The sequence below is a fragment of the Manis pentadactyla genome, chromosome 5 (assembly GCF_030020395.1).
Source record: "Manis pentadactyla isolate mManPen7 chromosome 5, mManPen7.hap1, whole genome shotgun sequence".
In the NCBI taxonomy this organism is placed as follows: Eukaryota; Metazoa; Chordata; class Mammalia; order Pholidota; family Manidae; genus Manis; species Manis pentadactyla.
This window is the reverse complement of record NC_080023.1, coordinates 100,420,088-100,492,176: the sequence shown is the minus strand read 5'-3', so window position 1 is coordinate 100,492,176 and position 72,089 is coordinate 100,420,088.

The window sequence follows — 72,089 nt, the reverse complement described above, 5'->3', positions numbered from 1 at the left end:
GAAGGCTTTGTCCTGTAATAGAGGAAGGCCACGCTATTAACAAGTGAATGTAATAAAATGGTAATTTTCAAAGTAGTTAAACATAACTTCTCTGCTAGTTGCTGCAGTGTTTTGGTGTTTAAATATAAAATACAATGACACTCAATAAAACCTAAGCCCTGGTAAAGTCCTATTCTATGAGAATGCAGTTCATTCATTTTATCTTCACTGAACACCACTGTTGTAACTGAAATAATTACCTTTATCTAACATTATTTTGTTTATTTTCTCCATTATGTTTATATATAATTCTGTAACCAGCATTAATTTTGGGGGAGCAAGTCAGGAGATAAATGTAAATATGTTCTTTTAAATAAATAAAACAGTATATGGACAGTTTTTAAATGTGGAACTTTAAGAAGATGGAATTTTTTAAATAAGCATGCTGGGAATAACTGAATATATAATTTGAAATATTAAAGATATCCATTTTATAGCAAAATTTTGGTGTAAATATATTTAATAAGTAAAAAGATATTTAGTATAGTGGTCTGATATAAACTTCCAGTTTATATTAAGAAGGAACTTGTGTTAACTCTTAATTAGAATGTCTAACAGATTAGTGTCTAATCTGATGTGATCTCTATTTAAGTTTTTCTGATTCTCTTTAGTCATCTTTGTTTTACATATTAGGATGCCTGTTTTTCCTTCAGAGTTATTATTAAGAATCACATAAAATCCTTAGTCTTTCCTTAATCACTTGTTTTCAAATTAAATATTTAAGTACCTGGTATTTATCAATTGCTGTCCGTGTAAGTATTTTACTCTCCTAGGCATTGCAAACTGATCTTTTTCTTAGCAACTTTACAAATGCTTTTACTGTTTTTACTTGCCTTTCAATCCCTTCTTTCACTTGAGCATCTACCCACCTTGTCAGCTCTTTCCTGGATGAAATACGTGTTCTTTTTAGCACATGGGAGCAAAGGTAACTTCGATTCCTTTTACTTGTCCATTTTGTGGTGTAAAAATTACTTAGTTGGTATAATATGTGCTAAAAATAATCCCCCAGTTTATTCACTGTAACTTCTTCTATTTAATACAAATTAGTAGTTCAGGGATGATTTATTAACAATTTATTAACTATTTTGTGATCTACGTGGGCGCTTGGCAGGCAGAGGAGAGAAAGGATAGGACTGCACCTGGCACGGTTAGAGGGAACTTAGGGTCTTTGGTGCTAATCTCGTAATGTCCTTTACTGGGTTATTTTAGAAAGTCAGACTCACTGTTGTTTCCTCTTTTGAAAATGGCAGACATTGTAAATTTTCTTTAAGATACATTAGGCCTCAGAGCTGGCAAGAAAGATGGACTGTAATAAAAAACATGTACATTTAAGCAAATAATTTCATAAAATGCAGAGTTATAATTGGACTGGTCAAAGATTAAAATCTCAGACACCTAAAATGTGAATCATATGGAAACAAAACTTTATAGCTGTTTCTCACCATAATGCTCTGTATTTGTGACAAATCCTTCATGGATGAAACAGCAATGTCACAAAGAACCTCTTTAAATTATTAAATAACCCAAAGTAAATGCTAATGAAAGATCAACATATATCCTCACAGAACTCCACTCAAGAGCAAGCACAGTGATAATTTTCCAATATGCACAAGTGACTTAAATAAGTAAAAATATGCATAGACCTTTCTTTATTTCTGTCTGCTCAGAAGTAATTTCTGTTTTCTTCTACAGGCTATAATCTCTTTGAGGGATAGTCTGTTTCATTTTATTAATATCATCAACAATTAACACCATACATTATACCTGAAGTTGCCCATGAATATCTATTGGATGAACTAATTAAATTCAGAAATTAGGACACTTCAAATGGAGATTTTAATGGGTATAAATTTCTCTTCAAGTGTTTCTATCTAGCTATTGTGGAACAGAATGATAATGATTCTGCAGAAGATGATCTCTACCACAATTTCCTCAAAGGTAGAGGGTTGCCCTTCATCTGTGATAAATAATCAGTTAATGGTTAATTCTTTGCACTCTCTTTCATTTGATAATCACCTAAGATTTCTTATATAATTTTTTGACAAATGTATTTCATATTATTTGGATATCTTATCTTAGATTTCGACTCATTTTAGGAAAGAGAAGATCTTTCTCTAACTACAAGCCCTAAGTGAATTGTAGTATTTAATAGCTACTTTGAATCAAATAAGAATTGAAGAATCAGAGAGGTTTACTTCATACTTAACCTTTTTGCGAAAAGCCCAAGATGTATTGATTTGTATATTTGGGGACCAAATGACTAAGAGGAAAGAGAGCTAATGGAAAAAGTGCTATTTGATTTTCTTCCTCAGTAGATAAGGAAAGGGGCACATAACAATCTGGATGAATGTCATTAAATATAAGCATGATAGAAGGGAGATTAATCATGGGAACTCAGCACAGTCAGCTGCTGTTTATGTTCTGGTGTGCTCACTGTGTACCTGTTAGCAAGTTTTTCATCATTTTGTTCCTCAGTTTTTTCATATGTAAAATGGAGTAATGAAAAAAACAATATTTACTTAGTAGGACTTTTCTAAGGATAAATTGTGTTAACACTTGGAAAATGTTTAACAGAGCCAGATAGATAAATACTTGTTAGCTATTATTATTTTGTGAATTAAAATCCAATACTAGGTTTCAGTTGGATTTCCTCCCTAAATTGAATTTGAATATAATGTCTTCATTTTTTGCATTATGGGCTGTATAGCAGCTGTTCTCAAAATGGGTTTCTTATTGGGTGAAAATTCCTGGACAGTTTACAAGCATGTATTTATGCATGAATCTCACCCCCAGGGATTTGAATTTAACTGAAATGCGAGACTAGCATAAACACTGAGTATTCAGAGCTTCCCAGGTGATTATTTTGTTTATCAAAGTATGAGAACTGTTCTGTAGAATGCTCCACGCCATTCACAGGGAACAATACTAAGCCAGTGTTTTTAGATAATTTTTCTTAGTGTCTGGGAGAACACAACAGAAAAACTTCTTTATATTTTTAATATTATCATCATCACTTTGCCAACTATATTAGTTTCTATTGCTGTGTGACAAATTACCACAAGGGTAGCCACTTAGAGCAACATCTATTTACTTTACTAGGCCCCAGTTCTGTTAAGTCAAAAGTCTGGACATGGAGTGGCTGGGTTATCTGCGTAGGTTCTCACACAGCTGAAATCAAGGTGTCTAACTGGTTGAGTTCTTATCTGTAGACTCGAGAAAAATGGATTTCCAAGGTCACTCTTGCTATAGGCAAAGTTCAGTTTTTTTGTGGTTTAGGGTTGAGATACCCATTTCCTTTCTGGCTGTTAGCCAGGGTTCACTCTCGGCTCCTGGAGGCGGCCTGCAGTTTGTACTGTGCCTGTTTTCTTTCTTTCAGTCCAACAGGAACATGCTTCTCTGACTCCCTATCACAATTATCTGTACTAGCAAAAAAGAAATCTCTTTGAATTGAAAGGATGCAATCTAGCAACTACTCCAATGTTTGCTACCCAAGACTTGCCTCTGTGATTCTCATAACCACTCAAGGCTCATGAGGTTGTCCTGAAACCCCATCTCTCAACCTTCAACTCATACTTTGTGGTTCCAATTACCTGTTTATTTAACCGAGGCCTTGCTTTTTGAGCTCTAAGACAGCAATTAGCTAATTTGTTGATGAAAGAATTTGCTTGGTCCACTAATGGACCGAAAATAGAAGAAAGTCCTAACGGACCTTCTTTATACCCCCATGCAGGGAAAAACTTTCCTTGTCTTAAATGTCCACTTACAGTTTACTTTGATTGTTAGATTATAGTGCACCCTCTGAGAAGATGCTTTATTACTGGAGGGAAGACTATTTCCTATTATAGGAAATATGTTGAGAAACTTCATTAAAAAAGCATTTGAAAGGACTCCAAGTAAAACAGATCATGAACATTCTGCTCCCCAAGGGAGAAGATGTAAATAAAGATGAAGATTTCTTATTCAGGAAAATGACCTTGATTAAATATAGAACAAGGGAGTTTATATGAGGTTTTTTTGCCCAGTTATAGGCATTTCTCTTTCCCCTAACATAGATCCAGCTATTAATTTTCCCTAAAGGGTGATAGTCTTACTGTTGACTGTGTTAACAAAACATGATGAAATATATGCTACTGAGTTAACTAATGTGAACCCAGCAGTCATACATTTCAAACTAGATTTCTGATATGGGTTTACTCTTTGGTCCTTATGTATTTCCAACTAAAAAAGACCATATTAAATACTGATTGTCTTCTCTAAAACCTATTGCTCTTCTGTAGAAATATTTTATAATTAATATCACAGCTTACCTCAAAAATATTTTCTCATATGATGTAGATAAGTAGTATCTTTTCCATACAGTCAATACTAGTAAAGTGCCAAATACTGATGTCTGCTATGCTTTACTCTAGATAGCCTTGTCCTTTGTGATCATTCAATTCTTAAATCAATTTTAGGTCAGTGAGCCACAAAATGTTATCTTTTCTTCTTTTCCTACTCACTGAAGCAGTATCTCAAGTAATACACACATTCCCAAAATCCCCATAAAAAAATTAACAGATCACACTTCTTTGGTTTGCCATGGGGTATGTAATCTTAAGAATATTTCATCTCAGAATGTAGATACTAAGAAAAGCTTGGCACTTCTACTTCTTAGATTCCTTTTGTAGCTCTCAGTATTTCTTCCTCTACACATCTCCAAAAAAGCAATTGCTTTTTATCTGTCCTCAAAGCTTAATAAATATCTTAACTTACCATCCCTTCATTTTTACTACTCAAATTACTGGATTAATGAATGAATGCTGCTGAAAACTTATTCATAGCAAATAAAGTAAGAAGAGAAATATTGTATGTCCCTTACATCTATTTAATCTTCATCTATTTGTATTTCTAATGATTTAATAGCTCTTATTACAACATAAACTTTCTTATAATCAGAATTACTTGAGATTAAGTAAATTCTAGCTTAGTTTATCTTTTATACTTATTATAACAAACAAAAACAACAAAAAATTAAAAATAAAAAAAGATAGAAAATGCTTCAAAGACATTAGAATAGTACTGGGGTTGTCTGCTTAGGCCATTTGAATATTTTCAGGAAGATAACATAAAAAAGATGGGAGAGAGCTGGGTATAAAGATCAAGTATAGAAACAAAGGATGTGGTAAGTGCAAAGCTTATATTCAGTAGATGAGGAAGAATGAAATTTTGTGAGACTTGTAAAGGGAAATCATGTTTGCAAGCAATCAATGATGAAACTCTATTACCCAAAACACCAATTGATTTCATTTAAGATACTAACTAGAATTTGAAGAATTAAATTTCTATTAGTTTTCTATATTTTAAATTCTATATTTTAAAAAATAAGAATCATCATTTTGTTTTATTTTTCTGAATAATTATCATAATGCCTTCTCATTTGAAAGGCACTGACCTGTGGAAACACTAGCCATCTGACTACAGTTGGAATTATTAGAAATAGACTGGGGCACTGGTCTTACAGGGAATCCCTGGTATTGGTAGTAGGGAGATGTTTGGGGATTTGCTGGAAATATATAAGGACCAACAAACAGAGGGTATGTTGGGCAAAACTGATGTTCAAATACTGGAGTGACTGAGCCTGATGTCACAATCAGAGGGCAAAGTCAGGAATACACATCTGGAGAATCTGGGCAGGGATGGGACCAGAATTGGAGCTGACTGCGAAGTAGAAAGGGAGAAGAAAGTGTGGGATGAAAATTAAGATTTCTCTGATTCCCAAATGTACGTAATTTTATTTTCATTACTTCAAACTTACACATAACATGAGAAGTCTCATTACAGGCCTTGTAATTTAAATGAAAAATAAAGTGATTCTGCCAAATAAAGAGGGAAGAGATGAGCAGGATTCACGTTGTAAAAAGTGGGTGCATTTAATTAACTCTTGATTATACATACATTTTATTTTGGCTAGGACTAAAGAAAAAAGGCTAGGAATAAAGAAAGAGTAGAATTTTAAAAGCAAAGAATAATAAAAAAAATCACACTGTGCATGTTTCTTACGCAGTGTTGACTGATACATTAAAGTAACTATGAGTTATTTTGCATGACTAGAATATGGACTGAATGAAGGCAACAATTGAAGAGAGACTAGGCAAATATTTGGGACCACATTACAAATGGTCTTGAATTCTATAGTGAGGAATTTGATCTATATATTTTAGATCGTAGTGGAACTTCTCAGATTTGTTTTTAAGTGAAAGGTGAATATAATTAAATGTGTGTTGAAAGAGATAACTCTGGTAACCAAATGAAGGACATTTTTGTTGTGAGAGAAAGCGGTCAGAGGATATCCTCAGACTCTAAAAATAGTCATGATGACAAGTATTTTCAAATAGAAAAGATGAAGTCCCTAGAGAATTAAAAGACTCAAAAGCTTTATTTAATATTAAAAGTTAAGAGAGAATTTGTGAGTGGGTAGATTTTTAGCTATGGCAACTGAGTAAATGATGATTCATTATTATATGAGAAGATACATGGAGAAGTAGACTTTAGAAGGAAAATGAGGAATTCAGTTTTGAACAGGCTAAGTTGAAGGTACAGTGGAATATTTAAATGAAGCAGTCATTCGGATACAAGTCTCTGATACTCAGAAGACTGGCCACAACTAAAGCGGGAGTCTTGAGGAGTCTGACTATGCAACTGATAGTTGAATTCATGCGAATCACATTATCCTACATAAGAAGACAGAAGAAAGAGAATATGAATGGCAATAGAACCCTGGGAGATATCAGTATTTAATTAGCAAAATGGGGCAATTTTTGGTAAAGAATATGAAGCATAACCAGATGTTTAGTGAAGCTAGGGGAAAAAAAGGTGAAATAGAAATTTTCTAACTTCTAGAGATGGATAAATAAATAATTGATTTTCATATTTTTTCTGGCAATATATAAATTTTATTCCAAGCACAGGTTTAGCTCTACCCCTCAGGCTTTGACATATATCTTTATTACCAATCAGTTAAAACTGCTTTGTGCTTTTCGTTGTGATTTCTTCTTTGGCTGCTTTTTAGAAGTTGGGGATTTTCTTGTATTATATTTCTGCTGTGATCAGAGACTCTAAATGATTTCAGTCTTTTAAAATTCATTTAGACTTGCTTTATAACTCAACATATGCTTGATGTAGATAAATGTTTATTTGACAAGATGTATTCTCTTATTGTGATATACTGTATTCTATATCCTCAGTTAGGACCAATTTGCTCATTATTGTTCTTTTATATGCTTGTTTTTTTCTATCAGCTTATTTTTGATCAGTTAGTGATAAAAATTTTAGTTCTCATTATAGTTGAGGATTAATCAATTTTTCCTTTTAGTTCTGTTAATTTTTGCTGAACATATTTTGAAGCTAAGTCATTAGGTCAAGATTTAGAATTTGTGTATCTTTCAAGCAGATTTACCACCTTATAAACATCTTGACATGCCATCTATATCTCTAATAGTACATAATGCCTTAAAGTCTGTTTTATTTTTAATACTAGTATAGCTATGAAAATTTTCTTCTTATCAGGGTCTTTACTTTCAAACTTTATATACTTTATATTTAAGATATACCTCTTAAAAATAGACATTAGTTTTATAATTGTAAGAATATTTATTTTCTAATGAAAATGTCCTGGACTTTATATTGTGGATAGGGAAACTTTTTATTGTATTGTAAAAATTTCCAAAAACCTTTCTGAATGTGTGTCTCAGTGATAGCAAAAAATGCATGGGCAATTTGGACTGAATCAAGAGAGAAAAAAAACAGGGCACGAGGAGCTTGGCTTTCAGGAGTATTGCTCTTGTCAGTGTAGTTGGGGTGTACTATTTGCATTCCCTTATATCTCTGCAGGTTTCTCACTAATCAGCTAATTCCATGAAGCAGCCTTTTTTCCTCACTTTCTCCACCATGGCTGACATTCTCCCTTGTGTGTGAGCCACATGCCCAGATCACTCATATATAATATACACACACATACACTTGCTTGAAACACTGCTTGCTTTATTTTTGAGCCATGAGGCTTTATAATTTTAATTTCTAAGTTTTTTGGATTTACTACATCTGTTTAGTTACACCTTTTAACTTATTTAAAGCAAGTTCTTTATTATATCACAGTTAATACAAATAATATTATGATGCAGCCTGGACACATTCCAGGCCTGGATCTGAAAGAGTGACTGTCAGATGTAAAGGATGAAGTCAGTGAGACAAAACGCCCTGCTGGGTCTTTCAGGAGGCTCTGTGTTTCAAATGTGTTAATGAAACTGTCCAGGTGGAAACCAGAGGTGTCAAATCTGGGCCTCTTCCCTAGGGCCTCTATGAATTCTCTTTGCCGAGATTCTGAATTGCTTTCTGAAGTCGCATTAAAAAAAAAAAATTTAGTGTACTTAAAGTGCTTTCTTGAAAGGGTATCTCTTTAAAAATGAATGATTTTTATTCTTCTAGACCACATCTGAAATTATTTGAAATAATAAGTCATTTATAGAAATATTTTCTGTTTCTCCTCTTGGATGTTATGCAAAAGCAATTTAATGCAGAAACAATTATGTAGATTACAAGTCTAAAAATAAATGCCTATTTTTTGTTTCAACTTTCTGATATAACTTTTTTCTAATAATCAAGGCAGATCAGTCAGAAAGGGTATTTGGATTATGAAAATAATTATTTTTGATCCAAAGGGAGTCTTTGACTGTGTTTACATTTTAGTAAAAATCAAAAGCAGCATTTCTTTATTGAAGGTTTTCTGGAGTGACAAAGAAATGACACATTTAAGTCTGAAAATGACTAGAAGCTGTGCAAAATCTAAAATATTTTATTTGCACATAGACAGGAACAAGGCTATAGAGAATTATTTTGATCTCCACTAGTTAAGATCTCAGTGATATACATTCATTTCGCATGGTGGCAGGGGCATCCTTAAATAGTAGATAATTGTCATTAGCTTATATTTTAGCTGGCCTAATTGGTCACCAGTTTGGCTAAAAATAATCAAATAAAAGCAAAGTGAACAGCGTTAGCAAAAGGGGCTCTTAAAAATTGTTAGGTTTTGTTAACATTAAAAATAAACATTTATTTCACTAGCAAAAACAGGTTTATGGCAGAGAATTGTAATTTGAGACAAGCAAGCTACTGCAAAACCATAGATATATCCAGAGAGCAAAGGAAAGGGACACTTTCCTATAGAGGAAAATGCTGATCTGGGAGGGGCTGTTCTAAGCAAAAAGCCCAGTGGCATATACTTGGAAGTCCCGTGTATCCTGGCTTTTCATTAGCTGAGGAGTGACAGTCTCTCTGTCTAGGCTGCTGCCGGTGGGGATGGGAGGAAGGCAGAAACCTTCCTTCCTCCTGCTGGTTGGTAAAGTAGGCCTCTTCCCCTGGGGCCTGCAATTGAGGAGGAGGTCTGGATGGTGGTGGGGCACAAGCTTCCCTGCTGGCCTCCCGTCACCGTGTCAGTGAAGTTTCCCTTAATTAATCTCTACAGTTCCATGAATATAAAGTTTTTTCTACTGTTGAACCTCTAATGTAATTGAAACCATAGCTATTAAAATTTAAATTTGGTGACAAGAATGTGATCAGAGATTTCAAATAAGAAATGCCTTTAGTGAAAGGTTTGGTTTTTCAAATATTTTTAAAAAATATCACAGGCTTTCTCAAATTCTCAATAAAGTATTCATTTATATCTTATTATCAAATCCATGTTACAACTCACACTTGGAAGGCATAAATAAGTTGTCTAGGTAGTAAATACTTATGCCTATAAACCTATGCAGTATAAAGAATGGACTAGCATTCTTAATTACCACACAACTTTTTTAAAAAAAGTAAACTTTTTAAAAAAATGTAAACATTATTATTTATTTATTTTTATTGATGGGGGGATGAGGAAATTGATGTTCAGAAAGATAAAGATTTGTAGATCAAAAAGTTGAAAATTATCAAAAATGGTGTTTGAATTACTTCTATCTGAATGTAGAGGTTGCCCCCCATACACCTTTCTATGTCTTTCAGAATCTTTGATCCACACCTATCTTTCTATTTCTTATGAAAGTATGTAAGCAAGAAAATACAGTAAAACAAAATGACAATTATAGTTATGTCTGATTTGGCTGGATCAATTTTAACAATATTTTCTTCTTTATTTTTGAGCATTTAAAGCATTTGCTACAAATACTTTTATTGAAACAAAAATACTAGATCCTTAGTGAATAGGCTTAGGTTGATAGACTTGGGACTGAGCTAGGAAAATAAATTATTGACCACTGTGCATTAAAAGAGCTACAATTCTCTTAGTGATAGTTAAGAATGATTTTCACACAGCACATTGTTACTCACTCTAACAGTGGCAGGACATAGTTCAGCCAAAATATAGTTGATTTCCAGCTGCATAACAATATAGTCAAATTATCAGAGAACTGGTCATTCTTACATTAAGATAAATGGATTGTTTGGAAGTGTGAAATGAAGAATAGGAAAATAATGAGTTATTAACAAAACAAGCAGTAGAGAGGAAAGTTTGAAGACTTAGTAGACACTTCAGCTATTAGAATATCGAAGGAAGAAAAATGTGTATCTTATTTGAATCCTGATTAAAACAAGCCATTATTAAAAACAATTATGAGAGAATTTGGGAAATTTGAAACTTGTTAGATATGTGTAAACTATATTCAGGAATTATTTTTATTTTCATTATGGGTGATAATGATGCATTTGAGGATACTTATAGTGGAATGTTATGGTGTCTGGGATTTGCTTTAAAAAAGCTCAGTTGAGAGAGGGAGAAATTTTGGTGATGGTTGCATATACATATGGGGACATAATATTCTTTCTATTTTTATGTGTTTGATAATTCTAATAAAAAAGTTAAGAAAAGAAACATAAAGGAAAATGATAATGACTTAATTAGTGATACACTTGTGTGACAGAGAGGACTTTACATTAATGGTAAGAACTGAAATAAACTGAAGGTATGTCCTGAAGTGTTTGGGTGAATCTTCACTCTGCTAAGTAGCTACTGCTTAGTAGTAGCACTGTTGAAAGTACTAAATGAGATCCAAACATGTAAAGCACATAGAACAATGCCTGATATAAAGCAAATTCCAGACTTACTCACTAAATAAAAAGTTGGATTAAAATCAGTACTGCCTATAACCCCATTTGTACATTAAAGAAATAGTAGTTTGGTGGAAATTCTTATTTTACTTAATAGTTCAGTTAGGTTAAAAGAACTTGAATTGAACTTTTACTATTTTCTACTATGCTGCAGGGAAAACAAAGAAAAATAAGACATAGTACCAGTGTCCCTGATTCTGTGAACTTCTACAAGAGCAGGGCTCTGAGGAAAAACACCTGACAGACAAATAAGGAAACAAAGACACAAAGTTTAAGTGACTTTTTGCTAATTAGTATCAGGAATGAGAGTTCAAATTTCCTAAATCCACATTTCCGAAATTACAGGCCCATTCCCTGTAGATTATGGCTTTTGTTTCAAAAGAACAGGTTGGAATAGGTAGAAACAAAACAGAGGTAATGTACTTGCTGACGTTTACTTATATATATTTATCCATTGACTCAGATGTGTATTTTCTTGTTTAGCAGCGGTGTCTCCATGTTAGCACAGGACTGTATCTTAGCTAATGCAACAAATATTTGTTAAATAAATAAACATATACTTGTATTTGGTTGTCCCCTGTGTGTTTGACTTATTACTATTATTAATAAAACAGGTCCTCTGTGCTTTTATTGTTTAGTTGGCAAGATAAACAAAATAAACACTGATGAGGTAAATAACAATAGAAGATAAAAAGATACTAGTAGGTGGTAAGTCCTAATATTTTTCTAAACAAATGAACTGGTCAACTCTGAGGAGAGGATTCTAAGACCGCCTACTCTGAAATCAAAGCTAACACACATTTTAAACCATATATATATATATGAAGTCATTTGCTATTTATATTATCAAATATTTTTATCCATGTCCCGAAAAATGAAAAAAATAATCACAGTGGTTATTATTTAGGAAGTTAATACAACCATAGTTGTGTATGTTAACATGAAAGGTGGGATGTTCAAAGTCTTTACAATTATTGAAATTCTTACATAAATATTTTTGAGTTTTTAATTTTAAAAGTTGAATGTGATTAGTATGTTTTTTGCATAATTTTGGAGATAATTTTTTCTAAAATGGTGGTGCAATGACTTAGATCAGAAATTATAGATGTTAATAATATTGATGCATGGTTTTTCAATAATTTTTAGATTTTACTACCATATTATTCCTTCCAACTCACAAAAATGGTGAAACTTTTTTTATACTCATGTATTTTTTATGCTTTTCTCTGAGCCGGTCTTCTAATTGAGCTCCCTCTAATAGACTCTGTCAAACGAATATGATTCTTGCTCACATATATGCTTAGAAAACAAGACTATAAAACTATAAGGTTTGACATGTGCTTATTGTGGAAAGGGGTAAGTGACAGATGTGGAGGACATTTCTGAGGAGTACAGCTGGTACACAGGAAAGCACAATCATACCTGATTAGGTTGACAGCTCAGACTATCCATTTGTACAGGAGCCTGTAGGTCTCTAATTGTTTTTCAGATCACTTATCGATTAATGGTGCCATTGTCCTTGGGCAGCGCATTTGTAGGTCATTATCTACTGGCAGAATGAAAGCTTCTGAAAACATAATGAGAGTAACCAAAGTGACTCTTAATAGATAAAGCCCACAAGCAATGATTGTGAGCCTAGAAAGTCACAAGACTGATTGTTCCACAAACAAGTACCACTTAGATTTTTTTCAGAGGACTGTCAAGGAAATCTGAGCTGTGATTAAATGAACTCTTTGAAAGTCATTTGTTCTTCAACTGTTCAATTTTAATGATCATTAAATATATTTCTTGGCCTTTTTTCATTCAATTTGTTAAAAGTATGTCCTGAAAAATTATTTTTAAAACCTTTCACTTATTCCTTCACCCCATCAAAGTGCTTAAATCAGAAGTAGTTAAACATTTCATACAAGCTTATTAAAGCAATACTATTTGCCACTTCATTTAATGCACAAAAATGAACCATTCTGTATCAGAACAACTTCCCACCTCCATCCCCTGCCCCAATCCCATAACTTTGCTCATTCATTAAAAATGTGCTTCAGGCTAGGTCTTAGCTTGAAATAATTAAGCCAAGTTCTAAATTAAGTAGAAAAATCCAATGTCACTGGTCATTTTAGGTTTATCAGTGTAAAACAGGATTTAAAAAAACTTATGTTTATGTACCTCCAAGAGGCTTATTACCAGAAAAATAATGTTAATACCAATGGTTTTGTCAAAATTTACTGTTTTGGCAATTTGAACCCAAAGAAAGAAAAAAGTACCTTATACTAATATTATTATATCATAGTAATATCTTTTTTTTTGAGAGGACATGTCTCATATTTATTGATCATTTGGTTGTTAACAACAACAAAATATGTATAGGGGACACAATGCACAATCATTAATCAACCCCAAGCCTAATTCTCAACAGTCTCCAATCTTCTGAAGCATAACGAACAAGTTCTTACATGGTGAACAAGTTCTTACATAGTGAATAAGTTCTTACATGGTGAAGAGTGCAAGGGCAGTCATATCACAGAAACTTTCGGTTTTGATCACTCATCATGAACTATAAACAATCAAGTCAGATATGATTATTCATTTGATTTTCATACTTGATTTATATGTGAATCCCACATTTCTCCTTTATTATTATTATTTTTATTATTTTAAATAAAATGCTGAAGTTGTAGGTAGATGCAAGATAAAGGTAGAAAACATAATTTAGTGCTGTAAGAAGGCAAATGTGATGATCAGGTCTCTGCCTATAGACTAAGTATTAATCCAAGTGAGACAAGGGCAATAAAACATCCACAGATGCAGAAGATTTCTCTCAAAACAGGGGGGGGTGAGGTTCTAAGCCTCACCTCTGTTGATCCCCAATTTCTCACCTGATGGCTCCCCTGCGACTGTGCCTGTCTTAGGTTGTTCCTCCCTTGAGGAATCTTACCTGTCTCTGGCTAACCAGCCGTCTTCTAGGGCCATACAGGGAAATGTAATGTTGGTAAGAGAGAGAGAAGTAATATTCTTTGAAAAGGTTAGCTTTTTACTTCTTTGCAGATTTATGCCCTGTGGCTTCTATGCCCAGCATTTGTCTTGAGGTATCTTTACCACTTGGAAGAATTATGATACTCGGTAATTTTCGATATGAGGCATGAATTCTACTAAAGGGTTGTAATTAGGAAGGAAGAAGAAAAGCTATAGAAGTAGCAGACGGAAGAAAACATGGGAAGATTGATTATTTCTTTGACATATCTTTGAGTAACATAAGCATGTATAGGTTTTAACAAACTACTAATTAAATTGCATACACACATTAACCGAATAGGAATACAGATACATAACAAAAGCAGACCTACAATTACCAGCCATATCCAGTGAAACCAAGAAAACCAGTTAGGTACCCTAGGCAATTGTGAAAAATTATCAATAATATGATGGATATTGTGTAACTGAATTTGAATAGTTTGAGAAAAATCAGACAAATTAAAACAACACATTCCTGAGAACTGTTCACATTCCATATGTTCTTTTAACAGTAGATAGTCTATAGTCACACGATTTTGGAGCACTGCAACTTGCACTTCTCCTAATTCTTGGTTGAGTTCCAACAATATAGATCCAGTCAAGTTTGTTGTTTTACTGTATGCACAGGCCAGCTTAGATAACTCCTTCTTCATTCCAATGGCAAGTCCAGGAACCGGTGGGATGAATGCAGCTACAACTGAAACAGAGCCAGGATCTTTGTTGAAGTTTTTTGATGATCATCTTCTGGAATGACTCTTCCAGAGGATGTTGATGTTGGAAGTTCTTCTTCATATTGTATCTTAATTCGTTTTCTGGGTAGCCAAATTAGGCTTTGATCCTCTGTGTAAACACAAATAAACCCTTTGCCCACACGTTGATATAACCTTTATACCATTGTGAAGAAACTATTGGAGACCACCACACAGGAACTGCTTTTTTTTTTTTAAGAGAAAGAAATATTATCAGAAAAATGTACTTCCATAGCTGATCATCCAAAACCCTTTAAAAGATCAAAATTAAGGATATGTAAAGCATGCATTAATCATTGATTTGCAGTTAATTTTATCCTATCAGGGAGTAATCCCCCCTTTCTTTGTTGTTGTTGTTATCATTAATTTACAATTACACGAAGAATATTATGTTTACTAGGCTCTCCCCTACACCAAGTCCCCCCAAAAAACCCCATTACAGTCACTATCCATCAGCATAGCAAAATGTTGTAGAATCACTACTTGTCTTCTCTGTGTTGCAAAGCCCTCCCCTTTCCCCCACACCCCACATTATACATGCTAATCATAATATCCCCTTTTTTCTTCCCCACCCTTATCCCTCCCTACCCTCCCATTCTCCCCAGTCTCTTTCCCTTTGGTAACTGTTAGTCCATTCTTGGGTTCTGTGATTCTGCTGCTGTTTTGTTCCTTAAGTTTTTCTTTGTTGTTATACTCCACAGATTAGTGAAATCATTTGGCATTTCTCTTTCTCCACTTGGCTTATTTCACTGAGCATAATACCCTCTAGCTTCATCCATGTTGTTGCAAATGGTAGGATTTGTTTTCTTCTTATGGCTGAATAATATTCCATTGTGTATATGCACCACATCTTCTTTATCCTTTCATCTACTAATGGACACTTAGGTTGCTTCCATTTCTTGGCTATTGTAAATAGTCCTGCCATAAACATAGGGGTGCATCTGTCTTTTTCAAACTGGAGTGCTGCATCCTTAGGGTAAATTCCTAGAAGTGGTATTCCTGGGTCAAATGGTAAGTCTATTTTGAGCATTTTGAGGAACCTCCATATTGCTTTCCACAGTGGTTGAACTAATTTACATTCCCACCAGCAGTGTAGGAGGGTTCCCCTTTCTCCACAACCTAGCCAACATTTGTTGTTGTTTGTCTTTTGGATGGTAGCCATTCTTACTGGTGTGAGGTGATATCTCATTGTGGTTTTAATTTGCATTTCTCTGATAACTAGCGATGTGGAGCATCTTTTCATGTGTCTGTTTGCCATCTGAATTTCTTTTTTGGAGAACTGTCTGTTCAGTTCCTCTGCCCATTTTTTAATTGGATTATTTGCTTTTTGTTTGTTGAGGTGCATGAGCTCTTTATATATTTTGGATGTCAAGCCTTTATCAGATTTGTCATTTACGGATATATTCTCCCATACTGTCCATATTGCTTTCCACAATGGATGAACTAATTTGCATTCCCACCAGCAGTGTAGGAGGGTTCCCCTTTCTCCACAACCTCGCCAACATTTGTTGTTGTTTGTCTTTTGGATGGTAGCCATCCTTACTGGTGTGAGGTGATATCTCATTGTGGTTTTAATTTGCATTTCTCTGATGACAAGCAATGTGGAGCATATTTTCATGTGTCTGTTGGCAATCTGAATTTCTTCTTTGGAGAACTGTCTGTTCAGCTCCTCTGCCCATTTTTTAATTGGATTATTTGCTTTTTGTTTGTTGAGGTGCATGAGCTCTTTATATATATTGGATGTCAAGCCTTTATCGGATCTGTCATTTACAAATATATTCTCCCATACTGTAGGGTACCTTTTTGTTCTATTGATGGTGTATTTTGCTGTACAGAAGCTTTTCAGCTTGATATAGTCCCACTTCTTCATTTTTGCTTTTGTTTCCCTTGCCCGGGGAGATATGTTCATGAAGAAGTCACTCATGTTTATGTCCAAGAGATTTTTGCCTATGTTTTTTTCTAAGAGTTTTATGGTTTCATGACTTACATTCAGGTCTTTGATCCATTTTGAATTTACTTTTGTGTATGGGGTTAGACATTGGTCCAGTTTTATTCTCTTACATGTAGCTGTCCAATTTTGCAAGCACCATCTGCTGAAGAGACTGTCATTTCCCATTGTATGTTCCTGGCTCCTTTATCAAATATTAATTGACCATATATGTTTGGTTTAATGTCTGGAGTCTCTAGTTTGTTCCACTGGTCTGTGGCTCTGTTCTTCTGCCAGTACCAAATTGTCTTGAATACTATGGCTTTGTAGTAGAGCTTGATGTTTGGGAGTGAGATCCCTCCCCACTTTATTCTTCTTTCTCAGGATTGCTTTGGCTATTCAGGGTCTTTGGTGTTTCCATATGAATTTTTGAACTATTTGTTCCAGTTCATTGAAGAATGCTGTTGGTAGTTTGATAGGGATTGCATCAAATCTGTATATTGCTTTGGGCAGGATGGCCATTTTGACAATATTAATTCTTCCTAGCCAAGAGCATGGGATGAGTTTCCATTTGTTAGTGTCCTCTTTAATTTCTCTTAAGAGTGTCTTGTAGTTTTCAGGGTATAGGTCTTTCACTTCTTTGGTTAGGTTTATTCCTAGGTATTTTATTCTTTTTGATGCAATTGTGAATGGAATTGTTTTCCTGATTTCTCTTTCTATTGGTTCATTGTTAATGTATAGGAAGGCCACACATCTCTGTGTGTTAATTTTGTGTCCTGCAACTTTACTGTATTCCGATATCAGTTCTACTAGTTTTGGAGTGGAGTCTTTAGGGTTTTTTATGTACAATATCATGTCATCTGCAAATAGTGACAGTTTAACTTCTTCTTTACCAATCTGGTTTCCTTGTATTTCTTTGTTTTATCTAATTGCCATGGCTAGGACCTCCAGTACTATGATAAATAACAGTGGGGAGAGTGGGCATCCGTGTCTTGTTCCCGATCTCAGATGAAAAGCTTTCAGCTTCTCGCTGTTCAGTATGATGTTGGCTGTGGGTTTATCATATATGGCCTTTATTATGTTGAGGTACTTGTCCTCTATACCCATTTGCTGGGAGTCTTTATCATGAATGGATGTTGAATTTTGTCAAATGCTTTTTCAGCATCTATGGAGATGATCATATGGTTTTTGTCCTTTTTGTTAACGTGGTGGATGATGTTGATGGATTTTCGAATGTTGTACCATCCTTGCATCCCTGGGATGAATCCCACTTGGTCATGGTGTATGATCCTTTAGATATATTTTTGACTTCAGTTTGCTAATATTTTATTGAATATTTTGGCATCTACATTCATTAGGGATATTGGTCTGTAATTTTATTTTTTGGTGGGGTCTTTGCCTGGTTTTGGTATTAGGGTGAAGTTGGCTTCATAGAATGAGTTTGGGAGTATTCCCTCCTCTTCTATTTTTTGGAAAACTTTAAGGAGAATTGGTTTTATATCTTCTCTGTATGTCTGATAAAATTCTGAGGTAAATCCGTCTGGCCCGGGGGTTTTGTTCTTGGGTAGTTTTTTGATTACCGCTTCAATTTCTTTGCTCGTAGTTGGTTTGTTTAACTTTTGTGTTTCTTCCTTGGTCAGTCTTGGAAGGTTGTATTTTTCTAGGAAGTTGTCCATTTCTTCTAGGTTTTACAGCTTGTTAGCATACAGGTTTTCATAGTAGTCTTTAATAAATCTTTGTATTTCTGTGGAGTCTGTTGTGATTTTTCCATTCTCATTTCTGATTCTGTTGATGTGTGTTGATTCTCTTTTTCTCTTAAGTTTGGCTGGAGGCTTATTTATTTTGTTTATTTTCTCAAAGAACCAGCTCTTGGTTTCATTGATTTTTTTCTATTGTTTTATTCCTCTCAATTTTGTTAATTTCTTCTCTGATCTTCATAATGTACCTCCTTCTGCTGAATTTAGGCCTCATTTGTTCTTCTTTTTCCAGTTTCGATAATTGTGATGTTAGACAATTCATTTGGGGTTGTTCTTCCTTCTCTAAGTGTGCCTGGATTGCTATATACTTTCCCCTTAAGACTTTTTTTGCTATGTCCCACAGAAGTTGGGGCTTTGTGTTGTTGTTGTTATTTGTTCCCATATGTTGCTGGATCTCCATTTTAATTTGGTCATTGATCCATCGATTATTCAGGAGCATGTTTTTAAGCCTCCATGTGTTTGTGAGCCTTTTTGTTTTCTTTGTAGAATTTATTTCTAGTTTTATACCTTCGTGGTCTGAAAAGTTGGTTGGTAGAATTTCAATCTTTTGGAATTTACTAAGGCTCTTTTTGTGGCCTAGTATGTGGTCTATTGTGGAGAATGTTCCATGTGCTCTTGAGAAGAATGTGTATCCTGTTGCTTTTGGATGTACAGTTCTATAGACGTCTATTAGGTCCATCTGTTCTAGTGTGTTGTTCAGTGCCTCTGTGTCCTTACTTATTTTCTGTCCAGTGGATCTATCCTTTGAGGTGAGTGGCATGTTGAAGTCTACTACAATGAATGCATTGCATTCTATTTCACCCTTTAGTTCTGTTAGTATTTGTTTCACATATGCTGGTGCTCCTGTGTTGGGTGCATATATATTTAGAATGGTTATATCCTCTTGTTGGACTGAGCCCTTTATCATTATGTAGTGTCCTTCTTTATCTCTTGTTACTTTCTTTGTTTTGAAGTCTATTTTGTGTGATACTAGTACTGCAACCCCTACTTTCTTCTCTCTGTTGTTTGCTTGTAATATCTTTTTCCATCCCTTGACTTTTAGTCTGTGCATGTCTTTGGGTTTGAGTTGAGTTTCTTGTAAGCAGCATATAGATGGGTCTTGCTTTTTTATCCATTCTATTACTCTGTGTCTTTTGATTGGTGCATTCTCTCCATTAACATTTAGGGTGACTATTGAAAGATATGTACTTATTGCCATTGCAGGCTGTAGATTCGTGGTTACCAAAGGTTCAAGGTTAGCTTCTTTAGTATCTTACTGCCTAACTTAGCTCGCTTATTGAGCTGTTATATACACTGTCTGGAGATTCTTTTATTCTCTCCCTTCTTATTCCTCCTCCTCCATTCTTTATATGTTGGTTGTTTTATTCTGTGCTCTTTCGTGTTTCCTTTAACTGCTTTTATTGGGTAGTTGATTTTATTTTTTGCCTTTAGTTAGTATTTGGTTGGTATGCTTTCTTTGCTGTGATTTTATTTTCTCTGGTGACATCTGTTGAGTCTTTGGAGTGCTCCCGTCTAGAATAGTCCCTCTAGAATACCCTGTAGAGGAGGTTTGTGGGAGGCAAATTCCCTCAACTTTTGTTGTCTGGGAATTATTTAATGCCTCCTTCATATTTAAATGATAATTGTGCTGGATACAGTATTCTTGGTTCAAGACCCTTCTGTTTCATTGCATTAAATATATCATGGCATTCTCTTCTGGCCTGTATGGTTTCTTTTGAGAATTCTGATGATAGCCTGATGGGTTTTCCTTTATAGGTGACCTTTCTTTCCCTAGCTGCCTTTAAAACTCTTTCCTTGTCCTTGATCTTTGCCATTTTAATTATTATGTGTCTTGGTGTTGTCCTCCTTGGGTCCTTTCTGTTGGGAGTTCTGTCTACTTCCGTGGTCTGATAGATTATTTCCTCCCCCAGTTTAGGGAAGTTTTCAGCAATTATTTCTTCAACGGCACTTTCTATCCCTTTTTCTATCTCTTCTTCTTCTGGTGCCCCTATAATGTGGATACTGTTCCTTTTGGATTGGTCACACAGTTCTGTTAATATTGTTTCATTCCTGGAGATCCTTGTATCTCTCTGTGTGTCAGCTTCTATGCATTCCTGTTCTCTGGTTTCTATTCCATCAATGGTTTCTTGCATCTTATCCATTCTGCTTATAAATCCTACCAGAGTTTGTTTCACTTCTGTCATCTCCCTCCAGACTTCATCCTTTAGCTCTTGTATATTTCTCTGCATCTCATTCAGCATGTTTATGATTTTTATTGTGAATTCTTTTTTAGGAAGACTGGTTAGGTCTGTCTCCTTCTCAGGTGTTGTCTCCATGATCTTTGTCTGCCTCAAATTCTGCCTTTTCATGGTGATAGAGATAGTTTGGGGAGCTAGCACGGGTGATGGCGGGGCGAACGTCCCTTCTTGTTGGTTTGTGGCCCTCCTCTCCTGTGAGAACAGTGACCTCTAGTGGCTTGTGCTGGGCAGCTGCACACAGACGGGGCTTCTGGTTCTTGTCCGGCCACTATGGAGTTAATCTCCGCTGTTGCTGTGGGTGTGGCCTGCCTCGGGGTACTGCTCCGATATGGCGGAGCCGCATCGCAGGGGAAATGGCCGAGAGGATGTTTATCTCCTTGAGGGTCCTCTGAGCTGCCCTGCTATCCAGGGGTTTAGGGTGCCCGAAGCTCCCTGCTGCTGGGCTAAGTGTCCCGGGACGCTTCCATCCAGCTGTGGCATCCCTGTCCCTTTAAGAGTTCCGAAAAGCACTCGCTTTTCTTTGTCCCTAGGGCGCCGGCTGTGGGGACCCGCTCACAGGTCTTACTGTCCTGTTTCCCTAGTTTCCAGCACTTCATGCATGCACTGTGTGTCTGCGTTCTCAGTGCGGATGTCTAGGGCTGGGTGTTTAGCAGTCCTGGGCTCCCTCTCCTTCCCTGCTCCAACTCCTCTCCTCCTACCAGGAGCTGGAGTGAGGGGAGCTCGGGTCCCGCCAGGCCACGGCTTGTATGTTACCCCCTTCACGAAGCACTGGGTTCTCGCAGGTGTGGATGTAGTCTGGCTGTTGTCCTGTGTCTTCTGGTCTTTCTTTTACGAAGAGTTGTCTTTTCAAAAATATATGTGGTTTTGGGAGGAGATTTCTGCTGCTCTACTCATGCCGCCATCTTTTCTCTGTACCCTTTATATCATAGTAATATTTAACATTATAATAATTGAGAGAATATTAAAAAGTTCTTTTCATTTGGAATGATAGGCAACTTGCTATGCCAGTTTTTTAAAGAGAATTTCATCTCAGAGGATTCTAGAAAAGGATAAACATCCTGCCCTGACTTATTAAGTACAGACAATATGTCTTCCATATGGGTGGAAATTAAAAGGTATCCCCAGCATATTAGTTAATTGTTTCTTACAGGACAAATTGGTAATTTCATTCCTTAGAAAGGAATAGTTTGTGTTGACAAGGGGAAGCCAAAAGCTGCCAGTCTCAGAGTTAATCAAATACCTTACACATTGCCTAAATGGATTGGTATCCTTCTTCAGCTAATCTCTAAATATAAATTGTTCTATGAGCTAATATTAACATTCTTCATCATGAAACTTACACACTACAAATGCAGTGATTATCATTCAGTGCGAGGAAATGAAAAAATGTTTTGAAGCAATTATTAATCTGACTTATTTAGAGAAACTCCTAAGTAAATTTCTACATTTATCATATAGCATCTAAATAATAATGAAATATAATATTCTTTAGCACATGATTAAGAAAGGACAGATAGATAGGTTTAAAGTGTTGTGGAAGGAATAAAAATGAACTGATTTAACTTTTTATCCTGTCCGTTTCCAGTTATTGTACTTGTTGATTTCATTCTTTTCATGAGAAAGAGCATGAAAACATAGTAGGTAGAATATTTGAAGATAATGAAACATTTTCTTTCTTAATAGTTTTCTAGTGAGTTGATTTTCTTCCATAATACAAATCTTTATGCATATGAAAATGATTGGTGAGTCTGATACTTAGTTGTCTTTGAGGGCTTGGGTCCGTGGGTTTTTAGTAGGAAATCATGTGACAGTAACAAGATGGTCCAATTTTTCACTTGAATGATTTCTCCATGAAAGTAAATAGCAAACTCCACAGAGCATTCTGAATACATAACATATTTTAAAATTTTCTGACTTAAAAAAGGTCTAACTAGCATAGAGTGAAACATATAAAGCCTGATATTTGTGAGAAAAGGTGACTGTAATTAACCAATTTTAATTTTACTCATCTGTTAACTTGTTTAATTCATAGCGGCTGTCTGCATAAATCTCTTTGTGGATGTTTAGCAAAGGGCAGTCTAACAAAATGCAGCGAAATGTGGTTCCAACTCACTAAAAGTCTAATCCTGTACACCTGAATGAGTTATAGGATAGTAGCAACATGAATATGAGCATCATGTCTAGGAAAAACCAGAAACTTAAAAGTTTCTGAAGACAGTTTACAGTTTGTGGAAAAATACAAATGTGCTTTATACTAGTTTCTAACTTTTGGTATTTTATCAAATGTATCATAATAACTATAATTCTTGGAGTTATATGGGAATATTTTATTAAAATACTAAATTCATAGAACTTTGAAAAAATTTAGATTATTTTACTATCTCTGCCTTTTATCAAAATGCAATCACTTTTTTCATCAATTTAGGCATGTGACTTAATGTTTAAAAGTTTTGGATTGAGTAATGTAGCTGCAAAATAATCTTTGCAGAAGCACGTGTAAGAACTAAAGGGCACTGAAATTTGATAATGTGTCAACATTTTATTTACTTTTAGCTGGAAAAAAAACCTGAAAAAATTCTCAGGTAGTAACTAATGAGATCATTAGAGTCTCAAAAATTAGTCTTTATTGTGTAGAATTTAAATTCTTTAGCATGATAAATACATGCAGAAAAATCAAGTTTTTGGTAGAACTGGAATAATTCATCACCCTAAAGCTTTAAACACCCACATGCCTGGGGGCATTACTTTGAACATTTTTAAAATCAAATACTATAAAATAAAAATATAAATACATTGCTAATTGAAATTTTTCAATAATAATAAAATATATACCAAGTATAAAGTCTGTGATGTGGAGACTACGAAGACCTATATGACCTTTATTAAGTATCTTACCCTGGTTAAGTGACAAGCCTGAAATATTTAGAGAAAAATACTAAGTGCCAGCATGTGTAAACTTCACTTTAAGTACAGTAGAAATGAAAGTTCTGTATCTTTTATGCAAAATGAATTTTCTGTACTAATAATCTTAAAGGATATGAAGACTGTCAGTCTCAGAAACATTAAGAAAATTGCCTAGAGCCACAGAAGGATTGATTGAAAGGCTATTTCACATGTACCTGTTGTTCTTTAAAGCTAATGCTCTGTCCACTGTGTGTGCCATTTTAATACATAAATATATATAATTATATATAATTTCTCTCTATAAATATATATACATATATAATTATTTATATTGGTAAGAGTTCAGAAATGAAAATAATGTAGGATATGGTAAGCAGCTTAAATTTAATGTGGTAAGTGGGCTTTAAGCCTCTTTCTAGGATGGGAATAACTTAGGTAAGGAGAGGGAGATTGGGCTCTCCAGACTGAGGTAATGGCATAAACTGCAAAGCAAAATAGGTATGTCAGGGCTCTCTTTTACATAATGGCTCTTCGGATATCTTTTGTTCTATTCCTGTGGTCAGTACTCTATTGCAGAGAGCCTCATCACTTCATTTTGAGCTATTGGTGAAGGTTTCATACAAAACAGGATTCTCCAGTAGTATCTGCCTTCTTCATCTAATAAAGACATCAGATTAAATCTTTGTGAAATGTGCATTAAAATCATTCATTCACTACCCATTTATTGAATGCCTACCTACTACATGCCAGGAAGTATGCCAAGTGTTGGAGATACTGTGATAAGTCAAAATATAGTCTCTGCCTTCTTGGATGACTTAGTAACTCCTGAGGAGGTGGTTTGATATTTGGTTCTAGTGCTTAGATGAGAAGTGTAGGTTGCCAATAAAAAATTAAGGATCATCCTCAAATTGGTGATAATTGAAATTGTAGGTAGGTGATTGCTTAGGAGGGAGAAATAGAGAAAAATAAAAACATGAAACCTGGAGGAAGGTCAAAATCTCTGGAGGGTGATCAATTTGCACGGGAGAGAGAGAGACAGCAGGGGAAGGAGGAGAAATGATCCAGGAGGCCCAGGACAGAAGAGTCAATGGAGGGAATGTATAATGTATTTAAAGGTGTGCTGGATGGCAGGTGAAGAGCTCAAGTTCAGCTTCTGGGTCTGGACTTTTCTAGCTCTTAAATTATGTCCACAGTAGGGAAAATTGGTCATTGAGAGCTTAGCATGCATTCATTTTCCAGACTAAGAATCAGATGTGACTAATGTTTCAAGTATGGTGCAGAATTTTTCTTTAAAGAAATGGTATAATGATGATATTCCGAAGCCTTGTCTCTTGTGCTTTTAAGAGTGGTTATGAAAAGAAAAATTACAGTTGGCTGGACTTGGCTAATGACCTGAAGCTCTGGCACATACAAACTATTCATTTAAAGGTTTTCAATTTTAGGAGAAAAAATAATTTTTTAACCTCTGTAGAGACATGATTTCAGAAGAGTTATCTTAAAGCAGTTCTAGCTGAACTTTGAACTCTTTTTCTCATTAAGTTCTGGTAACAAATTAGTTGAGTATTTTTAACTTAATACAGATATGTTTGCTTTAGATTTGAAGTCATCTATTTGCAGTAAAATGAGAAAGAAAGCTTTTTAATGAGAAAAAACTGCAAATTTCAGATGTTTGTTTCCTAACAAACTTGTTTTACAAATAAAACTATCATGAAGTTATTAGCTTTGGAAATTTTAATTTGTAACACATTCACACCATCTGGCTTAATAGAACAAAAAATCTTAGAAAAGAAAAACTTATCAATGTATTCTTTTTGAATTTTGAATTTTTTAAAAACAGGCTTTATTTTAGGGCAGTTTTAGATTTACAGCAAAATTAAGCAGAAGGCAGAGTGATTGTTCATTTGCTCTCTGCCTCCGATCGGGCATAGTGTCCTCCATTATCAGCATGTTATCAGTGATAACAAATATACTAATTGCTTTGATTGGAATTGAATTCTTTAGATTCAATTGTGAAGAACTAACATTTTGACAATATTGATTCTTCCATTTATAAACGTAGACTATCTCTTCATTTATTTACTTCTTTGATTTCATTTGTCAATGTTTTGTAGTTTTCATTATAAATATCTTGTATATATTTTTTAAGATTTATAACTATTTCATTTTGGGGGTGCTAATGTAAATGTTTTTGTGTTTCTAAATCCATATTCCACTTGTTCATTGCTAGTATATGGGAACATGACTGACTTGTGAATATTCACCTTCAATCTTATAAACTTGCTATAATTTCTTTTGGTTCCAGGAGTTTTTTTATCAGTTGTTCGGGACTTTCTGCATAGATGATTGTATCATCTGTGAACAAAGACAGTTTTATTTCTTTCTTCCCAATCTGAATGTATATTTTCTTTCTTTTCTTATTTTATTGTATTAGCTAGGACTTCCAGTACAATATTGAAAAAGAGTAGTGAGAGGAGATATCCTTGCCTGTTTCCTGATTTTAGTAGGAAAGCTTTAGCTCCTCACCATTAAGTATGATGTTAGTTGTAGGTTTTTTTTTAAAGATATTCTTTATCAGGTTGAGAAAGTTCCCTTCTATTCCTTGGTTACTGAGGGTTTTTATCATGAATAGGTGCTATATTTTGTCAAATGCTTTTTTCTGCATCCACTGATAGGATTGTATGTTTTTTTCATTAGCCTGTTGATATGACGGATTACAGTAACTGAATTTTGAAGGTTGAGCCAGACTTGCATACCAGGGATGAGTTCCACTTGGTGGGGTGTATGATTATTTTTATGTCAATGTTATTCTTAAATGATTTACAATGAAATGAGAAAATAATCTCAAGTGATAATGGGGGAGTCTCAAAGAAAAAGAAGATAGCTTTTAAATAGTGAAACATAAGAAAGAAATGTAGTTTATTATTATTACTATATATATTCTTTCCATTTATACCTGAGGAGTTAAAACGAGTCATATACCATAACATTTGATTTAATTTCATAGATATTTTTACAAAATATTGTTTTGGAAAAGCATATTCAAAAATAGCTTTATAATGCTTAAAAATTTCTGAGCTTCATCTTCATCTTTCTTGAATTCTGTGACAGTGCTAACATATCTACTCTTTAATCTGTACTAAATTTTTCTTAATCACCATGTTAAAAATAAAATATATCCTCAGTATTTTGGTATCAGTTTTTTTTCACCATTCCATCTTGGGAGAAATTTTGTTTTTACTTTCCTGAGTTGTCATAATATGGATAAATGTGACCCACTATAGTGCTTAAGAACAAGTTTAACTTGTATGAAAAGAAAATAAGAAAAATAAATGAGCTAGTATTTGTTTAACACTTTTAAAAATTAATAGTAAACTTAGTACTTAAGACCAACTTTACTGTGATTATGTATCTATGGTTGTACAAAGGATAAAATAATGAGTACTAATCAGAATTCTTTTGGTTGTGTATCTTTTGTAGTATAAAGGAAGGACAGCAGAAATAATAGCATACTAGCCAAAATTGTTTTGGTTGCAGATAATCAAAAAATAATTTAAATCAACTAATCAAAAGCACAAGCTCTTAGAAAATATTACAGCAGTTGGAGAATAAAAGTGCTGATCTGAAAACCAAATACAGTTGGGTGGGAAATAACAGTGCTTATTATATATAAAAATTATAAGGGCAGTAACATTACATTTAATCATTCTGGACTCAATTTATTCATGCCTACTTGTACCCATCATTTTATAGTTCCCCCCCACACTGAGTGTTCATGGTCATTTAACTTGCTAAATAGGACAATAGGAGTTTGAAAACTTCTTACACTTTGGGAATTGTCTACTCTTATAACTGGGAATACTTCTGCCATCATGTGAAGAAGCCTGAGTGAGCCTATTGGAGGATGAAAGACCAGGTAGAGAGTGCCCAGCCATTCCAGGGGGATGCAGACATGTGAGTAAGGTGACCCTAGACATCCAGACTCAGCTTAGCTGGCTCTGACCAGTAGAATTACTCAACCAGCCCTAAGCACTATGAGAAATAATAAGTATCGGTTGCATTTGGTTAGTACACGATACATAATGGGGTGGATATAGCAAACACTAACTGATATACTATGTCATGCTATACACCTTTCTTTCCCTTAGGAAACTATTTTATTGATATTAACTTACAATGCACTTAAAGACTGAACAAAGGTAAAACTTGGATCTAGCATTGATATTTCATTCCTGCATCTTGAATAGTTTGATCAGAATAATCAGTGACTCAGAAATATAATTGATGCACAAGTGAGCACACTTGATAGTCAAGAAATGAGGAAGTATATATATTACTAAATATGATAATGCTAGTAATTTTCCTATTCAATTTATGTGTAAGGATATGTCACTAACAGTGGTATACAACTTCATTTGAAATTCAGAACTGGTTAATTTTAAAACGTTTTTATTGAGTTGAAACCTCAGAGTTAAAGAACAATTAAGTTAATTAAAGGTTGACTATGTATACATGTAATGGATACATTTTGTACCAATACAGTTTTAGCATTTAGCTCACTATTAAACTAGCAAGACTGGAATTTTAAGTGTTGGTATAGTTATTTTGAACCTATATCTTTGAAAATACACGAAGCTCATTTTAACATAAAATGAATAATTTTAAAATTAGATTTATCTCCCCTATGCTGTACTCTCTTCTCTTACCTATTTTCTCATTACAGTAATATGTACATGTTGAACCTTCGGCAAATTGAGTAGATCATATATATGAGTCAGCATATGCATATACGTACACACATACAAATGATAGACACTTAAATTTCTAAAACATCGTCAGGTGCATTGCCATAATGAAATTCAAATTTCTCTACCTTTATTCTATTCCTATTTTATTTTTATGTTACAGATGTAGAAATGGAGCACCAAGGAAATTAACAAACTTGCTGGTCACATAATTTTTAGTGGTAATCTAGATTTTAAATCCAGGTCTTCCAATTGTTAAAACTCTGTTCTCAGGTAAGTCATACTCACATATTTACTTTCCTTCCTTTTTTCTCTCATGTGCCTTAGGATAAAGGTGTTGATTCATAGTCTTTTACATTTTAATAAATATTTAAAATGTACATGGATTTTCTTATTTATGCAAAACATCAAACATGTACATTGCCCATTTATAACAAGACATTTTATGCTCTATTAAACAAACTAAATATTTTTGCTCCCAGATGTAAGGTAGTCTAGTTAAACTATTAAGATTCTGTAAGAAAATATCTACATGAAACATCTGCATATGTGTCTGTATATAGTTACACAATATATTTTAATATTCAACTCACATAATTTTATTGAAATACCTTATTCCCTAGAAAGATTAAAAGATATAGAGAATGACCAGAAATGTCAAATCTAGGCATCATTTCCAGGACATTTTTAAGGATAGGAAGAGTAAATTAAAAGTAGAAGTGTAAAAGGTAGAGTGTGTTGGTGGCCTTAGGATAAAAAAATGATTACAATGTAAACTAAAATGAAAATCCTATCTGGGAGAAGAGTAATTTAGCTTCATGAACAGCTGCACCTCAGAGGGTCAGGCATATGAGCAATTAAAATTAAACAAGTTAATTTTAATATGCCTTAGTAACTGTGATTGATCTTACAGAGCTGTTGTTGACTATACATCAAGAAACAATTTAGGATCCAGTTTAAAACAAAGTTTATAATCCTTGTTTAATGGATTTTGGTACCTCAGGCAATACAGTGCTGTAAAAATGATTAAAATGTGCCCTGTCTCTATGTAATCAATAAAACTTCTCTCTAAAATTAGTTAGGTTCCAAAGACTCCTCAGCAGGCTTGGCAGTGCCACGTCTGTAGAATTCCGAATAAGCCATCTATCATTATTTCCATACACAAGGTTCATTAGACACCTCATTCTTTATCTTATTAGCACTAAAGTCAGCTAAACAATCAAACCAAAAGGTCACCTTTAACAATACCTAGTTAAACCAAAGCATGCATTAAGATGTTATTAATACAATACATCAAAAAACAGTAGTAAGACTGTGTAGAAGGCCAGTGAAGGGTTATTAAAAAACTGAAAATATCCACATTTGTAAATTTAAGAAAAAACTTCTAAAATGACATTTATTCTATTATTGAGATTAGTAGACACCAAAATCCCCTATTAGTTGTATTATATAAAAAATATAAAAAATATTATTTAAAAATATTTTACCTTTGTATATTATGAAATTGAACTTTCAGTTTTTATGAACTGAATGGACAAAAATAAATAACTTTGGAGTTATTTTTAATATTTTTACAATCACAAATTACACATAGGGACATTATATTTTCTGAACTTGTTTTTGTAAATTACACTTTTGTCACTAACATTTTATGATAGAGTTCTTTATTTTAAAGAAGTTGATGTATAAGGGTATGCTATGATTTATATAGCTAAAGAAATTAAAAGTTTAACTTTCATACATGTTAAAATTCTATTCACCTAGTCTGTAAGTGAAACTAATGAGAAATTCATATAAGATCTGGAAATATGCTCAACTTAATACCCAGTATATCACATGAAAAAAATGATAACTTAAAATGTCTTTATATGTTCATTGTTATAATTTACTCAACTCTATTTTATTTTACTCTAATTTTATATACTCTGATAAACTCAGTGTTCAAGAGTGACTAATTCCTATATCCATAGTTGGGATTTTTATGGGTAGGTTGCATGCTTACCTCAATCTAATATTCTCTTATCTGATTGCAAATAAATTATCTCTTGGATCAGATTGGTGCCTGTAAGAAAATATTTTGATAATTATTAGTCAGGAACAAAGAAAAATCTCTCCTGTTGAGTATAATAACTCTACTGATGCTTTGTCATTGCTGTGTGTATGATGAATATGAAATATTTATTGATGACTTTATATGTCAGATACTGTTCATGAACTTTACAGCTCTTGTAATCCCTCCCAAGTCAGCAATGTAGTTTTACTGCCATCATTATGTTTATTTCCACTTGGTACTTTCAGCTCAAAATGTTCCCCCTGCCCTCCCCAAATGCCCTGTTCCTACTACCACTGGGCATATATCAGTAATTAAGAAATGTAAATCATGATAATGTAAAGAAAGGGTTTGTTTTTCATTTTCTTATCACACTTAGGACAACATATTGCAAGGTGTGGGAGGGGAAATGTATTCTCTATGTATACATTTCTATAAATGTATCTTATCTCCTAAAAGGGAAATTTTAAATGAATTTAAAGAATAGTCAGGAAAGATGCTAAAGGGGAGTTGAGGGCAGAGGGATCTAAAGAAAAAATATTGAATTGAAGAGTAACGAAGAGCTTAGGCATAGGATAAGAGGCTTAGTGTTTTCAAAACTGATCTAGGACATTTTGGAGAACCATAGCAAAAAAAAAACCAAAAAACATTACAGCACATCAGTAAGCCTTGTATTCATAATAACCTAATAAATTACAAATAAAAAAGGACAGATGGTATTGGTCTTTCAGTTTTCCATGTTTGTTTTATTTTTCTTTTTAGGACTTAAGGTTTGCTTTAAAGAACAAATCATTATATTTTAGGATTATAATATTGGGGCTCTGGGTCTAATAAATAAAATGTAAGATACTGGAACATTTCTAGTTAAGTATCTTAGTTGTTCAAGTGTGTAAAATTAAAGTGGCAGAAAAAATTGGACTTGTGCTAATCCTAATAATAAAATTATTATGACTGGGAAAACATAAAAAAGTATTATTCTATAAAATTAAATAGTTGGTGTCATTGGTAATAAATCTATGAAATAACTGCATATCACAGAGAACAGCATTGGGCTTCTTTCACCTGCTTGCATGGGACACAACCATTGCAGAAGCGTACCTTAGAAGTAGAGTGGGCTTAGTTCCAGACCACAATAAAGTGAATATGGTGATAAAGCAAGTCAAATGAATTTTTTGGTTTTCTGGTGCATATGAAAGTTGTATTTACACTACACTGCAGTTTATTAAGTATGAGATAGCAGTGCTGCTGGAAAAATGGTGCTGATAGATTTGATCAATGCAGGATTGCCACAAACCTTCAGTTTGTGAAAAAGCACAATATTTTGCAAAGGGCAATAAAGCACAGTGGAATAAAATAAGTTACGCCTGAACAGGGTTCCAAGGCCTGTAGCTCCTCCCCTTCTCCCTACTTTAGAACAAGTTCAGCAGTGAAGGAATATTTAACCCCAAATCTGTGTACCTCAGTCAGTTTTCCCTGTGAATGTCTTTAAAGATAGAAAGAATGCTACAGTTCTACTGTATTTGGGCAAGCCAGTCTCTCTTTTCCATGATTACTTTTTGGGCCTCCATTTGCATATGTTTAAGTGAGTGTATTTTGATGTCAGATAAACCTATTTTGAGTGCTGATTCTGTGACTGCTTTCTCATCTGTAAAAGTAACACCTAATTCAAAAAATTGCTAGAGTAAGTGTAAACTGTGTAGCAATATACCTGGCACATATTAAGTGCTCAATAAATGTTAATTATTACTATTATAGTTAGCTATCAAATTGTTCTTTTACAGGTTTTAGAGCTCTTCAAGATGTTTATTACCATTTGAATGCTGCTCCACGGTTTGTTTGCTTCACAGTTTTCCTGACAGCCAGTAATACTCAATTCCATTTCAAAGTAAACAACTTTCCTTTTTTGACTTAAGTGGAAAAGAAGTGGAGATAGGGAATACAACATCAAGAAATTGCTGATAACACAAAACTGGCTGCACTGGGGTCAGAGCTAAGGGGGAGATTGTGAGGAAGAAATTTGTCACCCCTCTGTTTCCACCTTTTTATGTGACTCCTGCTAACACTGGCGTACCCTAAATGGCAAAAGGGAAGAAGAACCGGGATCAGAGGTGAGTCCCGGCTATGGCGTGCTCTGCATCTATCCAAGCGCAGGAGCAGTTGGAGAAATACCAAGCCCTGTAGATGTAGGAATGTTTCTATCAACCAGTGATTTAAGGTATCCATTTTCTGTCATTCCTTTATTTATGTATTTAAAATATTTATTAACTACCTTGTGGATAGTGTAGATAATGAAAAAGTAAGAGAGATTACCTGTCCTCAAGATTCACAATCTACAGACAACCTACTAAAGGAAGTTCAGGGTATGATGAGAGCACATAGTTGGGCTTAAGAAAGACAGGAGGGTGGGGAGCAGAGGCTTATGTTAGAAGGACGGAAGCTTGTGACACTCTCTATGTAAGCAAAGTCATAAAATACCTGGTGGAAGTTGTATCTAGTAAACTAAAAAAGTGTTGCAGTAATGCTTCTCTCCACAGTCTCTTCAGCTCAGTAGAGTAACTGCTTTTGGCAGATGAAGTATAAGTTTAAATATTAAAGTGAATATTTAAAGAGTGAGGGAAAAATGAAGGAAATCTGTCAGTAGCTAACTGAGGGCACATAGCATGATTTTAGTAAGGGAAACTTTTGAACATCCCCTTCCTGGGGCACGGAACTAAAAGAAAAATAAACTCTAATTCTCAAAATTTCAGAGGACTTTTCCCATTTCAATAGTAAATTTCAAGATATTTTTCCATTTTTTTCAATGTCTAAATTCTAGGCGGTACACTTTGTGTTTACAAAACAAACCAAAGTCATTGGTTTTGCTTAACTTGGGGGTGGGGGCATCTATTGTTTTTTTCTTGACAGATTACTTACCCCAGTGCTTGGTATTGAGCATTACATTTTCTTTTCCATCAAGAGAATAAAATTCAGTAAGTCCCATTATCTATCTTTTAAAATCAGATGCATTTTACTTATAAGTGAGGTTATTGAATTTTTTTCAGTGAGAACTGCAGAGCAGAAGGCTTTTTCATGCTTGGACAACAGCGGCCCAATCAGGGCCAGCAAATCCCGCCATTCCCTAGGGTGGGTGTGCTCAGGCTCATACTCTTGCTGTGGAGATACCTAGTAGTGTCTAGAGACTCTGGTGAGTGAAGAGATGTAAAGTCTGCTTTCAATAGAGTGATTCTCTGCCAACCTAGATTGAAATCAATTAAATCCCGATTAGGTATCAAAGTATGCATCTTTCAATTGTTTATTTTCTATTTGAAAACTTAAGGAAGGAAAAGCGGGTAACTAAAGAGTCACGGTTCATTTGTTTGAAACTGTAGATCTAATCTTTTGTAAATAGAAGGGAACTTTTAGATTGAATAAAAATGTTGTAAATGATTTTTTAACTTTTTAGGTTTTAAATTTTTTATCATGAAAAATGTCAAGAATATTCAGGGAAGCAAGAATAACATGGAAGAGAGATTCTAAACGAATCAAAATTTTACCACTCTTGCTTTGTCCAGTTGTTTTTCCTTTTTTTTTGTTATGGTATTTTAAAGGATTTTGCTTTTCTTCACTTGATAATCTATCTGGGTAACTACTTACCTACATGTTTATAGAGATGTTTTTCATCATTTTTCTGGCTTGCAGTACTCTTTTATATAAATGCAATGTAATTTATTCAGTCTACTATGATTGGGCAATTTGCTTGTTTCCAATATTTTGTTATTATTCATTAAATTTGTGCATTTGAAGTATTGTATTTTAGAGGACGCATATATCTTCCAGTTGAATTCCTAGAATAATTCCTAGAAGTATCCTGGGAGTTGGATTACTAGTTCAAATACAAATGTCAGCTATTGGGTGTTGCTGAGTTCCCCTCCAATGTAGAGGATGCTGTTTGCCTTGCCAACATAATTAGTTCCCAGTCTGATAGGCAAGGAATGACATTGCAATGTTGTTTTCATTTCCAATTCTCTTGTTATGAATGAGACTTTGCATATTTCATATGTTTCTTATTCCCTTTTTAATGTTTTGTAAAATTCTCCATTAAAGCTATAATAGCCTAGAGACTACTTTTTTGGAAGATTTTTAATTATGGATTTAATTTCTGTAATAATTTTAGTACAGTTTGGTTATGTGTTTCACCTTGGTGAGATTTGGCAGTTTATGATTTTCAAGGAATTCGACCAGTACATTTAAGTCATCATATTTATGTGTATATAACTTCTTCAACCTGATAATGAACATTTTTGAAAAGCCTATAGGCAACATTATATTTTTTGCCTTATATATTTTTTCTGAGAGATGATTTTTATGTCTTTGATCAATTTTTTTTCAGAATTTTAAGAACATTTTTCTTCTATATAAATTGCAAATTTTGTTTCCTAATTTATATTTTGAATTATATTTCTTGCAGTGGCTTTTAAAAATCTTCTCTTATTGCTTCTGAACTTGTCATTATAAAGTATCTGTGTCTTGTTCTAATATTTGTACAGATATATATCTTAAATCTCTGATTCATTTGGAATTTATTTTTGTAGTGCTATGAGTTAAGAATTTATAACAAATGTTACATGTAGATTTTTGCACATAAATTTTTTCTAGTTTTTTGAGAGTTATGATGGGTGTGACTTTTATAAAATGCTTTTCCTGCATCATTTGATATGATCATGTGGTTTACCTTCTTTACGTTCTTAGTATAGTAGACTATATTAATTGATTTTTAAATATATCAGCCTGTATTTACCGTATAAAACCCATTTTATTCTAGACTTAACTTAATTTTATTTTTGAGGAGTTTTGTTTATGTCCATGAAGAATGGACATAGAAATACTTATGTATTTTTGGAAACAGAAATACTTATCTCATAAAATGAGTTAGAAAGTGTTCCTTGTCTTTAATTTTTAGGAAGAGATGGTTTAGTCTTGGTCATACTCCCTTTTTAATGTTTTGTAAAATTCTCCATTAAAGCTATCATAGCCTAGAGACTACTTTTTTGGAAGATTTTTAATTATGGATGTAATTTCTGTAATAATTTTAGTACAGTTTGGTTATGTGTTTCACCTTGGTGAGATTTGGCAGTTTATGATTTTCAAGGAATTCGACCAGTACATTTAAGTCATCATACTTATGTGTATATAACTTCTTCAGCCTGATAATGGACATTTTTGAAAAGCCTACAGGCAACATTATATTTAATAGTTTTCTAATTTTGGTAACTAGTCAATAGTAACTACCCTCACAACTTCGCTTGCACTACTGGGTCTAGGCATTGTAATAAGGCAAAAAAAAAGAAACTACTTGAAATGATAAGGGAGGTTAGTACAACTCAGTATATAACATCAATATATAAAAATATCTATTTCTAAATACTAAAGTAGGTAGAAATTGAAAGAAAAATATTTTATGATAGCATAAAAATGTGAAACACTTTAACAGGTATGCCAGCCTTACATATCCAAAACTATAAAACATTGCTAAGATATACAAGAACTAGATAAATGAGGAGATACTTATCTCATAAAATGAGTTAGAAAGTGTTCTAATTCATGTCTTTGATAAATTTTTTTTTCTGAATTTTAAGAACATTTTTCTTAGATATAAACTGCAGAAGAAACAATATTATGAAGATTTTTTTTCAAGTTTGTATGTAGAGTTACAAGAACCCCAATCAAAATTCCAGCAGACTTTTTTGTTGTAATTATCTGATTTTAGAATTTACATGAAAGTAATCACAGACATAAAACTAAAGCATAGAACTTCAAAATTTCTAGAAGAAAACAGGAGAATTCCTTGGCTTAGACAATGTTTTCTTAGAATACACAATGAATGAATTCTGAAAGAAAAAATGATAAATCAAAATTTAAAAACCTGTCTTCAAAAGACATTTAACAAAATGAGAAAACCACCTAAAGGTTAGGAGAAAATATTTGTAAACCTCTTTCTGATAAGTACTTGTGTTTGGCATATAAGAAGAACTCTCAAAACTCAGTAATTAAAAACTGATCAATCCACTAAAAATTACCAAAAGAATTGTACAGACACTGAACAAAAGAAGAAAATAAATGGCAAATAAGTATATACATAGATGCTCACTGTCTTTAGTCATTAGAGAAATACACATTAAACTACAGTGAGATACCACTACACACCCACTAAATAGCTAAAACAAACAACAATAAAAAAAATCCTCAAACAAGGATAACAGAGAATATCAAGAGCTGAAAAGTTGCAGAGACATTGGATCTTTTATGTTACCTGTGCAAATGCAAAATTGTATAGCTACATACATAAACCATACAACCCAGAGATTTAACTCCTGAAGGGAAATGAACTATATGTCCAAAGACTAAGGTTCATAGCAGCTTTATTCGTAATCAACAAAATTTGGGTATTGATTATTGATGTGTAACAAATTACCTCAGTGTTTTGGAACAAAAATGTTTTCTGTTTCTATCTCACTTTTTTGTCAGTCAAGAATTCAGGAGTGGTTTACCTAAGTGGTTATAGTTTGGGTTCACTCATGTGGTTTCAACCAGGATATTGGCTAGGATGCAGTCACCTGAAATATTGGCTGGGAATGGTGCCCATATCTCCATTATAAGTCCCTAACGTAGCTGTCCAGTTGGTATTGACTGTTGGCAAAAGGTCTCAGTTCCTTACCATGAAGCCTTCTCCATAGGGCTATTTGATTAACCTCATGGCATATCAGCTGGGGAAAATGGGCTGAGGTGTGATTAAAAAAATCAGTGGACAATAAATAGTTATCTTCTCTGCATCTTAACTCATTATTGCCATGTTATTTTGATTTAGAAACATGCACCAGGCACTTATTATGTGCCACAGACTCTGCCAGGTAGTGGAAATGAAATAAATGAGACAGCTCCTTTAATTACTTTCTAGTTTGGTGGGAAAAGATAGCTTACAAACACATGGACACAAAGCAGAGTTCTTGAAATACACCTTTGTAAATTAATAAATATATCTGTTTTCATAAAATCATTTCACTGGAGTAAACAAATGATGTAACAAAAAACACCATAATACTATTAAATACATAAATTTTAGTTTTTCTAGAGATACTTCAAAATCAGTTCAAATACATTCATATGTTTGGATAGACCTTTAGAATCCAATATGGAATAAACATCCATATTTTTAGTATTGGAAGTTCCCAGTATCAGAAGTGTATCCATCTTTATGAAAATTCAGAATGTCTTCAGTCACAATCTCTAAACATAATGGAAAAATGATCCATGAAATTTTATGATAGATCCTTTGTATTACCCTTTAATTTTTAAAAAAACTTTTATTAAACTTCATATGCATGTGGAAAAGTGCATTTACTGTTCATATGCAGTTCAAGGAATTTTCTTCAACTGAATAACCCATGTCACCAGCAACAGATTAAGAAACAGAACATAACCCCTGTGCCCTCTTCCAAATAGTTTTTCTCCCTAACGGTAACCATTACCCTGAAATCTCTTTTTTAAGTCTTTTCATTAATTTTTTATGTAATTTTAAAATAATCTATATTGGTATAGACTAATCACCTTGGTTTTTTATCTTTATATAAGTTTGAGTCATATTGTATGTACTCTTTTGTTTCCAGCTACTATCATTTATTGTTATGTCTGTGGGAGTCATCCTTTGCTACATAGAATTTTAGATCATTGATTCTCATTTCTGTGTATTCCTTGTGAATAACTACAATTTATCAATTCTCTTGTGGGCATTTTCAGTAGTTTCAAGTTTACAGATATTGTAGAGTATTGCTATAAACGTTTGCATATGTTTATGGTACACATAGGTACACATATTTGCTAGGCAGATAATTAGGATTGGAATAACTGGGTCATAGGATAGGCATATGCTCAGCTTTAGTAGATATTGCTAAAGAGTTTTCCAAAATGATTACATATATACTATATTTAAAGTTTTTTTCTCTTGCTTGCTTCTTACACCTTTCTGTCAAAATGTCAATCACAGCATGATAGAACAAATATAGGCATTGCCTAAAGTAACCTGTAAGAATAGAATTTATTTAAAAGTCTTGAAAATTTAATTAGTTTTACTCTTTATTTTCTCACTTGTCTGAGTTTATTTTAACAAAGTTACAATTACTGATCATTTAAATGATTTAGTATCCCTCCAAAAGGTGAGTAAGATTGGAGCTCTGGAAAGGTCATTATCTCAGAAGGGTCATTATGTATAATCTGTTATACCATCTCTTACCCATAGGGATAGCCCAGTTTGAGAAGAATGGCTATATATTAATATCACGATATAGCAAGGGCAGAATGGGCCTAATGTCTGTTGAGAGTCTTCTGTGTAACAGTCACTGCCTGGGACTAGCAGGCATGTAATCTCATTTATCCTTCATCATATAAATCCCCACAAGGGGGATATTGTTACCCTCATTTTCATAAATGAAAAAAAAAAGAATTAGAGGATATGTGAGTAGATGTGCCTGGTCTATTTAGCTGAGTTTGTATGGTTTATCCGTTTTTAGAAATGGAACTTTTTGCTCTATTTTGCCAATTTGTATGGGGAAACTGTGAAATGCGGAAGGGGACCGAAGATGTGTTTAAAAGCGCTCTGAACTCGATTAAAAGAGCATTTAGATCATGTTCTCCTGCTCCTAGCTGTGTTACTTAAGGCATGAGTTTTAATTCTTCTGAGTTTCAAATATTCTTAATAGTTATGCAAATATGAAATCATATTATTTTTTCTCTCTCTACTTGCCTGGGTTTTTGTGGTACATATATAAAGAAGAAATAACAAAATAAAAATGTTTAAATGTTACACAAATTAAGATACTTTACTCATCATTTTTGTCTATAAATTTTCTGTAATATTTTTTCCCAAGTCTATGGATGCCCAAAATATAATGCCCATATTTTTGGAAGTCAAGTTTATCAAGGCATAATTTACACATAGTAAAAGTCTTCCTTTTTAGGAAGTCTTGAAATCTAGGCAAAGCTGTATGACTTGGGGAAAATGTTTTCCCTTCTTAGCCTCAGTTTCTAGATCTTTAAAGGAATGGAAAGGTGGCTAGAAAATTCTAAAATTCTGTACTTTCTTTTGGTATAATTCAGATTTCTGATAATGATTTTTAGAAAGGGGCAGTTGGAAAGAGAATGACTGCCTATCGTAATTTAAAAGCAAGACACTTTTACATATTTTTAATGCAGAAATAATAATAAGGAAGAAATACAGGAGGAAGTGAAAACCTGTGAGTTTCTTTTTATAAGAGGAATAATTAGCTTGCTTATAAAAATAAATAACTTGAAGTGATAGCTTATTTATTGACATAGATAAGTCTATTTTTTCCTCGATGCTGAAAAGTTCCAGAATATCACAAATCAAATTCCTACTAAAAACCTTCAATGCAATTCCAGTTTCTATGTATACAATAATGTTCGAACAGTTTAGCAATGCATATAAGGCTCTTCTTGAACAATTTTGGACCCATGATGTCCAATCTTCTCTACTAAAGCTCACCAAATCTTCTTTCTCTGACATCTGAAATAGCTGTGTAATACTATCTCAGGCATCATGTTTTGCGGCTTCCTTTGTCTGGAAGCTGTTTCCTGCTCACTACACTCACTTCTCAAAAGCTCATTTGAGACTACCTCTTCTCTGGGAAGACATCCTTATTGTTTCCCCCAGTACATTGTGAACTCTGGGCTTGGTTGCATTTACTTTGAATCACCAGTGTATCAGATACTGCTTAGCAGATAGTTGACATATATAACATATTTGATAAATAAATGAGTATCTTCATTAAGTCATGTTTGCAAATTTTAGGCACTCTTTAAAGAATTTCGCATTATTTTGAATGTGGATTTCCTAAAAGTGACATTGCTTCATCACCAATTATGTGCTAAAACCATTTATGTTTAAATTTCATACTGTTAAAGAATAATATGTAGAGTACAAATATACTCCCCAGTAATTTTTACACAAGTTGACCATACAATTACCAATGCTAATGTTAAAAATAAAATGCAATCTTTTATTTTGTACCAGAAAAGAAAACTATGAATAAAGTTTTCTTTTTGAGATGACTGAACAATAGATTTGCTAAGATGGTAGCTTGTCAGTTATGAGTTTCTCCTTTAACTTTTGATTGTTTAACTTTGACAAAAATTAGTAAAAACTGATATGGACTTCAGTAAATTCAAGACTTTTAGTTTAATCATGAACATCTGGAAATATATGATGTTAGTTATGGGCTACAGGAAAGAGAAAAAGAATAATTGTGAAAAAATAAGGGATAAAGGAATATTAAAAAATAGCTCCTTCAACCCTTTAATCCTTGATTTAATATTAAGTTATTTCACTTAATTTACTCTTGTTCTTAAGTAATTCAACTTATTCATACACACTATTTATGAAAAAATCAAATATTTAACTGTATTGCTATCAATTATTATTTGAAAGCATGTGAGAAAGATGTGTTCTCACTTTTTGAGAAAGTTAATACCTAAACATTATACCACACAATTTGATAATTCCTTGAAACAGAATCAAAGCAATAAGCACAGGCTCTATAAATTTATGACTCATTTATGGCAACCTGACACATTATTTTGAATGCCTAAGACAAATTTCCCAAAAGTACTATTTTCAAAAAAGTTACATAGGAAATAGTACATTTCATCAAATAGTGCAACTCATCAAAGTTTTGTCATGCTAAATATATTTGGAATTTATCATATCTCCTTTTCTTATTTTCCATGGGTGATTGAACTCTTCTCACCCAGAACTCTTTAAAAGACTCCTATAAAATACTAGCATGGAGGAAGAAAATACGTATTTTGATATGTTCACAATATTGAGTGACTTGTCTTAAACACAGCCAGGTGGTATGCTAGAGAATTGAAGTCACCTTTCATGTTGTAAGTGCTGATGAAAATTGCGAATTTTAGTCAGAAATTTACAAATTATTTCAGACTTTTGAAGGAGGTGAGACTAAGAATGAAGAACAGGAAGTGGATGTAGGTGCTGAGCATATTCCTGATTAAAAGGTTATTCCTGGAAAAGAGAACAGAGAGGAAAACGTATATATCCAACTTTCTAAAATTAAGAGCAGGGATCTTCAATTCTTGTTTTAGTTTACTATTTAAATAGACATAGCCCTCCCTCCACTAGGTGTCAATGTGAAAAGGTAATTCTGGTGGAGAAGGATGGAGTACTGAGTGAAGCCCTGGAGTTAGAGTATTTTCATCTTTAGCCAAGGAATATATGAACATTGTAAAGCATCAAACATTTCAGAAGGGCTGACTGTGAAATAAGAAACCTCTACCATCTCTTCCTTAGTAAATAGTCTTACTCCCTGGAGGTATTTGCAAACATTTTCCATAATTTATTATTTTAGTACTAACCTTTATAACTCTGTTTAATCATTGACTTATCAACTACAGATGATGACAGGTATTATTTTTATGATTTTCCATCATGCTCTGGCCTTATTTGCTTATTTACTTTAATGTATTCATTTCTCTGCTTAGAATATCTTTTCTCTAAAACATCCATTTACCTCATCATGTCACTCTGATCTCTGCTTTAATGTGACCTCTACTCAACAGCTGTGTAGCTAAAGTGGCTATGCTCCCTCCCTCTGATTTGCTTTTCCTGATTGTACTACCATCACCTGACATTATAAATTTGTTGCATATTTATTTACTGCCTCCCTCCCTTACTAGTATGTAAGTTCCATAGTAGAGGCTGTCTCTTATGTTTATTGGTATATTGCTAGTTCTTAGAACAGTCTGGCATGTTGTATGAACTCATCAAATATTTGTTAAATAAATCAAGAATGAAGTGCTTAGAATTATGCCAGATATGAAGTGTTATTTATTAATATTAAGTAATTACTGAAAAAGATAATTATTTAAAATTTGAAAGACCTTTAAAGTCAAGAAATATTTATTTTGTTTATATCATTACCATGGGCATACCAGTTTCAATTTCACTTTCAATTAAATATAATATTGGTTTTAGATAATCGAACCTATTCCTGTGCAAAACTGTTATTCATCTTTAACATCCAGTAGATGTGATATGTGTGTGTTATGTCTTAATCTTTGTAACTCTTATAGTAGTATTGATAGTGAAAACATAGTGAAGAAAATGTCTTAATCATCAAAGCAATACATTATTACATAGTCTCAAAAGATAAAGGGTATGTAGATATATGTTACAAAGAAAACCACTAAATTTGTTATTGTATTATATATATTTAACAAACTTATTTTGGAATAATTTCAGATCTGTAGAGAAGTTGCAAGGATGATTCAGAGTTCCTCTACACCCTTCAACAAGATTTTCCAAGTGATAGTATTTACATAGCCATCTGTTAAAATTAAGAAATTAAGATTGGTACAATGCTTTTCACTAAACTACAGATTTTATTTAGATTTGTCCAGTTTTTTCCCTCTAATGATGTTTTTCTGCTCTAAGATCCAATCCAAGACATTGCATTGCATTTAGTCATAATGTCTCCTCCTGGTCTCCTCCAGTCTACAGCAGTTTCTCAGTCTTCCTCGTTTCTCATGACCTTGACAATTTTGAAGAGTACTGGTCAGGTATTACTTAGAATTTGTGTTTGATATTTTCTCATGCTAATCTGGGGTGATGTATTTCTGGAAGGTAATTTATTATATTTAATGCTAAATGTGCTAAACAAGTTATTTAAATGAAGCCGTGGCATAATTGTTAGCTTATTAGAAAACCAAGTACATTTTTAAAAATTATTTTTTCTTTGTTTTATGTCTGAAATCTTGCTTGTGTCATTGTGTAAGCAACGAGTAGTGTCTTTGTATTTACACTAATACTTGCTTGAGTTCTTTGAGGGAGAAGTAATTATTGTTGCTGCTGCTTTTCTTCTTCCAGTTCCTCCTCCTTTTCCTCTTCCCCTCCTCCTCCTCCTCCTTCTCATTCTTCTTCTTCTTTATTGGCAATTGCTATAATTTGCATAAACTACATAGCCTCAAGATTTAGCGAAACATTTTTCCTTATAACCTCCCACATACTTTCTATATTTAAACAGAGCCTTCCCTACAATAACCAGCATTGATAAAGATAATTCTTATGGTAGTTTATTTGTTCATTTCCACCCTGGGTGTGTTTTTCTTAATATTCTATTTTTTAATATGGCATATTCTTGACACTGTGTCTTCTTATTCAAATTATACATTTAAGGCTTCTCATACTCTACAGTTGAGGCATATAGCAATAACTCATTGAACTCTGCCACCTGTTCTAGTGTATCTGGACTTAACTCCTAATGACACAGTATGACTATCAAGACTACTTGTTTATTCACTAACACAGGTGCTTGCCAAGTGAGCATTACTAATTCTGTAATAAATTATAACTCACGAACAAAATGTGCTTAAGGTAATAAGTATAAATTTGTCAACTGGAATTTTAAGAAAAATCAAGATCAGAAAACAAAGTCTTCAAGAAAAGTTATAGGTGATTTTAAAGAGATTAGGAATAGAAATTCATAGTTTGAGAGACAAAAAATTTGATCAAGACAAACAGAGGGTAATAGGCAGCTGTGAACATTTGGTCATTAACTATAAAAAATGTGTTTATGTATTATTAGGTTTTTGATTATTACATTTTTATGATTTTATCATGGGTTTTTAATCTGGATCTTTAATTCAAGAATGCTTTCTTATCTATGGCGAAAAGCAGCTCATCTGAATTTATCTTCATACAATATCAAATCATAATTTACTATTAATATAAAATTAGACTAACCATGAATTTGTATAGTACATTGCATGTTCAAAAACTAAAGCTGAGGAAACAGGAAGAACAAATTCCTCAAGGAACGCAATGCGAGTTAATAATAAGAGGCGAATGTCTATATCCACCCCATGGTTCCTTCCCAGTTTCGTGTGTTATACCTGCTGGGGACACAGCAACATATAATATTTGTTGATACATGGTGTGTTCTCTGTCACTGAGGATGAGCCCCAACCTCTCAGGTTATCATCTCCAAGCTAATGGCTCAGTTATACCTTCCAAAGTCCTTCCGATTACTCTGTCAGGCTGGCAGCTTCTGAGTGGTATGATCCACCACACCTCCTTTGCTCTAAAGTGAATGCTTTGTTTCCATGCATATTATGTAGAATCCTCTATGTGTCTATGGATCAAATACTGTATGTGTTTGGAGTGTGGTGCTGGCTGAGTCTCAGCTGGCAGCCATGTACATAACATAATCACATATTGTGTCCAAAATTTCTGAAGCAGTAGTTTTTTCCGGCATCTAGTACACCACATTAGAAATGGGCAATGCATGGCTCTTTAAAAAAGTAATGCAATAGGTCATCAACTAGCTATCCTAAGCATGATATAAAGTATAATCTCTGTGTATTTATATGTAAATTAAAGAAACATAGGAGGGAAAAGAAAATTAAAAATTCATTGATTGCTCTCAGATCCATAACCTGGATTTCCCAGTTCTGCTCCTTATCAGTGGGAACTGTATTTCCCTAGCTCCTGGTTCTCTGTCTTCTGAGAACAGTAAGCCTAGTAAAAGCACCAAAAAAAACCCCAGTATATTTTCTCACTCCCACATTCAGATAGTGAATGAGAAGCCGTCTATATGTTCTCTGTGATTCCAGCTTTTACTATACAGTCCCTTGCTTTCACAGACCCCACTTTTCCTGGGCCTCTCCACAGGGTCCCTGTTCTCACTGACAGCTTGGTGTCTGGGCTGTGGTAACATTACCCGATTCCTGTCTCCCTAGGCTAGAGCTTTCTGCTATTGCTTTCACTGTGGTTCCTCACTGTTTTGTTTAGCCATTCAGCTTTTTCATCACACATATAGCCAGTTCCCTGTATTAAATGTCCTCTGATTGAATAGCTAGAGTGGTTTCTGTTTTCCTGTGTAGTGACTGACAAATAATTTGCTCACCTCTATTGAAACTTGAAACCTGGGTGAAAGGAATAGTTTTAGGGAAAAAAAAAATCTCTCTAGATGTAATTCAATCAAATTGACTTCAGGAGAGATGAACTCCACACAGCAATCTAGAAGAATCAGACACAAATATTTACCATAACTTCCTCCCCCTAATAAAACAAAACCATGAACAAGACCCAAAATGTTATAATATCTAAAGACTTTTTAATGCTATTTAAGCCTTTTGTCATTTTTGTGATATTTCAAAAGTAAAGTTTACGACTTACTTTTATGAAAAAACTTTGACGTTGATACCAAAATTTGACAACTTACTTCACTGATGGACAGTGACTGCAATGGGGTACGGGGGGGGGACTCAATAATATGGGTGAATGTAGTAACCACATTGTTTTTCATGTGAAACCTTCATAAGAGTGTATATCAATAATACCATAATAATAATAATAATAATAATAATGATAAAATTATTGTGTGAAAAAAAAAGAAAATATCAAAAAGTAAATTATCAGCCAATCTCATTTGTGTCATGAGTAAATATCAGTGAAAATATTCTAAATAAAATATCAACTAAAAATACAGGACCACATTAACAAAGTAAAATCTATGACTGTGAAGAGAAAAACACTCCTACATAAATTTCTTTAGTATAAGGAATCCAGCAGAACCATCATCTGTTCCCCTTTATACATGAACGGAATCTAGGCAAATAAAATTCTTCAAGTTCACTTACTAAGAAAAAAAATCAGCCAATATTCATGTCTTCATCAGTCAGAAGTTCCATTTTGAACATTATTACACAAGATAACCAATTAAAAACTAAGACCATTAGACATTAAAGATTATGTTTTAATCACAAATAAGCACTATATCTATATTACCTTTAATGTGTATTATAATTTCAGGGTCTTGGGAAAACATTTATTTTGCAAATAAATTACAGATACGTTTATCATGACTACAGAAAACAGACAAGGATGGTTCAAGTTTACATGTTATACCATTCTCTGTTTAGGATTGGAAATAACATTGACACTCTTGTCACTATTCTCAATTTGACATATCATCAATGCAGATTTTCTGGCATCCATCTCTTGCTGTTGCAGAAAGCATTTTCTCCCTTCTTAAATTTTCAAAAGTTATTTTTCCAAAAGTCTCTGAAAAAGATTATTTGCATTTATAAATTCACATACAAAATAACCCATTTGTTAAATACTGGATGACAAAGTTGAGAGCCTAAATAAAACTAAATACTAACCAAAATGGATAGTGAATACGGAGAGAGCACCTAGATCAAAATAAACATAAAATACTGATATCATTAAAGATGATTTACAGAACTATGCCACTTCAACAGACATTGGAGACAAAGTGTTGAATGACTATCACCAATTAATAGTTAATATTGGTCAATATTCAAGAAAAACTGAAACTCTAAAGTATTGCAGCCTATATATAAAAGAAATTTGATAGAAAATTTCTTAAATTTGACAACTATCCTAAAAATTTACCTAAAATCATGAAGAACAATTTGTTAAATTGGAAGTAACTTCCATGAACTTTAAAAAAAAAACAAAAAACAAGTTTAATCACCTATGCCAGGGGACTGATTTATTTTCTCTACAGAAAAGTTATTTAAAAATTATTGTCATGTTAAGAAACTATCAAAGATTACACAACAAAAAATTGTAAGAAAAATATATTAAAAATGTTTTAATTAATAAATAGATACTATTTTCTGGACATTATGATGTTTGTGGAATTTGTCAGCTTTTAAAATGCATTCTGTCATTGTGATTCCTTCTTCTCAAGCGAGTATTAACTTTCATGCCTTATTATATATTTGCACTTTTGTATTATTTTTTCTGAGACAGTGCTTACCAAGTTAAATAAGCATTATTACTCTAAAACTTGTCCTTTCTCCAACATGTCTCAAATCCCTGAGTTTGTGACAATTTGGTAGCAGACAATACACTTTCCAAATCCAAAGAATGAGAGTTCAAATTCTGGGGCAATGTCACCTAGGAATTGAGGGACAAGGGGACTTGAGCAGATGTGTAAATTAAGCTTCTATATGGGAACAGCCACAGACAGTAGTGCCCTCCTGGAGATTAGTGGTGCTTATTAGCATATTAATCCGACTGAGGTTCCCTGTGTTTATTCCAGCTCTCCTCAGAGATAGCTAGCCACAGAACCCTTAGTCTTGGTACACACGTGGACATTTTGAAATATGTTTGGAATATACTGGAATGGTTATCAATAATGAATATTGAACATAAAGGAGACATGTTTAGCAGCTAGAATGTATAAGACTTGCAAATAACAGCATTTCCACTGATGTATGTTTTATTACATGTATAGTCACTGTGCCATTTCGTGCTATTTTCTTCTAGGGAAAAAGGATCCAACACATGTTAAGGCTTTTCCACAGATGGTCTTTCACTAAATAACTGCCAAAAAGACATTCTTCATACGAGTTCGGGGGATTAAAAATCAGCTTTCACTGTTGCTTTTATAAAACCAAGAACATTGCTAGTGAATATTGCTAGTATCTTTCTTGGGCTATTGTCAAAATTTATCATTCATTGATAGAAAATTGTTTTAGATATGAAGAGACAATGAAAAATTAACCTTTACTTCGGGAGAGTTATACTTTTCTTGATTCCTGCCTACTTTATTTCATGAGTGTTTGATAAATTCATTTTTACTTTCCAAGGACAAATAGTGATCTTATTTTAAATGGAAAAATTTTGATTGGTTGTTCATATGACAACTCAGGGACAGTTTTGTTTTCATAGACAAGCTAAGTGTCCACCTTTGGCCACATTACTTCTAGTAATCATCTAATATGCACTTACATTCAAAAACCTGTGGAAGGAAGGGCTTTAAAGTTTAAGGCATACATTTTGAAAAAGTAAACATAACAAGAGACTAAACATGACAAAATTTTTTTTGTGTGTGTAAAGATGTTTTATTTTCAAATTGCATATGTTATTGAAAACTACTTTATAAAATTTCCTTTTCTTTACTGTGTTTTTCTAGACTATTGGCTCATGTACTTGGCATCAATACAAGCAACATAAGGACAAACAAAAAGAAATTAATCCATCACAGTTCTAATTTCAATCTGCCTATTTTTATCATTCATAATTTTACCATCTGGAAATTTTTCCATTACTAGCTAAAAATATGATACTCTTTTTCAAATACTTTGGGATTTTAAAGACAGACACGGTGAAATTTTACTATCCTTTTGTGTGGCATTATTTGGTATGCTTAAAGTAAGCTGTTAATTTTAATAATGCTTTACATGAACACATACAACATACACATATATATGTATGTGTAAAGATTGATATGGGAATGTGAAGTTAGGAAATCAGGAGATACTATATTATGTCATATTCTTTTTTGTTATGTTATATTCTTATGTTGTATTCATTTGGCATGAATGTCCTTGTAAACTTTAAAAAATCAAATATAATATGGTTTTTATTATTACCATGACAAATAAATTATTGTTATAAATATGCATGTGGTTTTACAATATGACTTAGGGCAATCAAACAAGTAGATATTTATGAATAGAACGCTTTCTTCATTTTAACTAACTAGGTGTTTGAGTTTAGCATTTTTATTTGTGAAGATTAGGTGGTAAGCAATAGACTTTCAAAACCCAAAAAATGAGAGTTCAAATTTTGGAGATAAACAAATGTAAGCTAATAACCATAGGCGAATTTGAATTTTCTTCACGCTTTTATAAAAAATGGATATTTTTGTGAGTGTATATTTGTGTTTTCGGTGTGTATGTAAGTATATATGGTATATATTTTATACACAATTAAAAAGAATGTATTTTATTTAGATATTAAGTTAGTATTAACTTGAGGACTATTAAAGTTTTGGTTTGGGGGGAGTTGATCTTTTTTACCACAATAATTCTAATGTCACTGTGCCATATGGAAGATTTTTCAGGCAATGAGTTGCTTTTATACACTAAAAAATTAAATGGTGTAAAGTTTTACTAGCATACCTGTGGACATGTGCCTGTGTCATCCATTAGTGAGGCAAAGAATAATTTCTGAAGTTAGAGTGTATCTCTTTCTCTTTCAAATATATGTCTCTTTAAGATATTTGTGTCCTCTCATTTTCAGCTTTAAGTGCTGCTTCGTACTACTAAAGAGTTATCATTTTACAAAGTAGTTTTCCTCACTACCTTACCTTATTTTTCTCAGTTTTTCCTAAATATACTTTCTTGATACCTCTTTAAATATTTCTGATACCAGAGGACCTAACCCTTTGCATGTGTGCATACTATGTTTTTTCCTGATCCCACAGATATTTTTCCTCATTAGAGTTACCACTCCTATCATTTTAATTGTCTTTGTATGTTGGTATTTAGGTGTTTTTTTCTTATGTATATTGTAACCCTTGGGAAAAAAAATCAAGTATTTGTTAAAATATATTTTATATTTTTGTGATATCAGTAAACTGTCCAAAGATTGAATAAAGATAATGATTATATAATCCCAATTAAAGTTAAAAGAGTCACACTTTAATAAGCATCAAAGTATGAAAGGTATGTTATTTTTAATTAAAATTCAAGTAATGTTAATTTTTCAATTAAAAAATGATACGCCATAATTACTTGTAAACTTGTGGGTAATGAAGATGAATTTCATGATGCTATTTAGTTAGCCTTAAAAGCAAGACATATTTTTCTTTATTTGCAAAATATGACCGATATGGAGTGTGTATGTGTGCTAATGTATATAGGTTTATGCCTACGTGTGTATATATGTGGTAAATGTATGTGTATAAATGGATTAATTGACTGAATTCTATTTCTTTCACTAAATAGTCAAATAAGTTTTTAAATTAAAATTCATTTTAATTAAAAATAATACTAATATTATTTTTATAAATATTTCAGACTGTATCATTTGTTCAGTAATCAATATATCCCAAAACTTTAACTTCTTCCATTAAAATAAATCTACTAATCCATAAGTATTCACATTAATTTTTTAATAATGAATTTTTTTGGAAGCACTTTTCTATGTCAGAATTCTGTAAACAGGAACAACCTTTACAGCTCTTTTTGTAGCTCTTTACAAAATTTCTTTAAAAATACTACAATATATTGTCTGTTTCCATAAAGCTCATAATAGGAATGAAATGCCTAAGGCAAAAGTCTATCTCTTTTGCTTTCAAAAGTGAAACATCAAAGAAAGACACTATTTGCATATGAATATATAAAAATGTTCATAAATAAATCTTCATGCATTAAAATAAAATGAAAAAGTATTCTGAAAAGTTTCTTTCAGAAGCAGTTTCCTAAAATCACAATATAGAAATGACAGGTATAAAATAGCTGACAGTGATGTCTTGTGACCTTTATGTATTCAAAATCCATGAAGTTTATTTGGTGAATAGTAGATAAAGAAGAAATTTCTGGGACATGACATGTTTTAGTTATGATCAAAGGTAGCATTTTTTTTTTTGGTTAGAGGCACCAGATTGGTGAGTTTATGAAAATAGTGTAATTTCTGTAAAGTATAGAATAAAGAGATTTTAAAATTACAGATGAGTAACATATCTGAAGAATATTACTAGACAACAGAAAATCAAGTCTCTCTGTGATGAAATATCTAATAATCTAATAACTGCCCCTGTGGATGCAGACATGTAGCATGAAATGGACTTATCACACTGACCTGCATAGCCATGAATGATTAAAAAGATTATTTGAAATCATTCAGATTCTTTTTCTTTTTTAATTCTTTTATCAATGTACATCACAGTGGTTCAATAGTAGTCCCCCTTCCCTTCCCCTTCGTCCTCACCTATTCTCCTCCCCATTGGTAACCACTAGTCACTTCTCAGTGTCCACGAGTCTAATGATGTTTTGTTCCTTCTGTTTTGCTTTGTTTTTATATTCCAAAAATAAGTGAAATCATGTGGTACTTGTCTCTCTCCACCTGGATTATTTCATTGAGCATAATACCCTCTAGTTCCATCCATGTTGTTGCAAAGGGCAGGATTTCTTTTTTATGGCTGAATAGTATTCCATTGTATATATCTACAAACTCTTCTTTATCCATTCATCTATTTATGGACACTTAGGTTGCTTCTACATCTTGGCTATTGCAAATAGTGTGGTGATAAACATAGGGGTGCATATATCTCTTCAAATCAGGAATTTTATTTTCTTCAGGAAAATGCCTAGGTGTGGAATTACTGGGTTGTATAATATTTCTATTTTTAGTTTTTTGAGGAACCTCCATACTGCTTTCACAGTGGTTGCACCAATTTGCAGTCCCACCAACAGTGTAGGAGGGTCCCTATTTCTCTGCACCCTTGCCAGCATTTGTTATTTCTTGTCTTTTGAATGTTGGCCATTCTAACTGGTGTGAGATCATAACTAATTGTGTTTTTTATTTGCATTTCCCTGATGATTAGTGATGTGGAGCATCTTTTCATGTGCCTATTGGCCATTTGTATTTCTTCTTTGGAGAAGTGTCTATTCAGGTCCTCCACCCGTTTTTTGATCAGGTTGTTTATGTTTTGGGTGTTGAGGCATGTGAATTCTTTATAATATTTAGATGTTAACCCCTTATCAAATGAGTCATTTATGAATATATTCTCCCATATTGTAGGATAGCTTTTTGTTATGCTGATGGTATCCTTTGTTGTACAGAAGCTTTTTAGTTTGATATAGTCCCTTTGGTTCATTTTTGCTTTTGTTTCCCTTGCCAAAGGAGATGTGTTTAGGAAAAAGTTGCTCATGCTTATATTCAAGAGAGTTTTTTAGTTTGCTTTGCAGCACTTTTGTGGCAACTATTAACTGAAACAGAAACCTTAGGATACAGGAAAGAAAAAATGGTTAACATGTATCAATATGTTTTAATAAAGTAACTGTATAATACATAACTTGGTTAGACATTGGTAAGTGTCATGGAGAAAAATTATGCAGTGAAAGAGAATGGGAGGTTTTGAAGATGTAATTTTGCATATAGTAGTCAGGAAAGCCTTACAGAGAAGGAGAGTATAGCAGGTCAATTGTCCTAAAAAGCAAACTCTGAAAAAAAGTTTGTTGGAAGGTTCATTTACCCCTTTCATAATGGCTGCTGGGTGGCAGCTGTAATTTAAAAGAGAATGATATATTTGCTATGTTATCTCATTGACGGAAGTATTCTCTTTCTGAGATCCAACACTTATAAACCTGTAGAACCAAGAGTTGCAGCAACAGGAAATACAAATTCTCCAAAATGTACCATTTGGAGTTATGTTAAGTGGGACTGTCCCTTCTACCTCCTCATGGTTCCTAGACTCTTGTATTATTCCAATTAGTGATTTAGTGTTGGTAGATCAAACACACTCTGTGCTGGCAGAAGCCCTGTGGATGGGAAAGGCAAAAATATATGTCAATTCCAGTTAATGTGAATTGCTGATTCTTCCAGGATTGAAGGGTGCAATGTAGTCAGTTTTCTACCAAGCAGTTCTTTGAACTTTGCAAGACTTGCTATAATTTTAGGGTCTCAGTTTTGATTCTTTTTGCTGCTGCGCTGGACATTTGGCCTCAGCAATAGCTAGGTCAGCCTTAGTGAATGAGACACCATACTGACAGACCTGTGCCTAGCCTCTATCCTGGCTACCATTGCTACTCTGTTGATGTATCCATTTGCCAGTTCTCTGGTATCTGATGATAGTGCCTACCTGCAGACAATTAGTTAAGTCATTCTCTCTACTTGATTGTTGAATCAAGACTCTTCTGGGTTCAAAATTTCCTGGGGGATGTGAACGTGTAATTCAATGATCTTCTCAATGGTCTCCATTCCCATATATCCATCCATATGCCTCTTACCTAGACCTTCTTACCCTCAATATTCAAATATTCTATTTCTAGGTGTTTGTCCAGCCAGTGGAGCCATTCACCATGACTCATGTTCCTGTATATATTGTAATGTTGGAATACTTATCTTCCCACACAAAGCAGATGAGCAGATATAGAGCCCAAGGCTTTCCCCACTGGGAAGATTTTTCCTAATCAATATTTTTCAGGACTTTAATAGCAGGGCTATAGTGTAGCTGCAGCCTATTTTCAGAATGCATATACATCCCAAGCTGACCTATTTACAAAACAAATTCAGATTTTTCTACCTTTGCAAGCCAATCATAAAGGACCCCAAACTCAGGAGGCCATAAGTGTGGGAGCAGTGCTGATACAACTATGATTGATTAAATAGGCCATGAAGCAACATAACTTACTCCCACTCTGTGTGTTTTCCAAACTCAGTCATGGATGTATCATTTCCAGTTTATGATGAATTGCTGGGGACATGTTCAGCTTTATGACTTCGTTTGGTCTGTTGGATCCCAGCTCATATTGGACGCTTCATATGCAGCATCACATGGTGCCCTATGGTCAAGTGTTCTATCAAGTGGCACACTAGGAGTTGTTTCTTAAAAGATATGTTTTTGTCTTCTGCAGAAGGCACAGTTCAGTTCTAGAACCCAAAAGCTTGATATAGACTCCACATTTTATCTTTTTCGACATTGAAACCTTCAACCAAATGTGCTGGCCAGAGTCAAGGGGCAGTTCCATTTACTGCATCTCCTCAACCTGTTGCACAAGCCTATCCTTCTCTGAGCCCCACTCAAAACTGGTGGGACTCCAGGGCCAAAGCATTATTCTCAAGTGTAGACTACACTGCTTTCAGATCCCAAAGAAGCTGATCAGGTGTTAGGCTTCCTTCTTTGGGTCGCAACATGCAAAAAATTGTCTTTTATTTCATGGTGGATGTCTGGCATGTCTCTGACCACTAGAACCTTAAACATTTCATTGAAATGGTGGCAACATGAATCTTTCTAGTGTTTGCCTTCCATTGGATGGATCACATGTATCTTAGCAAAGCCTCTGATATACTTGTTGCTTTATGCTTAACTGGTACAACTAACATGCTATTATCATTATTTCAGGTCAGTGTGATATTTTGCTATATATCTGGCCATCCTCGATCCCTTTGGACTATACAGTTGACCCTTGCCCAATGCAGGCAGGGATTAGGGGAGTTGATCCCTGCACAGTTGAAAAATCTAGGTATAACTTTTGACTCCCCCAAAATTAATTATGAAGAGCCTAGTCTTGACCAGAAGTCTTACAGATAGTATAAACAATTGATTAACACACATTTTGTATGTTGTATGTATTATATAATATGTCCTTCCAGTAAAATAATCTAGAGAAAAGGAAATGATATTAAGAAAGTCATAAAGAAAGAAAATACATTACAGGACCATACAGTATTGAAAAAACTCCTTAAGTGGATCCATACAGTTCAAACTGGTGTTCAAGGATCAACTGTATTATGACAGAAGGTGAAAGAGTTAATACTATGTTGGGGAAAAACTGTCAAAATTTACTCTGGTCTGTTTCAGGTAAGTTACAACCATGTCTGATTCTCTTTTTTGTAGGGTTGGGAAATAATCTATTCTCCAGATCAATATAAAGTGCTCAAAGCATTGTTATCTACTCTAGAAAAGAGAACTTACGTGGCACAGCCCTGCGGTTGGGGCCACCTACAACGCACTTACAGGAGTCCGTTCTCATCCTCTAAAATCTGGCAACATGAGACCCCTGGCTGGTGGTGACTCTAAGGATGCCACAGATGGGCTGCAGGCAGCTCGGTTCAGTTTTCAGGCAGGAGGTAGTGTCTGTGTTTTCCCACCTCCGCAGGTGCTCTTGTATTGCTAAAAACCACAGCATAGGCTGTTAGCAGCAAGTTCTTTCTTTCTTTGCTGTCCTCCTTTCACAAGAAGAGGAAGCCCACCAAAGCCAGCAGCTCTACATGGAGCACCAAGATAGACTTTCCAGTTTGAAAACAGGCCATTATAGTTTCCTGTACCCCAAAACTGGCAGCCAAAACTGTAGAGAAATGCTGTATGCTCTAAGCTCCCTAACTCAGTGTTTGTCCTCAGCTAAGTCATTGGTTGGGTTCTGTCTTGTTTCTTTCCCAAGATGTTTATCTTATTTTAAGAAACTATGGCTTTTCTTTTAATTTTCTATCAATGCTGAGTGTTTGGAGAAGGTGTGTGTGATCGGGGCAGAAGAGTCATCTTAATAAAGTATCCCCAGATACTGTTTTCATATTCATATTATTGTTCCTATCACATTCTAAAAACAATAAATAGTAAAGGAATGACTTTTGTATAATTCTTCCCTCCACCATGAATGTGTTTGTTGGGGTTCTTGTTCACCCTCATTTATTATTGCCACCCTCACCCCAAAAGCAATATCAGTCTTGATGTCCTGACTATATGGAGCCAAAACATTTTTAATGAAAGATTTTTTTGGTATAAAGGTTTTTACCTTAGTTTCATTGATTCTAACTAAAATTGAGCCACCTGTATGTACAGACTTTAAATACTGTCTACCTTTTAAATTGTTGGCAAAGAGAAGATGAAAACTTTCAGGGGTCACAATTTCTAGGGAAATTAGAATTTGTATATATCTGCATAGGACATTTTCCTAATTATGTGTGCAGTGAAGATCTCTGGTTTTTCTTCTTTTTTTCTCTAATTTATGCTTTTTCAAATTTTCCACCTATTTTTTTTTCAAAACACTCAGCTAAAGTAATTTCTTCAAATGAAAGCTAAGTTGAACCAAACACATTTTAGTTTTGACCCAAAGAGTTAAAAGAAATCAGAAGATACTAAAAATAAGATTTTATAGATGAGAACAAGAATCGTTTATCAGATGTTCTGAGGGTATGAAGCTAATTGTAATGCTAGGTGTACACTGCTGGAAGTTGCCTTTCAAATTTATTTGAAACATTTATTTAAAAATTGCCTATTAATCTCACAAAACCTGTGATGATATCTCCAAAGTGTGCAAAAGAAACTGGCAGCAGATCAGAATGCATAATTGTACTGAAATACATGCATTTATTAAAAATAGGTAAATAATATACACAAACATACCACTTTATTTTTCCAGAATCTGAAAATGATTTCATTTTTGTTCAGATGTAGGATTTAACAACTGTGTCTTCATCAGGAAGACCAGAAGCATATATTCCTGAACAGAGACTGCAGTTGACAGGGCAAAAGGTTGTTCCTTCCCTCTGAGGTCTTCATGGTTTCCTGAAGTACAATTTCCAGTGTTCCAATTTGTTTTGTTTTGTTCTCAAAGACAAGCACCTTCTCCAGTGATTTTGCTTCTCTGAACCCAAAACCAGTTTATAACAGGATTGTGCCAATAACTGGCAAAAGAAATCAAATATAACCATAAATAAAGAGATGACCTTGATTTTTTTTGTTTACTTAGAAAAGAGTAATTAATCATTTCCAATTATTTTGTCTCTTGCCTAATCTCAATCTCCCAATTTCATGTGACCTAACTGCATGTTTTCTATGACTGAGTGGGCTTTTCATATGGCTTGGAAAGAAGCATCCAGCTGAGGGCACGGCCCATATTGAAAGCTCAGTAAATGGTCACTTTATGCTCACTTTTCCCTTTTCTTTTAATCAGCAGTAACATCAGTATGATTCCTCCCCTGTAGAACATCAAACAGCTTTGGAGGAAATATTTGAAGGGAAAAATTCTTAATATAATGATCAGGCAGAAGACTGTAATAGATTTAAGTAGAGCCTGAATTAAGTATAAAGGAAGATCTAAAAAAAAAAAGTTTTTTTTAAAGCATATTTTTATTGTAGGAAATCAAAAGCTTTTTCTTGGATTTTTTCTCAGACCATAGTTGAAATCTCCTTATCCATAGCTGAATTATGCTCAGCAGAGAATACTAAACTCAGCTGCCCAAAGTCAGTCTAGCTGAACTTAATGGTAGAGATAGAGTAACTTCTGAAGCAATAAACTGATTATTCTCAAATTCTGGTAGGAGCTGAGTGTTCAGAAGAAAAGATAGGAAGATCCCATGAGTTTCAGAAATTGTACTTAACTATTATTTTCTTGGAGGGAATTATGGATTTTGTTATCTGAAACTTAAATCTCATAATGGGAAGTAATTCCTATGGATTTCATTTCATTTCATTTCATTTTTCAGTTAAAATAACAAGTAGAAAATGAGTTGCTAGAAAGTTATTGAGAAGTCAACAAAAAATGATATTTGAGTCTACCTGCAAGCAAGGCATATAAGATGATCTTGACATATATCTGCCACATTAAGATATTCATGCAAAATTTTACATAATTTAAATTCACTAATAAACAGTCTCTTAAATGACAGAGTGTTACCAAAGAAAAGTCAGTAGGTTTGTACATATCTTGCTTTCATTTTTATTCAGTGCTATTAAAATCATTTATCATTTTTAATTTTCATAGTTTTAAAATGATCAGCTCCCTACTGTGTCTCTGTATGCACTGCAATATTTTGGCTTTAGGAAAATATTTCAAAACATATACATGGATCATTTCAAGTGTCCTCTACATTCCAAATCATTTTGGAATTTTGATAACCATCAACTTCTATTTTCTACATTGTTGGGAATTAGAGGCATTTAATGGGTCCCTGTAATAATTTGACTACTGAAGCCCTCCTTTCTGAAGGAGCATTCAGGAACGACAGGGCTGCCACCACCACGTCAGTCGGATGGATTCAGTCCTCTAGTAGAGAGGACATGCTGTGGGGATGTTTGCAAAGCATAGAGGAGATCCGCCTCACAAAGAATTCTCCAGCACAACTGCTATTCACAACAGACCCTTAGTCAGACATGGCCTGCTTGACACACTGCCCTCCAGACACAGGCAATGGCTGAACCTTAATGGCGTTGCTGTCCCCGCAGAAAAATCACCATCCTGACATGTGACCAGTCTGTGACGATTCAGTTCTTTTGGGTAGTTTTTTCCAAGTGTTGCTTTTACACCTTATGCTGTGTTTAAGTGTTGCAAAGTTTTCTTGAAAACCTGAAGAATACACAAAACTGTGCTTAGGACAAGGATTGATACATAAGTGTTAGCTTAAAGCATTAGGTATTAGTAGATTCTTTCCCACATTTAAGAAAATAAAGGCTATAAAATATCAAATGACATATTGAAGTTCTGCAATGGGAAATTGATTATAAATGAAACAATTGTGTTGAAGCTGGCCAGATTTTTATGTGCTGTGCTATATATTTCAGTGTTATTACCTTATCATGCGTTTCTCACAAGTTTGCTGTGGCTAACTTACCTCATTTCTATTTGTTTCTTTACTGTTTCCTTTTGGTCTCTTAACCTAAATATTTAATATTTACTTAATTATTAATATTCTATTTTATAGATGAGGAAATTGGGACATAGAAAGATAAAATTATCTGACCAGGTCACACAGCTGGTTAGTGGATGAGCCAGGATTTCATCGTAGCTGCAGCTCCAGACACCAAACTCTTAACCACTGTGGTACCCTGTTCTACCTTAGCCTGATGTTTCCTAGAACACCCTATATAGATTCATTCCTTCACTGATTTGTTAATAAGCCAATATTTGTGCATTTACTGTGTGTCATACTCTATTGTAGGTGGTAAGGATAAGTTGCCAATAAGGAGAAACAGGTCCTTAAGTCACTGTTTCCAAATATGACTGCATAGTAAATGTTATCTTTTGATGAATGGATTCTCAATATATTCCACAAGTCACAGCTAAAGGAGAGAAACAATTGAGATAAGTGACCCAGTGATAACTCATAGAGAGAAGCCCCTGTAAAGCCCCATGAAGAGAACTTTCTCTTTCTCCCCAGGCTAAACCTTTCAATTCTTGTATTTCCAACTTAAATTGCTCATGCTACATTTTGAGCCCACTTCACTTAGTCTTGTCCTTGGCTAGAGATGGGTAGAGTTGTCTACCATTCACTGTGTTTGGACATTTGGATATTTGACAATTATTAAAGTATATATTCTGATGTCTGATTTGCAAGCTGATTAAACTTACTTTGTCATTTCCCATACATTTTATTTCCTGGTTTCTAAAATACATCCTAACAAAGGATTACAAGTTAATATTTATGTTAAAATATAATTTCTGTCTCTATACATTTCTCTCTTGAAATCAATTGCTCAGATTAGGAGAAATATATAAAATACATTTGTTATCCATCTTAATGATGTATTCTTTCTATATTCAAATGTTTTTAGTATATAGAAGGAGGGAAATATTGGGATTATTTCATAAACAGAAAAATGAATAATTGGATAGTTATAAAACTGTAATTTTAAAGAAGCAGAACAATGTTACATGGTACATTGAAGCATCTGTTTTATTCTTATCCAATGTCAGGGGAAAGTCATTGGCAGTTGTAACTGTCAAGGTCTCTGTTGTAGCTCTGATGTCTTGCCAACATGTTTCAGAAAAATAACTACACTTAAATGCCTAATGCAAGGGCCTCGTGTTACCTTATCTGTCCAGATAAAATCATAGCAAATCAAAATAACAAATACCTCACAAAGAAAATTAATATTCTTTTATATATTTATCAGAGTAATTTACTTTAGGAACAGGAGAAATTTTAGTTTTTGGCTTGTATGTGACAGATTATATTATATCCTGTATATTAATCAAATAGCCTGTTTTAAAGTAACAGAGAGCGACAGTAACAAAAACAAAATTTCATCTTAAAAGCGATTGATTTTCTGAGAACTCACTGGAAATAATGAAATAAAAAGAGATTCTTGGCTTTCAGCTCCCCATCATGGCTGATACAGTGTTTCAGGTGCCTTGAAAGGAAAGAAGTGATTAGAGACTTGATGGATGAGCCCTTCAATTTATTTCTGAAAAGAAAAAAGTTCCATCTTATAGTTAGAACCACATGAATTGCTCAAAGTCAGATGATTAGATGAATTCTTTATTGAAATGACAATGAAAGTAATTATATTGTTAAGATTGTCAATTTTTTTTAAACTCCTTTGGCAATTCAGACACACTGACAGTAGTAACAAAGACAATGAATATTTTCATAAACAATGTCCCTTAAAATTTTCCAAATATAGCATTTTAGCATAGTAACTCAATAATGAAGAATAGATTTTATTAGACATATCAGGTTTTATAAGGAGAAATGTACCTTCAGTACTTACAGATTTCAAATAAAGGAAAACATCTTAATTGTTTAGAGGGCTTTCCCCCTCACTTTCAACATTCCCCATTTATGAAAAAGGCATAGTTAAATCTGCTTAGCTAATTTCGAATCCATACACTAGGAAAGGATGAGGTTTATCATTATGACCTATTCTGACATACATGGCAATAATGGAATTTTAGTCAGAATAAAAGTAAGATTTTGTGAAAATGATCAATATATACTAAGAAAGACTGAACAAAAAAAAACGATTACTTTTTAAAGTCTTCCCTCTTTTCATTCCTTTATTTTAAACATTAAAAAGGAAATACGATGAAGGTTACAAATTATTCCTTTTATTTAAATGCATCAGTCTCTCATGCTTGATACATTTTGTTTTTTAAAATGTAAGTTTATAGGATATGTTAACCACGTACTTTAAGAAAAACATTTTCTGGTGGGAAAACTAAGATAAAGGTAGTCTTATTTCATCCTCTTAGTACAAATTCAGATTTCTAATTTGAAATTATGCCTTTCATTTTTACATCTTGATAGAGCTCATGTATCTAGTACTTAAAATGTAAATGTTTGTGACGAAATTCTGAACTTCATTTGTCATAGTAGATGATTTTTAAACTTGGAACATAACTACTCTTAATTCGCTTTAAATTGCAAAATCTTATTTTCAGAGCAAAAGTATGAATGCAATGTTGTCCTTATGGAATGAAAAAGTATAAGCTAGCAATTTTGCATTTAAGACTCAGGTTTTGTTGCAACTTTTAGTGTTTCAAATACATGCTTATAAGTGAAAAATCTTTAATATGAAAGTTTCCTCTATGTAATCTTCATATTTAACATAAAACACGGGATGAAATACTGCCATGGAGTTCTCTGACTGGCTAGACCTAACCATTGACCTCAATGATTACAGTGCACTTAGCCTCATAACCCGGTCAACTTCAAAGGTGACAAATTCATGATAAACTTCAATGCTGGCAAGTATCTGCGATTCAAAGAATATCATTCAATTTTCCTTGACATCAGAACCTTCTCCAATTGCTCTATTAATCTAATTATTCCTATTCATCTAATGATTGACTTAAACTTGCTTTAAAAAAGTGCTAATTGAAAATTTACAAAAAGCTATTATTGAGTTTAAGTCTACTGTAAGAAAGCAAAACCTACTCCTACATCTAATTTCCTTAAATTGTATTTGACATCATAGTCATGAATTACTGTATCTAAAAGGTTAATTTTTGAAATATCACTTTGGGAGTATTGTGGAGAATGAAATAGAAGACAGCTTGATTGTATTCAGAGTCATCATTTGGCAGGTAATTTCTATTCTGCAGGAGAGAAATATCAAAACTCTGAAGAAAGGCATTGATAATGGGATTGACAAGAAAGGGATATGTGAAAATGTTAAAGCAGAATGCTCAAACTGGATTGAATATGAGAGAAGCATAATGTCTGCAATAACTTTCTGATATTTGGCTTGCCAGATTGATGGATTCTTGTGCCTTAACAGAGATGTAAGAAAAGAAGTACATATTTCAACTTAAAAATATATACTTAGATTCAGAAGCCTCTCCATGATTCCTTTACCAGTTCCAATCCCCTGTTCTCCACAAAATTAATCGTTATCCTGATTACCATTTCCTTGCACTCCTTTATTATGTTACATTCAAGTGAGAATCCCTAGATAACACAATTTAAAAATGTGGTGTCTTCTAAGCCTTCTATAGTCTGTTGAAAATACAGGTATTTGATCTTTATTCTATATGAAGGTCTGGATTTTGGTGACAGTATACCAATGTCTGCATGTTTTTTTTGTGTGTGTGTTTTTGTATGTGACGTTATCAACAGTGACCCTTAATGCATAGATCCATTAATTCATTGGGGGGCTGCAAACAGTCAAATTCTAATCCTAGCATTTCTATTTAATTTATTAATTAAATATTTTTATAAAGATATACTATTTGTTTACCATGTGGAATATTCAGCTTGGAAAGGCATGAAAATGTTTGAGTCTGTCCTTACATGTATCTATTTTGAAGATAACTCGTTATCTATCATTCACATTAACCAATTGGTTAATAAATGTCTCCCATCACTGGTCAGTAAGAGCCTTTCATGTTGGCTCTTGAATCATTTTGACATGACTGTAATGGTCTTGGAAGGCTTCCTTGCATTCTAGTATGGAAACATTTTACTCTCCTTTCAGACATTTCCTCCTGTAGACCTGGTATCAGCCATTTATCCATGAAGTCCTAGTTTCTTTTAGTACTAAAAGATAATTTAAGACTACGTGTAGAAATTAAGAATCCTTATTGAATCAGATTGCATTCTATAACTATGCAGTAAGCAAAATATAGTAAAAATGACTATTCCCCAAAGCATAAGTTCATATGGATATTTTCAATTCAAATTAAGGTCTACAGGACTTTTTTTTAAACTTAATTCTCTTATATTACATATATATTTCCTTTCTTCCACTCTAAATATATTTATTAATATCACAAGTGATGATGAATTTAGAATAACTCATAATTACTCATTTACTTTATAAATGAGATATACAAAAATCTCAGAATAACAATATTACCTCTAATATAATTAAGGAGAATGGCTAGAAGTTTCTTTTCTGATTAAAGCCCTCCTAATTTATGCCTTCATTTAGTCTTACTCAGATCTACAAGTATCCATAGTTTAATGCTGGCCATCAATTCTTATGGTCATTTAGTCATTTTAGTATTCTGAAATTCATTTGCTAGTAAATTCCTAAGGAAGGGCTCCAGGGAACAATATTTCCTGAGTCTTTATGTGTGATAACAGTTTGGACATTTATAATGAAATCAGTTTTGTTGGGTATAAAACCCTCATTTTCTCCCTTGTATATTTTAAATAGATTACGCTATTTTCCTTTGGGCTAAACCCTTACTATCAAAAAAGACAGATGAGGAACTAATTTTTCCCCCTTATAAGTCAACTTCTTTTTTTATTTTTTGTGTCTAATGATAAAAATTGTTTTTTTCTTTAAGGTACAATATTTAATATCACTGGTCCTTTTGGGACTATATTCTCAAATATATGGTTGTCTTGCCAATGGGTTTCAGCCCTGGGCAAGCTCACTATGGATTCAAAGTAAGCAAAGATATTGACAACAAATTGTTCTTTGGGGTGAAAGGGCTTGTTACTGGGCTTATTCACCCAGCGGTAGGTTGAACACTAGCATCTCTGCCTCTGCCCAGAGCACTAGACCAAGCTCTCTCTATAGAATAATAATAGCTTATTGCCTAAAGGTGCGGAAGCAGTAGCCTAGCAACAGGCAAGTTACATCATCAGGTGGTTTAAGTTCAGTGAGGATCCTGGCCATAGGAACCCCAACTTCCCCACACTCCACCCCTCCAGGATTACAATCTACTCACCTTACAATCTACATGCTTTCAATCTTCCGCAATGGTCCCTGTGCGAGAAAGCTAGAGCACTGTAACCAGGTTCCACAATAGCGACAGAGGAAACCAACAACTTAGAGATAATAAAAATAAAGATACAGCAAGATTTTGATACAGGTAACCAAAATTATAATCATCCTCAAGCCAGAGGAGGTTCCTAATAACAAAAATAATAATAATAATCAAGCCAGAGGAAGTTCACAATCCTCAAAGACTTTAGGGGTGATAAGACACGTTTTAATGCTGCCAACATAGGCAAATCTTGTCCATCAGGTAGGATGCATGCAAGAGAGTGGTCCTGTGATAGGACTACAGAAGGAAGGGGGTCTCTTCCACGTCTAGTATATCATACTTTCACTCCTTTCCCCGTGGGGGTTACTGAAGGGCCTGTATATAGTGCTACTGGAGGTGCATGCCCTAGCCATAATGATAAAACAGAACTCCCCGGTAAGATGCTCCTACCTTCTGGCTGTTCAGCATATACTACTGTGACCTTTAGTGGCCACTCTGCTGTTATTCCAGGAATACACAGGAGGCCAGCTTCCAGGTCTTGTCCCCAAGATGCCAGGAGAGCCAGCCAGCATTGGTCCATGTGTTGAAAGGTCCAAGGCAATGTCCACTCAATGGAGTCTCTTGGGTTCAGTACAATTGGTGCTGGCAGCAAGATGTTGTTTTGGTGGCTGAACCTCGGTTTCAGTGATTCTTCCTTGGTTTCTACTTGCAGTTGTAGAGAGGAAGCAGCCATTGTGTTAACATGTCTACTGGGATCAAGGCTCCCTTTCAGGGTATCTTGTTCAAACACCATAGCACAGTCCATAAATGGACTGACCATCCCCACAAACTATTGCTATCTGACTATAGTACGAATATTAACAAGCCATTGTGCCTCTCTATCATGCCTGCTGCGGTAGGATTGTATGGCACATTAAACTTCCTTTTGATTCCCAGCTGTCGCACACATTCTTGCAGTGTATGTCCAGAAAACTGGGTGCCCTGATCACTCTCAATTCCCTGTGGTTGGCCATAGGCACCAAAGAGACGCTCCAGGCCTCTTTTGGTCATCTGCTGGTCTGCACAACAGGTAGGAAAACAAATGAGAAGTCTAGTAGCTGTGTCCACACAAGTCATTGCATCCTTCTGACACAGGTAGGGGCCCAATACAGTCTTTCTGCCCCCTGACAAGGGGTATAGGCCCCTTAGCTATTGTCCGATATTTCTGTGGAACTCGGTGTAAGTCCCTTTTGGAGCACACGACACACTCCTGCTGGGCCCTACTAACTTCCTCGAAGGTCAAAGGCAAGCCCCTCTGACGAGCTACAGCCCACATTGTCTTTTGCCCTGCATGCAAGAAACGCTGATGAGCCTGCTATGAGGCAGGCTTTCCTTCTAACCAACATATCAGGCCAATTTATCTGCTTCACCATTTCCTGGGAATGACGGCACCTTTATCTCCCCTCCCCCAAGTGCCTCCTCTGCTACAACCTCTACCTTTTCTACTTGCCTCGCAGCAATGCTACCTCAGTCTCCAGAAGGTCTCTTACCTTCACCTCAATGCTTCATAGCTGACGTTCTCATGCCACCTCCGCCTGTGCTTCCCTCAGGAGTTCGTCTTTTTCCTTGATGGCCTCTTTGTCCTTCAGAACACCTGGCAGTGCTGCCATCTGGTCTTCAATGGCACCTTGCTGCTGGCACTCTCATGCTGCCTCCTCCCATATCAATGGCAGTTCCCTCCTCAGGGAATCCACAGAAGTTTTCAACTTGGTTCTTGTGCAGCCATTTCTTGGGTCTCTTCTGTAGACCTTTTTAATACTGTGAGAAGCAGCCAACCCACAGTCCCTGATACCTCACGGGCACTCTGCTTCTCAAAGGACCTGCTTACTATACCAAGGGCCACCCCTACTCCCTCAGGTATCACCTCCACTTGCCTCCAGTCCTGGGCTGGGGCCCAGTCCTCTAGGAGGCAAGCCACCTCAGAACACATACCCAGTGGGGGGTGATCCGGTGTTTCCCCATTCACAGGGGCAGCCAGCTGAACCAGCCCTCTCATAAGGGCAGCCTGTCTTTTTCCTTGGTCAACAATGAACCCTGAGGACTTTCACCAACTCTCTTGCCAATGGGTTTCATCCCTGGGAAGTTGGCTATGGATTCAATGTCACCAAAGAAATTGACAGCAAAACGTTCTTTGTGGTGAAAGGGTTATTACCTGGCTTATTCTTCTGGTGGTAGGTGAGCACTAGCGTCTCTGACTCCACCCAGTGCCCTGGGCCAATCTTTCTCTATAGAATAATAAAAGCTTATTGCCTAAAAGTGTGGAAGCGGTAGCCTAGCAACAGGCAAGTTACATCATCTGGTAGTTTCAGTTCAGTGAGGATCCTGGCCATAGGAACCCCAAATTCCTCACACTCCACCCCTCCAGGTTTCTTGTCTTACGACCTACACAATGCTTTCAATCTCCCGCATGGTCCCTGTGCGAGAAAGCTGGGCTGCTGTTACCAGATTTCACAAGAGCAACAGAGGATAACAATTTAGAGGTAATAAAAATTAAGATACAGTAAGATTTTGATACAGGTAACAAAAATTATAATCATCCTCATGCCAGAGGAGAATCCTAATATGACAAATTAAAATAATACTAAAGATAGAGGAAGTTCTCAATCCTCAAATAGTTTAGGGGCAATAAGACACACATTTTAATGCCACCAACATAGGCAAATCTTGTCCATCAGGTAGGATGCATGCAAGAGAGTTGTCCTGTGATAGGACTGTAGCAGGAAGGGAGTCCCTTCCAGGTCTAGTATACCATAGTTTCACTCCTTTCCCCATGGGGGTTACTGAAGGGTCTATATATAGTGCTACTGGAGATGCATGCACTGGCCATAATGATAAAACAAAACTCCTTGGTAAGATGCTCCTACCTTCTGGCCATTCACGATATACTACTGTGACCTTTGGCAGCTGCTCTGCTATTATTCCAGGAGTACACAGGAGGCCAGCTTCCAGGCCTCGTCCCCAAGGTGCCAGGAGAGCCAGCCATCATTGGTCCATGTGTCGAAAGGTCCAAGGCCACATCCACTCAATGAGTCTCCAGGGTCCAGTGCAGTTGATGCTGGCAGCAAGATGTTATTCTGGTGGCCGAACCTCAGCCTCAGTGATTCTTCCTTGGTTTCTACTTGCAATTATATAGGGGAGGCAGCTGTATGTGTGAACATGTCTATGGGGCTCAGGGCTCCCTTTCAGGGTCTCTCGTCCAAATGTAGCATGGTCCATAAGCGGACTGACCACCCTGCAGACTGTGGTATCTGACTATAGTCCAGATTTTAACAAGCCATTGTGCCTCTCTATCATGCTTGCTGCGGTAGGATTGTATGGCACATGAAACTTCCATTTGATTCCCAGCAGTTGCACCCATTCTTGCAGTGTATGTCCAGTAAAATGGGTGCCCTGATCACTCTCAATTACCTGTATTCGGCCATAGACAGCAAAGAGATGCTCCAGGCCTCTTTTGGTCACCCGCTGGTATGCACAACGGGCAGGAAAAGAAACCAGAAGTCCAGTAGCTGTGTCCACACAAGTCATCGCATACCGATATCCTTCTGACACAGGAAGGGCCCAATATAGTCTTTCTGCCACCTGATGAGGGCTATAGTCCCCTTAGCTATTGTCCCATGTTGCTGTGGAACTCAGTGTAATTCTCTTTTGGAGCACATGACAAACTCTTGCCGGGCTCTACTAACTTCTTTGAAGGTCAAAGGCAAGCCCCCGATGGGCCACAGCCCACATTGTCTTTTGCCCCGCATGCAACAAACACTGATGTAGCCACTGGACTACATCAGAGGCTGGCTTTCCTTCTAATCAACATATCAGGCCAATTTATCTGCTTCACCATTTCCTGGGAATGACGGCACCTTTATCTCCCCTCCCCCAAGTGCCTCCTCTGCTACAACCTCTACCTTTTCTACTTGCCTCGCAGCAATGCTACCTCAGTCTCCAGAAGGTCTCTTACCTTCACCTCAATGCTTCATAGCTGACGTTCTCATGCCACCTCCGCCTGTGCTTCCCTCAGGAGTTCGTCTTTTTCCTTGATGGCCTCTTTGTCCTTCAGAACACCTGGCAGTGCTGCCATCTGGTCTTCAATGGCACCTTGCTGCTGGCACTCTCATGCTGCCTCCTCCCATATCAATGGCAGTTCCCTCCTCAGGGAATCCACAGAAGTTTTCAACTTGGTTCTTGTGCAGCCATTTCTTGGGTCTCTTCTGTAGACCTTTTTAATACTGTGAGAAGCAGCCAACCCACAGTCCCTGATACCTCATGGGCACTCTGCTTCTCAAAGGACCTGCTTACTATACCAAGGGCCACCCCTACTCCCTCAGGTATCACCTCCACTTGCCTCCAGTCCTGGGCTGGGGCCCAGTCCTCTAGGAGGCAAGCCACCTCAGAACACATACCCAGTGGGGGGTGATCCGGTGTTTCCCCATTCACAGGGGCAGCCAGCTGAACCAGCCCTCCCATAAGGGCAGCCCGTCTTTTTCCTTGGTCAACAATGATCTGGGCCAACTTTCTCTAATTGTCTTGCCTATGGGTTTCATCCCTGGGCAAGTTCACTATGGATTCAATGTGACCAAAGAAATTGACAGCAAAACCTTCTTTGGGGGTCAAAAGGTTTATTTCCCAGCTTATTCTCCCAGTGGTAGGTCACGCACTAGCGACTCTGCCTCCGTCTAGAACACTGGGCCGAGCTCTCTCTGTAGAGCAATAATAGCATACTGCCTAAAGGTGTGGACGCAGTGACCTAGCAACAGGCCACTTACATCATCAGGTGGTTTAAGTTCTGTGAGGATCCTGGCCATAGGAACCCCAACTTCCCCACACATATCATATTTTTTGGTCATGTTTCATATAAAAACTTTGTATGGAATTTTACCTTACTTTTTTGTTTCCTATTTTGAAGTGAAATTATTTTTTTCTGAACTTTTAGTAGGAAGTCTGATTCTGAATTATTTCCTTAACCTCTCTCAATTCCTTATTTCAAAACTAAACTACCAAAGTTTGTTTGGTAAGTTTCCCTGGTTGTATTTCTCTCCCCAGTTTTCTTTGAAACATCTCTTTCCTTCCTCTCTATTATAATTTGATTATAATTTTGCTCAATTTGATTCTACTCTGGGAAGTTTCTCTGCATCCCAGATATAACTGGTCAGTTCTGAGATTTCCCAGGGGTCAAAGTGCCACAATTTTTTTCTAATTATTTTATTGTGGACCCCTTAACTCATCATATATTGGATTTGGCAAAAACACTATCAGTTTCAGCTGCTGTTTCCCAAGTGCTCCACTCATTTCAGTGTGTTGCATATTTTGAGGTTCTCCTCTGTTCTGTGAGACACTTTGTTTTCTTTTGCTTTCTAATGCACAGATGTTGATACAAGGGGAGTCTTGTGCTCATTGGTGTTTGGTCCTCAACCAACTGTGTTTTGAAGTTTATAGGGATACCTTGCCACCTTGATTTGCTGTAAATGTTGGTTATGAGTTTTTGTCTATACTATCTAGCTATTTTTAATATTTTATTGTCTTGTGTCTTTGTGTTTATGAGAATAAAGAATTAGATTTCCAAAGCCATCATCGCACAAACTCTCTTTCCTTTCCCTGGTCCTTTTTTTTTTTAACCACTCAGAATAGTCGTTAGAGTAGTGACTCTGCAAGCAGTTCACCTGTGTTCAGATCCATACTTAACACTTATAAGCAAGTTATCTCAGCACACTGTTTCCTGAACTCCAAGTTTCTGATAACACAGTTTATTTTAAAGGATCACTATGAAATTAAGTGAATTGAAATTTTAAAGGCACTTATAATTATTCCTGATACATGATTATAATATATGTGTTTGTTAAATAAATTCTTGCTTTAATATGTACTAGTCATTTAAGTATTCAATTAATGTATCATTCAAAACACAGAAAAATATTATCACTCTGTCTTGCCAATGGGTTTCAGCCCCAGGCAAGTTCACTTTGGGTTCTATGTGACCAAAGAAATGATAGTAGAATGTTCTTGCTGTGAAAAGTTTTATACCCAACTTTACTTCCCAGTGGCAGGTCAATCACTAGAATCCATTCACTCAGAGCAAGTCTGCTTGCAGCAAGCTGGTCTCTGCCTCTGGGCCTCTCTGCCCACAAAGCTGTCATTGGCACTGCCACCACTCCAGCCTCTACTCTGCTCTCCTGCAGCCTTGCAGCCATGCCACTGTGTCACCTAGAGCACTGGGCAGGGCTGTTTATAGAGAGTCAATAATGATGTATTGCCCACATGTGTGCAGTGAGGTAGCCAACCAGGGCCAGGTGAGAATCCTGGCCACAGGAACCTTCACTTTATCCACATTGGGGTAAAAGGTTTTTTTCCCAGCTTTGTTCTTCTGGCCATAGTTCGAGCACTAGAATTTATCTGTATCCAACAGTCTGCAGACCTGTAATACTCCTTCATTTCTGCCTCTGCCCAGAGCTCTGGGCAGAACTCTTTATATAGTGATTCAGTCAATAATAGCTTATTGCCTATGGGTGTGGAAGCAGTAGCCTAGCAGCAGGTCAATTACATCATCAAGTAGTTCAGGTTCAGGTGTGGATCCTGGCCATGGGAACTTCAATTTTCCCCACACACTGCCATTCTTTCATTACCTTATTAAAAATTATAATTCATATTCTAATTGATTTCCCTTTTGTTGGCCTATAAAAAATAAATTCATTATTCTAAGATATGTTGTGATGGTTTTTGATACTGATCATTTATTAAAACATAACAATGTTAATAACAATAACAATAGTAATATTAGAAGGTTATTATCAATTAGGAGATATAATTATTAATAAAAATGATATAATAATATACAATGGCTAAATAAATACAAAAACAGTGAAGAAACATAAGTTTTCTATAAAAGCTCATAGGACTATAAAGTGACATTTGGAAATGAAGAAATAAAAAATATATATATTTAGAAGTATCTTATTTATTTTAGTTTTAATTATTATTTTTTATTACAATTTTTTTATTAAGGTATTACTGATATACACTCTTATGAAGGTTTCACATGAAAAACAATGTGGTTACTATATTCACCCATATTAACCAATCCCCCTCCCCTATTTTTAAAAAGAGACTAGCTTTATGAGCATTTGAATTTAGAGGAAAGAAAATAAGCCAGTTACTATAACAAGAATCATAAATGCCTGTTAAAGAAGAGAAGAGCATGTTGAATCGATCAGAGTTAATACTGGCTAATATGTTGTCTTTTGATTGGTCTCTCCATTATTGGCCTATCAACGTTAATTTCATGTGTGTTTCAAATTACCACAGGTTATTGGTTTGTCTTCTCATCCACAGTAGAGTTCAAAATGAGCACAGCTTCCTCACAGAGCAAGTGCTATGAGCAATTCAACAGATTATCTGCTTCAAGATCTTTCTACTACCAGGTGTGTGTTGCTTAACATGAGGCCAAGACTGTGGACAATTTGCACTGAGCAAAGACAGCAGTGAAATTTAAAATATTACCATGTGGTATGAATATAAGTCAATTTTCACTGTGGTTGCATCTGGTTCTCTTCTGCATGATATGTCTCTTTCAAGCTCAGAAAAAAGGGGTCATTTTCTTTTTCTCTCCTTTAAATCCTTTCCCCTCATTATATTTTCCAAATGCCAAATTGATAATTTTAGATAAACCTGCTAACTTGGGGCTCAGAAGTCTAGAACATGTCACACAGCATGGACAATTAATGAAGATTTTAGTGTATGTAAAACAGAACAGTGAAACTTGGCAAGTAATTCCAATTTTGAAAGTTGCTTAATTTAAATATTTGTTTTGAATTTTCTGTGAAATTCAGAGGATTGGGATACTCCAGCACCTGACAATATCTGCAAACTCTAATTTTACATTTTCATAATCAATCTACTAATAATGTATTATATGATTATGTGCTTTTGACAGATAATGTTGATTAAATTGTGGCATGAACGTTGACATGTGAGGCCTACACATTTGAGCAAATAATGAAAAGTTGAATCAGTTATTTGACAAATGTCAAAATAT